The sequence below is a fragment of the Emydura macquarii genome, unplaced genomic scaffold (assembly GCF_026122565.2).
Source record: "Emydura macquarii macquarii isolate MOO-44397 ecotype Brisbane River unplaced genomic scaffold, CSIRO-AGI_Emac_v2 contig_1254, whole genome shotgun sequence".
Lineage (NCBI taxonomy): Eukaryota > Metazoa > Chordata > Testudines > Chelidae > Emydura > Emydura macquarii.
The window spans coordinates 9,021,065-9,089,515 of NW_027131391.1; the positions used below are offsets into that span (position 1 = coordinate 9,021,065).

General features: G+C 49.4%; 3 protein-coding genes across 14 annotated transcripts; 2 read left to right on the top strand and 1 right to left on the bottom strand.

Annotated features, from left to right (window-relative positions):
* The first annotated feature begins 10,213 nt into the window (after window positions 1–10,213).
* RNF215 (ring finger protein 215) lies at window positions 10,214–17,357 on the top strand. Of its 2 annotated transcripts, none has more exons than XM_067550218.1 (10): window positions 10,214–10,597; window positions 11,297–11,425; window positions 12,067–12,138; window positions 12,247–12,332; window positions 13,527–13,581; window positions 14,513–14,617; window positions 14,978–15,094; window positions 15,182–15,319; window positions 15,799–15,901; window positions 16,204–17,357. In XM_067550218.1, exons 1-10 carry the CDS (start codon window positions 10,352–10,354, stop codon window positions 16,224–16,226), a joined length of 1,074 nt encoding a protein of 357 aa, XP_067406319.1. In that variant the 5' UTR covers window positions 10,214–10,351; the 3' UTR covers window positions 16,227–17,357. The 2 variants fall into 2 exon arrangements, with proteins under 2 accessions (XP_067406319.1, XP_067406320.1); XM_067550219.1 differs by having other exon boundaries at window positions 10,214–10,438.
* CCDC157 (coiled-coil domain containing 157) lies at window positions 17,318–34,067 on the bottom strand. Of its 11 annotated transcripts, none has more exons than XM_067550209.1 (11): window positions 33,930–34,067; window positions 32,513–32,862; window positions 31,109–31,283; window positions 29,588–30,293; window positions 28,530–28,607; window positions 27,425–27,615; window positions 26,322–26,498; window positions 25,448–25,616; window positions 22,730–22,869; window positions 19,966–20,054; window positions 17,318–19,850 (listed from the first exon to the last, which is right to left on the bottom strand). In XM_067550209.1, exons 2-11 carry the CDS (start codon window positions 32,758–32,760, stop codon window positions 19,580–19,582), a joined length of 2,244 nt encoding a protein of 747 aa, XP_067406310.1. In that variant the 5' UTR covers window positions 32,761–32,862; window positions 33,930–34,067; the 3' UTR covers window positions 17,318–19,579. The 11 variants fall into 11 exon arrangements, with proteins under 11 accessions (XP_067406310.1, XP_067406309.1, XP_067406308.1 ...); XM_067550208.1 differs by having other exon boundaries at window positions 29,588–30,296; XM_067550207.1 differs by lacking the exon at window positions 33,930–34,067 and having other exon boundaries at window positions 29,588–30,296; window positions 31,109–31,280; window positions 32,513–32,848.
* A 402-nt stretch (window positions 34,068–34,469) lies between these two features.
* On the top strand, window positions 34,470–57,066 carry SF3A1 (splicing factor 3a subunit 1). The gene is made up of 16 exons (XM_067550220.1): window positions 34,470–34,730; window positions 43,582–43,694; window positions 45,983–46,187; window positions 47,098–47,355; window positions 47,789–47,863; window positions 48,657–48,807; window positions 49,379–49,572; window positions 50,802–50,919; window positions 51,041–51,226; window positions 51,634–51,755; window positions 51,918–52,160; window positions 52,942–53,152; window positions 54,059–54,210; window positions 55,152–55,253; window positions 55,472–55,543; window positions 56,280–57,066. Exons 1-16 carry the CDS (start codon window positions 34,668–34,670, stop codon window positions 56,379–56,381), a joined length of 2,367 nt encoding a protein of 788 aa, XP_067406321.1. The 5' UTR covers window positions 34,470–34,667; the 3' UTR covers window positions 56,382–57,066.
* Window positions 57,067–68,451: the final 11,385 nt, after the last annotated feature.

Below are 68,451 nucleotides of genomic sequence, written 5' to 3' on the forward strand. Positions count from 1 at the left end.
ATTTGGTTTGTAGATGGAAGCTCATATTATGAAGAAGATACACGGGTCACAGGCTTTGCCGGAGTTTGTTTGACAGGGAGCATGCAAGCTGTGGACTCCTTCCAATATAAATTGACAAAGGGAGGCACTCAAACAGCAGAAGTATCAGCCATTGTTGAGGTATTAAAAAGAATGGAAAACAAACAATCTGAAATAGTGATTGGTAATGATTCGGATCATGTGTATAAAGGCACCACCGTTTATTTGCTATGGTGGGCTACCGTGCATTTTGTGGGCACAGATGGATCTGAAATCAAACACAAAGTCCTCTGGCAACAAATGGAGGAGTTGGCAACAAAATTTGAAAAAATCAGAATGGTTAAAATAAAATCACATAAGGGAAAAGGAAATGAACAAGCCGATAAATTGGCTAAAGAGGCAGCAGTAACCGGCACCCTTTGGGAAATTCTGCCCGTGGCGATAACTACCCGGGCACAGATGAAACAAGAACACGTTAAAACTGAAAAATTACAAATGATACAAGAGATACAGGGAAAGGATGAGTTAATCCAGCCGTGGATTGTGGAATGCCCTTCCCCGTGGCAAGAAGTTCCTCTCAAAAAAGAAAAGGGCTTAATTGTAACCAAATCTGATAGTGAATGGGTGTTAGTAATACCGCAGCAGTTTACAAGTTTTCTGTTAAGGTGGATTCATGGTTCTACTGTGGGGGGCATGCAAAATTGGAAGAAGCACTGGAAAGGCTTAAAAAAACCCAGACAGGAGTGAAAGAGTGAATTGCTGGACGCACTGCCCTTAGGTATCAGAAGCTTTAAAAAAAAAAAAAAGGAGAAGCGAGTGTTGTGTTTTGTTTTTATAGATTATGAACCCAAATCTGATTTGGATGTGGAGATTGCTGTTTGTGGCGGTTCTGATCCAAGGAGTAATCGGGCTATCTGATACCAAACACTTAAACCAAACTCATATTGTGGTAAGAAGTTTGTAGACTGAAATTTCCAGTGATCCCCTTGAGACTCTGAATGCAAGAAGTCAAAGTCATCCCAATGGGACTGTTGTAAAACTGGTATGCCAAACAGAAGGAAGACAACAAACAGGACATACCGTCAGGGTTTCACCATTTCTCATAAAGATGGCATGGGGATGGACTGTTGCAGGAATAAGCCAGGCTGAACACGTCAGTGTGGAGAAGATGGGAACAAATCAACAAAAAATTGAAAAGACATTAACATTAACCAAAGACACAGAGGGGGAGTATGCTTGTTGTTGGAAAGTGGATGAGGTTATTAATTGTGACCAAGTTATTGTTTTTGCTGTTCCTTCTAGCATCAGTTCCAGTAGCAAGAATGTAATATCAGTGTAGGCTGCATGCGTGTGTCCCTGTGTAGATGCTGTCCCAGCTCTGGTCAGGAAACCGAGACGGCTCTCGTGATCGAATGAATCGACACGACCACGGATTAACTGAGCAACGAAAGCACCCAGGCCAGGTTTATTGCATGCGGCCTAATGAGAAATGACCTACAGAGTATCTCTGGGTCAGTTTCGTATAGGCGGCGTTACAATGGCCTCGGCCCAACAGCGGGAATTTCCGTTATCCCCTAGACCGGACACCGGTATTCCCTCTGACGCCCTTTTATACATCGTTACGGACACTTTCGTTCTGCCCCCTTTGACGTAGGTAGTTGCCACGCTCTTGACGTAGTCTAATACCACCTTTTTCCATGAATTGGCTGATTTGGGCAAAACAACTCCATGTATCACCTTTTGTCATTTCTATCCATCAACGTGTCATTTTTTGGGAGTTAGTGTCTTGGTACCTCCTATACCTGCTACAGATTTTAGTAACATTTTGGCAATCTTGCAGTATCAGCACTTTCCTGGGCCACTTTCAGTTACCTTGAGTGACCCATTATACTCCTGTTCACTCAGCTTTTTCCATTTAGGCCTTAGCTTGTTTTACAGGCCTTAAGCTCTCACTTCTTACTACAACCGGTTCCCCCCTTCCTCTCCCAACTGCCCTGGCTGATTTTGCTGGGAGGGGCCTCGGGTGGGTCAAAGGGCAGAGCTCCATTTGCAGTTTATGTTGCAGTCGCACCTACTGGTGCCAATCAAAGATACGGGTGCTCTGACTTTCCCTTAAAAGTTACGTCCGTTTTCCACAGTTTGCAGCGAAAGGAAGCACCAAGTGTAAAGGACATTGACATACTCTTACTTCCTTCCAGTGAAGTTTCCATGGTGTTTTACTAAAATTAGAGCTGGTTGAAGAAACATCAGTGGAACAGTTTTCTAAAAAAAAAAGCAGTATTTTCACAATCTAAATGTTTTGCAGCAACATGTTGATTTTAATAAATTTTAGATGGGAAAAAATTGAAACATTGCATTTTGGCAGTCAAAACATTTGAGACTTCTATAAGATTATACATAATCTATGTTAGGAATGCATGATATATATCGTATTTAATATTTGAGTATAATATAAAAGATTAAATGAATCAAACCAACACTATCAAAGCAAAACATTTTGGAATTTTTTGTTTCACAGGCAACTTTGAAATTTTGTCTTTTAGTTTGGAATTGGAATGGAATTTTTTCCTCAAACGTTGGCATTTGCTATGGAATGAAAAATTCTCGTTTGTGACCAGCTCTCATTAACATCAGAGAGCGCTAATGTAGCTGGGCTGCGACACCACTCACCCTCATTGTTAGGTAACACTTCCTCATATCTAACCTACATGTTTTCTGGTTCAGTTTCCAGTCGTCCTTTCCCGCCTTTATGTTCCTAACCCTGATAGTTGCAGACAGTTTCTCTGTCTCTGTCACTCCTGAACTCTGCATATTAAAGTTCCAGAGGGGTAGCCGTGTTAGTCTGTATACAGCAAAAACAAGGTGAGTCCTGTAGCACTTTAAAGACTAACAAATTTAAATTCTGTAGATGAAGCCTATTCACAACCATTGATTAGAAGGTGAGAATGTGTGAACAGGGACAATTACTTCTTGTAATGAGAGAACCATTCCAAGTTGCCATACTTCTATAAAAAAAACTTCAAAAACAGATTTCAGAGAGAAATTGCAGAGCTGGAACTGATCTGCAAACTTGACACAATCAAACTGGTTCTGAATAGGGACTTGGAATGGTTCTCTCATTACAAGAAGTAATTGTCACTGTTCACACATTCTCACCTTCTAATCAATGGTTGTGAATAGGCCTCATCTACCCTAACTGAATGGACTTTGCTAACACCTACAGGACTCTGCATATTAAGTTTCTTCTGCTCCTTTAATCACTTTCCCACAGTTCTTGGGATTCTCTCTGTGGCAAAATGCCCCAGCCCCTGCTCACTGATCACAGTAGGAGAAGCTGAGAATCCAGGGGATTATTAAAATATGATTGCAAGGTGCACATTTGTCTTAGAGACCTCAGAGAGGGGGGCATGCCCACTTCTCAAACCACAGCTTGGGGATTAGAGCCACGGGGTGGGGATACAATTAATCATTTATCTCTAACCCAGCAGTTCTGTATGACACAGATATTAAAATGCTGGCTGATCTGAACATGAGCTCTCAGTGCAGTGCTGGGGCTAATGCAAGCCTTAGATACATAAGCAGGAGAATCTCAAGTAGCAGTAGGGAGATGGTTTTTACCTCTCTATGCAGCGCTGGCGAGGCGATGACTGGAATACTGTGCCCAGATCAGGTGTCTATGGATTAAAAAGGATGTTAAAAAAATTGGAGAGGGTTCAGACAACAAAGAGAGACTGAGGACGCAACTTGATATTCTGTGAGAAACCTGTGCTGGGAGGAGATATCTGATACTAGGGGTTTTTTAGCAGATGAAGAACAAAAGGTTGAAGCTAGAAAAATTCAAACTGAAAATAAGGCTCAACTTTTTAATAGTGAGGGTAGTTAACCACTGGAACAGATTACCAAGGGGCTGGCATCGCCAGGCCCGGCCATAGCCATAGGCAAAGTAGGCCATTGCCTAGGGTGGCAAAAAGTAAAGGGTGGCATAGTCTCCCCTGCTGGGCTGCAGCCACCCACCTCCCACCCAGTCCCAAGAAGCCCAGCAACAGCCGCCAGCATCCCGGGAAATGGGTGGCAGCCGCCTGTGTTCCCACTGGCAGTGGGCAGCAGCTGCCTTGTCTGAGAGCCAGGCTCCAGCTGCCCCTGGCTTTCTTGTCAATTTCACCACTGGAGGGGTAGCAGTGAAATTGACAAGAATGGTAGCTCCTGCACTGCTTCAAATACTCAAATTTTTCTGCTGGGGAGGGCACGTTTTTAGTTTGTCTAGGGCAGCAGAATATGTAAAGCTGGCGTCGGGTGTCACCATCACTCCAAGTCCTTAAATCAAGATTGGATGTCTCTTTCTAAAAGATGCATTCTACTTCAACCAGAAATGGCTCACTGCAGGAAGTTCTCTGACCTGTGCTGTAGAGGAGCTTGGACTAGATGAGCAGAGTGGTCCCTTCTAGCCTTATAATGTATGAATCTACCTCTGTTGAAGCTGCCCCACTGCTAGTGCATTGGTGGCAATTTAAAAAAAAAAGCCAACGTAGACAAAGCCAGTGTGCTCTGCCCTGAAGGAAGTGCCTCTAGCATATAAACAGCTAGAAAAAAAGAGACATGGACCTCACCACCCAGGATAGAACCCAGGACCTCTGGTTTCAGAAACAAAAGTCCCTACCTAAGAATGATTCTCCGCTGAAGTGGCATTTATGTCAACGCTAACCACTAGATGGTGACACAGATACGCCTGAGCAGATGGTATGGCTGGCCAAAATCATTTCCACCCATTTTTTTTAAACAGAAAAGTGCGTTTTTGATTAAATGAATTTTTTGTGGAAAGTGGCTGCTTTCCAGGGAAAATGTTGAATTTTTTTTGTCTAAAAAGAAAATGCCTGAAAATATCAATTTTTAGGGGATGGGCAAAACTTTTCAGTATTTGAAGTTTTGACAAGAATTGGAAATGTTCCATGGAAAATTTAGATGAAAACTTCTGTTGTTGTTTTCATCAAAATTTCTTACAGGTTGTGGGATATTTTTTGACCAGCTTTAACACAGACTACACAAAGTGCCCTCAGATGCACTGAACAAACTGAATAACTAGAGTGAATTAATTATTTTTTTCCAGGTACAGTGGCTATAAGGAAGATTTATGACCGGAGTTGGTAAAAAACCGTCTTCAGACAGGAGAATAACTGTAAAGCTGATGGTGTACCTTTAACTATACTTATCTACACTTGCAAGTTAATTTGCATTAAGATAGGGTGTGAATTTGATGTACAGCAGCTATTCTGGAATAACTCCACATGTGGGCAAGTCCCCGCATTAGTAACAATAAATGACTTGGCTACTCGAATGGGAAGTATGCTTACAAAATCTGCTTATTACACCAATAAGGTGTAATACGAGTTACAAGCACTTGGGAGGACAAGACTAGAATTCAAAACAACCTTGACAAATTGGAGAATTGGTCTGAATTCAACAAGATGAAATTCCATAAAGACAAGTGCAAAGCGCTTCACTTAGGAAGGAAAAATCAAGTGCAGGGATGGTCTAGGTTTACTGCTTCCGACCTTGGGAAGGAGGCTGGACCCGATGATGTCTCAAGGTCCTTTCCAGCCGGACGTTGCTATGAAATGCAGAGCAGACTGCTAAGCCATAATGAATCCCAGACCACAAGCAGACACTGCAAGTGCCAGCTAAACTGAACCACCCCTGCGGCATCAGGCGCCCATTCGGTCTGTGGTCTCTCTGCTGTGATTGCCAATTAGTGCCAGCTATCATGGTGGCTTTTGTGGTTTGCAAACACATTTCCCCTGGGAACTGGACTGTGAGCTAGCAAACTCATCTCACATAACAGCTTGTCATGTCTGCACAACAGGGTGTCCAAGAAACCTGCGACTGGCTGCATTGCCTATGAGCCTGTCTCTCCTTCATACAAAGGGAGTGGCTTCCCTCACCCCCTGGAGCCCTGTTTAGATGAGGGCTTTCTGCCCCTCCACTATCCCAGCACAGTAGCTAGCTAGCAGCTGATGAAGAGGAGAAGGGGCTCCTAGATGTAAGGAACCAAGTGGGGGGTGCAGGACAATTTTGGTAGCTGGGGGGTGGGTGTCAGGTTGAGGGTACTTGTCACAAGGGAGGGTGTTGAGTTGGGGGTAGTGATGTTGGAGATGATACAGTTGCCTTGTATCCTCAGATCCTTTAGCTCTGAAGGGTTACCCACGGGTAATTCTGTGGCACTGTTGTGGAGGAAGACCACAGCATCTTCATGCTGTCCCCTTCAGCCTTCTCTTCCCCTCTGCAGGAAAGAAACCCGTTCCCTCAGAGAGCTCGGGGCAGAACAATGGTCAAGTTAGATCAAGTAAGAGGATCGTTGAGTCGCCGTTTGCAGGACAGAGGGAACAGACTGGAAGGACTGTTAGTTAATTTGTGCCTGAGATGGTACCACACAGGCCACTTCACAAGCCCTACCCTTTACATTACTCCAGCTAACAACGCAGAGCCTGGGACTCGAAGCATGGAACGCACATTCACTGAGTGAGCCGTGCCATGTGCCACGTCCCTGGGAGGCAGGGGAGTGCTATTATCACCATTTTACAGCTGGGGAAACTGAACCACAGCGGGGGGGATTGTGAGTCAGTGACAGCTCTGGAGATCCTGGCCCCTAAACTGGTGTCATTCCAGTCAGACTGCCCGTCTGAGGGAGAAAGCTGACTAATATTATCTCACTGCACTCCCACCTCTGTCTGCATCGCTCGTCTCCTGTCCTAGGCTCAGACTGGAAACTCCCTGAGGCAGGGACCATCTTTGTGTTCCGCGTGTACAGCGCCAAGCGTAATGGCTTCAGGACTGGAGCTCCCAGGCGCAATGGTAATACAATACTCATGATGAAGGTGACCGGCAAGGGGTGGACATGGGCTTGTGCCCTTTGTTTGCTGCTTTATGATGCATGAAGGGACCAGAAAAGGCCTTTTTTTATTTTTTTTTATTTCCTTTCTGCTTGTTTTTTTAACCTCGGAAATAGCAGGAAGGTTGAGTCTGGCCTGGCCTTTGTTGGCTTGACTGGAGGAATTGTTGGACGTCTCTTTTGTGGACTGGGAGTCTCTCCGTTCCTGATGGGCAGGGTGGAGGTGTTTGATCTTTCAACTGCTTATTCCGGTATTTGAGTTAGAGGCGTTAATGAAAGCAAGGGCCCACCTTTCGAAAAGTGGCCACTGATTTTGGATACCTAGAGATGCCAGATTCTCATCCCAGCACAGCTGGTGGATTCAGCCCCTTTGTGTAAGAGTCCCTGGGTGGCAGAGAATGGCTCCCTTCAGCCCCCGATACCGGGGGTGTCTCTGGGGAGGAGGAGGCATGGCCAGGATGTCTTTATACCCCGAGAGTCTCAGCTGCCAGAGGCCCCTCGGGCTATGCATGGCTGGTGTCAATTAGAGGGGCCTAAGGCTGTTTTCATAGAATCATAGAATCATATGGACCGTCCCTGCCCCCATCCAGCGCAGGATCAGGGAGGGTAAAAATGCTTCAAGTCATCTTTGCCCCTCACCTCTCTGGCCCTGTGCTGAGTCCAGCTCGGCCGGACCAAATAATTTGCCATGGCACCTATTGTCTCACCCTGGGTATCCAAAATCAATGTCCACTTTATTCAATATTTAAACAGTCTGAATACAAATTACTTCCTCTTCCTATTCATCAGGGGGCTCTTGTATGGTAAGTCTGATGCCATAGCCTACTAGATCTCCAGCTGGCCCTAGAGTCTGCCAGGGACAAGACGACCTGACATTTTACTGTAAATTTGTGTCAACCCCACAAGTTTGTCTGAACTGACATTTCTCAGGAAACCTCCTGTTGCTGCATTACCACCACTGCAGCTTCACCGGGGGAGCTAGACTAGACAGAGCAAGGTGTCTTTATCGCCTTGTTGTCTAACTCTGCTCAGAGTAGGTCCAGCTCTGTGTTTCTCAATCTTTTCCACGCTCCACCCCCCTTTTCCATAGCAAGACACCCCACGTAGATCTCCCCTTCCACTCTTCCCAAGATCTACCTGAATCCTTCTCTCATTGAGCAATATGGAAAGGGCAGAGTGGTCATGACCTACCAACACCTGTTTGCAATCCCCCAGGTTGAGAATACCTGGTGTCGATGACACAGCGGTTAAAAGCCCTGTCTACACTAGCTCTAATGGCATTGCAACGGGTGAATTACAGGTCCTGCATTTGCCATTGTATTTCACGTCTCCTACTGAGCCTGGTCTAGACTGGGCACGTATTTCTTGCCTACTGTGCTTAGTGCGAATGGCTGATTGGAAGCAATCCCTTTCCCAAAGCTCCATTAAGGTGTCCATCACCCAGGCGTGTCTGTGAGTCAGGGGGGCAAAGCAAACCAGGATCTAATGATGTGAGGAAAGAACCACCTGGCCTGCAATTACAAGCTAGCCAATTACAGCACAACTTTGCAATGACCCAGTTACAACCCAGTACCAGACTTCAGTGTCCATGGACCTAAGCTGCATTTGTAACCCGAATTCCAGGCTCACAGCCAAGGTCTTAGCCTGGTTACAGAAGACATCTGAGTGCCAGCTGCACCACAGAGCGGGCCTGTGCTGGAACCTGGTCCCCTGACTTGGCTGGAACTGTAAGTGGGGCTGAAGATGAAATAAACCAAATGGAAATGATCCTCTTCAGTTTGAAAGGTGACCAGCTGTCTGGAGAGAAGCCGTGGATTGCTTCAGGCAGGGGAGGACTTTGATAACTGAGGGGTGGGCTGAGCTGGGGTTTCTTTGGCACATCAGAAAAACTCTCCTGCCAGAGTCTAGCCCCAGAGCTGAATTTGTAATGGAAGAGGTGCCAGGGCTCACGCAGTTTTTTTACTTTCACACGTGAGGTGGCAAGCCCGGAGGTGCTGCGACTGTGAACTGCCCAGCGTAGAGGGGCCGGTCTTAGCCCTGGCACAAATTAAGCACTGCCTATCCCCCGAGCTGGAGGGGGGGTGTTGCCAGTGGACTGGGGGGATGGGAAGATCACTCTGCTCAGCCCTAAATAGCCATCGTGGGCGCTGGCTGTGTCCTCTCTAGCCTGTCTCTCCCTGCGCAGCACTTCTCCCAGTCTTCCCTCCTGCTTCCTACTCCTTGCCAGGCTGGTTCCCCTGAGCCTGGCTCCTGCCCTGCCCCTCAAGGCCAACCGTGGGGCTAATCCCTCTCAATCTGCTGCAAATCCCTGCTGTGTGTGTGAATGGCTGGCAGGCCTGAATGGGTCACAGGTGGGGGGCATATATGGCATGGCCAGGGCAGAGTAGGAGGGAGAGGAAGGAATGGCCTCGGAGAATCAGCCGGGCGGGGTCATGCCACTCCTGCCCGTGCTCCATCAAAGATCGGGGGGGGGGGGCAGACATGTCCCCTCTGACCCCGGCCCATAGCCTCCCCGCCTGGCTTCCTGTGGGGCGCTTGGCCCGGTGGCAGTCAAAGGTTTCTCACATCTCAACCGCCCAAGGTCTGGGGGCCCATCGGGCAGTCCCTGGAGCCAGAGACTCCTTTGTTAGACACGGTGTCTGTACAGGCTGAAATGGGGGTGTCCCCCCTCAGCCCATCTCCACATTGCGGGGTGTCCCTCTTGGCTGTCTCACCGCGGCGGGTGTCTCTACCCCCCCCGCCCCGCCGTGTGATGGTGCAGTGTGCCGCCTCACTCCTACCCCCCCCCCCGAGATCCCACCCCTCACTCCCTTCCCTGTAACCATGGGGCCCCCTCTCAACTGTGGCAGTGGGTCGCCGGTCATGACTGTGCAGTGACCCCCCCCCCAAGGGAACTGCAGGGAGCAGGGTGCCCCCCCCCCCCGGCACTGTGCAGGGGGCTGTATCTCCCTGTGTGAGGGGCTGTGACCAGCTGTCTCAGGGGCTGGGTTACCCCGTGAATGTGGGGGGGTCCCTGTGTGTGTGTGTGTGTGTGTGTGTGTGTGGTGGGGGGGGTCACTCTCCGGCTCCGACGGACATGGGCTAACAGGGCTCTGGGGGTGGGTAAGGGGGTGTCTCTCCCCTGGGACTGGGTGTGTGGGGCGATGACCCCCGGCTGCGGGTTCTGGTCTGGGGGGGCCTGTCTCTGCCCCCCTTGTTATGGGGGCTCGGCCCCCCCCCCCATGACTGCAGGTCTCTCCCCTTTGGCTCTGGGGTCTGCGCCCGGGCTCTGCCCCCCGTGTGAGGGCCGGGGGGGGTCTCCCATCCCACCCCCGCGGCGGTGCGCGGCGAGTCCTCCAGGCCCAGCAGAGGGAGCGGGCGGGCGCGGCGGCGGCTGCTCGGCGGGGCGGGGCGGCTCCGGCTCCGGCCTGGCCAGTCGCGTCTCGCCCCGTCGGCCCGCGGAGCGCGGCCATGGCCCGCCTGCTGCTGCCGGTGCTGCTGGGGCAGGTGGCGGCGCTGGGCTCGGGGCTGGCGGCGCAGGCGGCCGCCCGGGTGGAGGTGCGGGAGCTGCGGGAGCCGGGGGAGGCCGAGCCGCGCTCCCCGCCCGCCGCCGGCGGCTACACGCTGCAGGGGGCGCTGCTGGGCGGCGGCCCGGGCCCGGGTCCGGAGCGGGGCCGGCCGCCGCGGGAGGAGGCGATAGAAGGGAGCCTGATCCTGGTACGGGCCGGGCCCGAGCCCGGGGGGCACCGGTGGCTGGAGCGAGCCTGGGCCGCTGCTCCGGTCCCCAGGGAAGGGGCTGGGTGGGGGACCGGCTACGGGGCCTTTTCAGCCCGAGGGACCGGCTCCAGCTTGGGCCAGGACGGCTGGGGCCGGCTCCGGAAGGGTTTGGGACACGAAGCCCTTTGCCTCTGTTCTTCTTTGGGGTTGCGGGAGTGCCTGGGCCCCCCCGTCGTGCCCCGCTGTGCTAGGCGCTGTACAAAGCCGGCCCAGCGCAGAGCCGGGCCTTGCCCCCGGGCGCTCGCAATCCAAGCACAGCACAAGAGAGGACAGGCCGAGACAGCCGGACACGGGGGCACAGCCGAGGCAGAGCTGCTCAGCGAGGCGGGCCGCGGTCTGAGCCCCGCGCGGCTAACTCGTGTCAAGTGTCGCTAGGCATCCTGGCCGGGGGAGGACGGACGCGGCTTGGCTTGGTGGATGTTTACAGGGAGCCCCTCCCCAGTGTCGGAGGAGAAAGCACGCTGGCGCGCCTGTGAACATTTCCAGTTGGGCCTTAGGTTGGCCAGGACTGGCTGGCCCGGTGGGATCAGGGAATGGCCCGTGGCGCTGCGTTTGGGGAGCTGCAGTCAAGTGGCTGGGTCCAGGACTCTGCGATGGCCTAGGGCCGCCCACTTACAGCTTCTCCTCCTCCTCCTTCAGATGGGAGATGCCGAGCCGGAGCTGCAGGATGAGGACAGCTGGATCGGGGTGGTCCCCGTGGGGGAGGAGCAGGCAGAGATCCTGAGGGGCAGCAAGGAGGAGTCCTTCACTGCAGCCGTGGTCAACAAGGTGAATCCCAGCTGCCTCAGTGGGTCTTCCCTGGGCCACAGCTCTGGCCACTGGGGACAGCGGCGGCAGGAGCTTCCCCACCATGGCAGTGCCCCTGGGCACCCACTGGAGTCTGGCAGGGGGGATTTCCTCCCAGTGGTGCCCCTTTGTGCATGCCAGGCTCTCCAGCACCGGGTGCTTCCCTACGACCTGGCCCTCGTGGTACCAGCTGGGATGTGTGTGCCCCAGCGGTGCTGGCAATGGCAGCCCTTTTGTCCAGTGCTCGGCCAGTCCCGTGCTCCTTAGTGTTCTGCTTGGGTTATTGATGGGCACCGGGCAGCCCGGGGTCCTTGCAGCAGCTCAGCGAGAGCAAACTGGAGTCAGGCTGCTGCCTTGGAGTGATTTCCTGGACCCCCGGCGGGGCCTGGAGACCAGGGTCCCTCTTATCAACACCAGGAACATCATTGATCCTGAGTCAGAGGGTGATTCCCAGGGAAACCTCCTGTCCATGGGTGGGGAGAGGAGTGGTTGGGTCGCCCACCTGCCATGGGGCTGCTGGGCCCCGCCTCTTGTCTCCTTCCCTTGGCCTCCGTGTTTGCGTGTGGTCCATGACAAATGTAACTCTGTCTTTCTCCCTGGCCCTGTGCCCTCTCCCTCCGCAGATGAAGCGAGCCCTGGTGCTGGGAGCATCGGCCCTGCTCATTCTCGCGCTGAATCAGAACACAATCCGAGAGGTAGGAGTGTCGGCCGGCTCCCCGGGACCCTGCCGCGGGGGCTGTGAGCCGGGCAGTCCGGCGGCTCCGCAGCCTCGCTGACGTGTGTCACTTTCCTCCCCACTGCAGCTGGACGTGTCCCAGGTGCTCTCCAAGCCCGTGATTGTGATCCAGACCTCGGACAACGTCACCAAGCTTCTTGGAGCTCTGCTACGGTAGGAGACCTGACAGAGGCAGCTGGAAAATGCCATGGCCTTGCAGGGCTCTGTGTGTGTGTGATCTGTGTCGTGTGTGCGTGCACACGCATTGCCTTGAGCTCCAGCACAGGTGTGCGTGTGATCCTGAGCCCCCGGTACAGTCACCGATGTGCACACGCTACCCTGGGTCCCAGCAAGGTTCTGTGTGTTCTCTGCCCTCCGGAGGGTCGAGCCAAACTGGGTGAGGTGTTGTCTGGGCCGCATTGCCGGCCCTTTAAGGTGTGTGGCATTCTCCAAGCTGGATTGGCAGTTCAAGCCATTCAGACCCGGTACAGCGCCCCCAAGGGCCACCTTTGAGCACTGGGGTTTAGACAACAAACGCTGAAAGGCGCCGGATTGGCCTGCTCTGCAATCTGTAGTGGCAAGAAGACAAGGCCCCAGGGTGCTAGTGCTGGGAGGATCCAGCCCTGGGCCGTGACGCTCAGCTGATAAACATTGTCCTCTGTGTTCTTCAGAGAGCCTGGCTTTGCTTAAGGATTGCCTAGAGCCCTCCAGGTGTCAGCGGGTCTGGGAGAGCCACTTCCCTGGCGATGGGGTCTCCTGCCTGCCTTCGGGGAGGGGGGGTGGGCTACATGGGGGTACAGTGGGGGTCTCCTGCCTGCCTTCGGGGAAGAGGGGAATGGGCTACATGGGGGTACAATGCTGAGCATTTATAGACATCAGTGTCACCGCTCAGCCTCCCACAAGGGGGGGGTCAGTGTCGTCATCCCAATTTTACAGGTGGGGAAACTGAGGCACAGTGACTTGCCCAAGGTCACTTAGCGAGTCAGGCCCAGCGCTGGGAGTAGATCCCAGGTCTCCTAACTCCCCATCCCATGCTTGAAGTGCTTCGTTTTCTTACCGCTTCCATGTCGCCCTCCATGGGCACTGGGACGACCACCCTCCATGTGTGTGTGTGTCTTGGGCTCCGTTACTTCTTCTGTGGGTTCCCTGATTCCTGGGGGGGCTCTTGTGCCATCCCCTGACCCGCGGCTCCCAGACCATTCACTGCATGAGAGGCAGACTGGGGTACCTCCCAGGTCACCTCAGCTGGAGTCCCCCTCTTGGACCATTGAGCTCCCCTCGTCTGTGCCCCTTTTCTGCATGACAGAGGTGCCTGCGGGCGCCCAGGGAGCGTGTGGGACTAATGCTGTTCTCGACTTTCGCTAACAGGGGACTCCGGGCGACGGCCAAGATCACGTACCAGGCGGTGCTGCTGGAGAACCTAGTACGTAGTCTCAGCAGGGAGGGGACGGCATGTGTGCGCGCTCGGGGCTGGGCTGTGTGTGACATCAGACCCACTCGCTGCTGCTGCTGCCTCCCCTTCCCTGGAGCCTGCATGGATCTCGTCTTGGCAGCAGGTGCTGCTGTTGGCAGCCTGCATCAGTGCTCTGTGAAGGGTGGACCGGGGAACGTGTGTGCGATCGTAACATCCTGGCCTCCTGCCTTCTCCAGTCCAGTGTGAAATGGCCTAACCTGCAGGGCTTCTCCCACCTCCCCGGGGATCTGATTCCTCAGCCAAATACACCTCGCTGCTGAAGACTATCTAGATACTTACTCAGCTTAGCTGGCCGTCATCACTGTATTATCTCAGCACCTCACGTTCATGAATGTATTTATCCTCACAGCCTCCTGAGGGAGGGGGGATGCTCTCTCCATTTTACAGATGGGAAAACTGAGGCACAGAGTAGTTTGAATGACTTACCCAAGGTCACAGAGCCTGGGGCTGAACTGGGAATGAACCTATGTCTCCTGAGTTCCAGGCCAGTGCCCTACCCACTAGGCCAGCCTTCCTCCGTCTCAACACTGCTTCCCTTAAATTCACCCCATTACCTGCTTTCTGTTCCCTAAGGGGCCCCTAACTATCTGCAGACTCGTGTCCTGTTGTCACTTAGCCGGGCTATGGACAGACAAAGTCTCTCTCCTAACTTGGCAGGCTCCCTTCACGTTGTCAGTATCCGTCTGGTAAAGCAGAGGTGACCAGATGGCCATTTAGAGCGGGGATCCTGCCCTCCCTCTGTGACATGGTGCTGTCCGTGCATGGCCCTGTCCCAGTGCCGTCTCGCTCCGCTGTCTCCTGTTGCCCCTACGTGTCTCTCACTGTTGGCGTTGCCCGACCCTGTTGCTGGCTGATGCGTGGTGCTGTGTTTTCTCTGAAGGGAGTGACCCTCACCCTGTGGTCGACCTGCGGCCTGTCCCGGGGTGGGCTGTATGGAGAATGGCAAGGAGTGATCTGCACGGGAGAGAACAGCTCGCGGGTCCAGGTGTGTGTTGCTGCTGGCTGGAGGGGGCTGATGGTGTCCCTGGGGCTCCAGGCACGCAGCGCGTGCGCGGGGTTCCACGTGTGGTGTGGGCGCTCCCAGGGCTCTAGCGGGATTCAAGCAGCCCGTAGGTTAGTGGGCTGCTCCTTTGCCCGGGGACCAGCTCTGACTCCCAGCCTCCTGTAGGGAAGGGGGAGAGCGAGATGTTGCTCAGCAGCAACCCTTGGGACGACCGTAGGAGCAGTACAGCCAAGTACCAAAGGGGATCGCTCCTGTCCTTGGCTGAGATGCAGGCAGGTTCACTGAGCTGGGGGAGGATGGCGTCCCCGGTGTGTCCTAATGGCCTGTGTGCCGCCCCCGCAGAAGTGCCTCCAGCAGCTGTGGAACACCATCCTGTTCATCGCCCTGATCCTGTGCACGGGAATTATCGTGCAGGCCCAGCGGCAGTCCCGGCAGGGCCAGCCGGACCAGGACACTGAGGTGGGCTCTCCCCTCCTCTCCCCTCCCCATCTCTCCTCTCCCACTGGGGAGGTACAGCTGGGAATTGACTATGTTCTGCCTTTCCAGCTGGACCTCAAGCAGCACATCCTGCGGAGGCTGTCGGCACTGAAGACCCGGCGCTACCACCCCATCAGACATGCCTGGAGCCAGGCCCGTGACATCGATAGCTGCGCTGTCTGCTTGGACCAGTTCCACAAGAACCAGGTAGAGGGCCTGGCTGGGGCAAGATGCGCTGGGATCTTGGGACCAGGGCCGGCTGCGCCAGCCTTGCCGGGCTGGTGCTCGGGACAAGCACAGGAGGGCCGCGAGATGCCTGCTAGCCAGTGGCAGAACTGGGTACGGATTCTCCTCTGGGCACCAGAGTTCCCGCCGACGTTCAGCTCCATCCCTGTACTCCCTGCCTGAAGCAATCCCCAGCCTCCCTGTCCTCCGCTAGCAGGCTTCTGGCCGCTCCCGTGCCTGCCCCTTTCGAATACTTGTATGGTGCTTAGATGTCCTCCCACGGCCGTCAGGACACAGGGCGACTCCACGCTGCCCAGCTGGCCTCTCAGTCCATCCCCCGGCAGCAGGGAGGCAGATACTGGGCTAGCTGGTCACTGCTCAGTCCTGGTGCATCTCCGAGGCTGGCGGCTGTGGTGCATGTGTTTGTTCCTGATGTTCATTGCTTCACCTCCTGCCCACAGTGTCTGCGGGTGCTGCCGTGTTCACACGAGTTTCACCGGGACTGCGTGGATCCGTGGCTGCTCCTGCAGCAGACCTGCCCCTTGTGCAAGCACAACATCCTGGGTGAGAGCCGTGGGGGGGCCGCGGAGGGTATCCCCCGGGCAGCTGAGCGCTGCTGGCCCGAGCGTTAAGGCCTCTCGCTGCGATGTCTGCAAAGCCCTGGAAGCTCCTGGAGGAGGCTCTTGAGGGCAGTGACTGTTGGGCTTGTTCCCAGCAAGCCCCGTTGGGCCGGGCCTGCCCTGGCGTTGGGTACGCGATGACAGCGTGCTGGGCAGCTTCTCGCCCCGTTTGCCCTAGTGAGCTCCTTGGCAGTGAAGGGGTTACTGACCCTCCAGTGACCACCCCTCTCTTGATCTCCCCTCCAGGTAACTGCTGCGGGGAGAGCTAGCTGGCCTGTGGACCTGCGGCGGGGACAGAGCCACCTACACTCCAGGGGCTGGGGGGGGTGCCAGGTTAATTTGGGAACCTGTCCGAGGGAACTGGGGGCACCCAGGAAGCGGCGCCATTCCTGGGCCTGGGGCAGAAGCAGCACCATGCGTGTGTCCGCAGGGCTGGGCAGACCCACGGGGCTGTGTGCTCAGTTCAGCTGTCGCCCCCAGGGAGACAGAGGGGATGAGAACGGGCTCTGTGCACGGGGGCAGCCCTGTTTGGCGGGGGGTGGAAGGCGGGATCAGCGTGGGGCTGGGGGTGGCCAAATTCTGCCCTGTCTTAAATCCATGCAACCCCCCTGAGATCAGGGAGGGCAGAACTTGGCCTCTGAGCGTGTGTAATTTGGGAGGTGGGGGCGGATCTGGGCGGGCTGATCGGTCAGTATTAGCGTAGCGTCTTCGGAGGGGTGGGGGCAGGTAAATAAGCTAAGGAGGCATCTGAGACCCCTTGGGAATAAGGTGGGAGGTCAGGGCTGCTTAGGCAAAGTCTACGGGGTTAATGGGGAGCTCCAGCTACAGGGGGAGAGGCTGGTCTGCGTGGGGCTGAGACCTCGCTGTAGGCTGATTGCCCTGTGCTCTCTGCGGCAGACCCGCCCTGTGCTCCTAAGGGACTGCTACTCCTTTTATAAATCTCTTTTCTATACTCCCACGGCTGCTGCCAGGAGCACCTGGGCCGGCTGGGCTCTCCCTTACTCCTTTGCTCTCTCAGCGAAGGCAGCGCTGAGCCCCTTGTCCCTCGCGAGGCGGTGAATGGGAATCCTCGGCCCGCCACGGAGCAGGGAGAAGGGGGCTGGAAGCTGTGGCTGCGTTGATCTGCTTCCCTTCTCACTGTCCCATGGGAGATCACATGGCTGGAGGGCTGGGGCAGGGTTTGAATGCTTGCTTTATTTATACTAACTTATTAGAGAGAACAGCATGAGGTAGCTTCAAGGGCTGCACAGTACCCGTGGATGTGTTGCAGTGGCCAGGCCTTTGCTGGGAGCCTTGGATGGGTCCGGGCCCTGCTTTGCAGCCAGGGGTTGTGAATTTGATGCACTGTACGTGTCCGTAAAGCCGCCTGCGTGATTAAATCTAGAGCAAGGAGAAACCTGCCGCTGCTCTTGTTGCCGTTTCTTTTACAGAACAATCCAGCACTGATTCCCCGTCCTCCTCCCCGCATGGGTTCAGTTTCCCTCTGCCTGGCTCGAAGCGCCTTTCTCTCCTCGTTTCCCGACGCCATTTAGAAAAGGTCCAGTCCAAGAGAAGCTGAAAAGGGCAGGGGGAGGGGTGCAGAAAAGAGCCTGGCTTGAGTCTCGCTGGGAGTTCAAGGCGGTGCCCTGATTAGTGCTTGGCTGCAGGCTCAGGGGCCATAAAACTCTACTGCTCAGGGCATGGTCCCTGCCAGACAGTCATCTGTTCCCAGCACAGGGACGTGAGAGCTCCTTTGGACACAGCAGTCCCGGGACTTCCCAGAGGGGGCGTGTGGCAAGCTGGTATGTGCGCGCCAGGGGCCCTGGCTCCCAGTCCTGTGCTTAGGCTGCTAGCCCATGCCTCTCCTAGAGCAAACCTTCGGGCACCTAGCCAGCTCCCTTTGCCTCCCCCAGCTTCAGGGAGTAGCGCACTTTTCAGCTGGGTGCCCAGATCTACCTACGCAGGTTGCTGAAGGCTCCAGGGAGCTGCGTGCAATGTAGCCCGGCTAGTCCAATGGAGGGTGATGGATTTTAGGATCACCTAGTCTGCCTTCGCCTAGTCCAGGGGGATAAAGACTTCTGCCAGAAGCTCACTGCATGCTGGGCCTGTAGTTTGCACTCAAACTGGGGCGTGGGCTTAATCATTTAGACTGAGGCTAATGAACATCTGCCCAGCCGCATTTTGGCTGTTTAGGTATCGCTGCTGCCAAGGAATTTTACTGCGCTTCCAACGAAGCGTCTCCTTCAGTCCCTTAAACTGGGGCTGTGATGTGAGATGGGCACGCGCCCCCTGCCGATGCACAGAGCTCTCCCAGCTGCTGATCTGTGCTGGTACCCAAATCGGGGAGAGATCTTGGCTTGTGCTTTCTTAAAAGCCATCGGTCAATGAGTGGGATAAAGGTGAGAGGAGAAATTGCACATGTGGGTTAAGGGGGTGTTGACCAGCATAAAATAGGTGGTGGGAAGCCTCAAGAATTATAATGGGGTGGGGACAAAACTTACTGACCCCCTGGAGACCTTCCTCCAGGCTGGGCAGGATCCTCTGGCCCCACCACCCTGCCACAGGGCAGAAGCTCTGAGCTCCCCACCCCAGTCTGGTAGGTGGAGAATGAGGGGGAGACATAGGGGGCTCCGCGAGCTGCATGTGGGTCACAAGCCCCGGTTTGGCCACCCCTGAATTATAATAAAGTAATTGGCAGAGGCTCTTAAGGAATGGCTAAACTTAAATATAAAATACTAGTTTACCCGCTCTCTGGGAACCATGCGCTGCCCTCTCTCTGGGAACCATGCGCTGCCCTCTCTCTGGGAACCATGCCTGTTCCCTGCAGGGGCATGCACTGTATGATCTAAGCCAGTTTTTTATCTCTAACTTCCAGGAGCCTAACTCGGCACCAGTTGAAAAGGATTAGAGCAGTGGATGGTGTCTACACCTGCTGCAATTGTTAGATAGCAGTCAGTCAACACCCTTCTCGCCACCCCTTTTCTCTCAGTCATTGGCCAGCTGCCATCAGATGGGTTAAAAGGGCTTAATCCTTGAATCTTGAATTGAAACCCAACACTCTGATTCCTCCCTCCCTTGCCGCACACCCGACCAGGATTGTGGGGGGGAGTGCAGCAAGCACTGGAGGGGGGTGTGATCCTGGTCGTTCAGAGCTCTTCATTCCCAGCCCCCGAAATAGGAAGAGAAGTCCCTCTTGTGTGAGTAGAAAACGGGGCAGTTTCTAGGTGGGAATGGAGCAATCTCACACTGGAAGGTGGGAATGCATGTCACCTTGTCAGTCTGCTGGCTGGGGTGTCTGTCTTCATGAGATCCTCTGGATCCCTCAATTCTCCCATCCTTCCCCCCTCCTGGGCAGCCTCACAGCAGCCCTCTGCTGCTGCCTGAGGTCTGGCTGGTTCTCCTTGTGGAGCTGCCAGAGAAGATGCTGTCTGCAAGGTGCTGTGGTCCCCCCACAAGCTAACCGCCCCCACTCCAGCAGGTGGCCCATCCCACTTAGAGAGCGGGTGAGTGGCAGAGGAGCCCTGGCTCCAGCACGGCGCAGCCCTTGTGCAGCTCTTTCATGGTCTCACACAGTAGCCCTGCACTCGGAGGGAGCTGGGGATGACCAGTCAAGGGCTTTATTTGGGGCTGCTCTCCTGGGGTTCTATTTCCGGTGGTTCCTGGGGCTGGGAGCTGAGAGGGGCTGGACTCTGGTGGCGCTGCCTTTCCCTTTCACTCTGGCGTGAATGCTGCTGGCGGAGTTCTCGGCTGGAAGGGAGACGCAGGACATTGCCTTCCACATGGCCTCTGCAGAGGATGGCTTTGGCTGGCTGCCTGGCGGTCTCTGAAGTGCCGGGCTCTGGCGGCTGGGTTGGCCACTGGGAAGCCTGTGGGGCACGGTGCTGCTCTGAGGTCTGTGTGCCACGGCAGGATTGCTGTAGAAGCAGGACAAGGCGTTAGAGATGCAGGCCCGGGGTAGGGAAAGTCGCCATGCAAACCAAGGCCCCCAGCTCCTTGCTGGGGTGAGGATTCTAGAGCAGGCCCGCTCACCCCATGGAAGCCTTGTGGGGGTCCATCCCGCCGTCCTCGTAGCCAGTCTGGGAGGAGGAGCAAGTCCAGAGCTGGGTCTGCGGGATGAGCTGGGGAGAGAAGAAATGGGGGTTAGCACCTCCCTGCTCACTGCCTGATGCTGGGAGCACCCCCTGCAGCCACAGGAAGACACAGCTGAGATGCAGCAGAAAAAACGTGTGTCCCCCGGCCTGTCATGGCTGGAGTCTGTCGGGACTGACTCAGAACTGGATGGGTGGTGTCTAGGCCCCAAAGGCCACCCCTGCTTGTGGGGTTTCTTTGCTCTGGCCGCAAGGAGCTCCAGGGTGTGGGGAAAGCCTCTCCTACCATCTCCCTGGGGAGAAACGGCTCCATTCCACTGACCTAGCTGCACCTACCGTGGAGATTAGATGGGCCTAATGCAGAGTATTTCACAGCCCCGAGGGATGTAGCTAGTGTGAGCTAATTTTTAGGTGTAGACCAGGCCCGAGTTCACAGCAAATCAGCGTGTGACTCTCCCTCGCCCTAGCCTGCTGCACACAAACTCCTTAGCACACTTTGATCTCCCTTGCATGGAAACAGGAGCACCTCAGAGCTCTCCGTAGCACTGTTAGTCCACAGCAACAGCACCCACGTGGGCGCTTAGTGCGTGGTGAGCTAATGCAGGCTAGATTCACACCTGGGCTTGCTGTAGACACTGTTTGTATAAACAAGAATAACAGTAAAGGGCTGTTCTTGAGACCAGTTTCCATCTTGTGTCCACTGGGCCCAGCCTCCTGGAGCGACCCACAGTAGCAGCACCACGCTTAGTCATCTCGTCTTCAGTGCAAGGCCCTTCCAGTCATCAAACAGGAGCTCCCACAAGCCAAGGCCTCCAGCTGGGAAGCAGAGTAACACCAGAAAAATCTGTCCCTCGGCCTGGCTGCCCCCTCTGGGAGAGATGGATTAAAAGCTCCTTCCGTTGATGTAGAAGAGCATTAGCTTCCTCTACAGTGCTGGTAACAGCTCCTGTCTTACTGCTCCTTGCCCTGAGGGATGATATTAATTCCTCACTTTCATGCATTCCAAATGAAAGCTCAATTGAGGATCAGACAGATGGACACACCCCTCAGAAATGGCCTGGACAGACTCCCCCTGCCTCCTGTGGGCTTTGGATCAGGTGCTGCATGCTTCTTCAGTGCACTCAAGACAGGTGTTTTCCTTTCTGTTTGTCACTGAAAATAGCTGCCGTGCCCACAGCTACCAGACATCCAGTGCCCCGCGCAGCTGGCCAGAAGTTTCTCTGGAAGGCTCTTCCCTTTCCCAAATAAGATCGGAACAACTGATGAGCTGGACTAAGCCTAGTAAAGAACAGACTGCATTGCCAGAGCCAGTGTGAGCTAGTGCAGTGCACTACAGCCCACGCATGTGTCTCGTTCCCAGGCAGAGCCAGGCATGGAGTTCAGCAGCACTCACTGTCTGCTCTCTCTGAGCCTGCTCTGGGAAAAGAATGGCTGAGTCACCCCAGCGTACAAACAGCTCTCTGTTCATGGGAACTCAAGGGCTGCCCTTCATCTTTTGCTTCCACTGAGTGAATGACTCTATTGTAACTCTGCAGTCTGGCACTCAGCCAGGGCAGAGAAGGCAGCTCAGTGGAGTGAGCACGCCTAGAACCTGGTCTGGCGGGATATGCTTCTGATCAGAGCGCAAGGACTTATGTGCTACATGCTGAGATGTGGGGCTCTCCTGCTCTGCCAGGGCCTGAAAGAGGGGCAGTCACTAACACTGCTCGTTTGCCATTAACAGCACAGGGTTTTGTTTGGGAAACACAAAACTGCCTCGGCCCCAGGGAAGGTTCCCAGAGCCCCTCTGTGATCGCAGAGCCCAGGATTTGCCCCAGAGAAGGACCCCGGAGCCCAGGATCAGCTCCAGGCCCACGTGAAGAACACTAACAGTAATCCCTCTGGAAGAGGTGCCATGCTCAGGTGAGAGCCCTGCTCACACCCCCTGCCTAGGCCCATGCTGGCGAAGTGACCGTAGATGTTTCCATATGTGGTTGATGCAGGAGACTCAGTCCAACCGCCGTGGCTCTTTAGATCCAATTTTCCAGCTGAGCCAGCTATGGAGCAAGGAAGTCATGTGACTTTCACCTAAGGCCTCATAGCAGATCTGGCACCTTCCAGTGGTCTGCAGTCATTTATATTGCAAAACAGAGCCCAGTCGCACATCGGTTCTGACCTACACTAGTGCTCTTGTTACTAGGCGGCACTGCCACAAGAGGAATGGAACACGGCAAATGTGAGCCTCTCCGAGAAGTACAGGGAGGCAGAATTAAACCTTCAGCTCCAGAGAACAGAGATCGTGGGACTAGTCCTGATATACAGTGTGTGTGAAAACGGTCCTGAGCTTCCAGCCCCTTAAAGCAGTGGGCGTGTAGTCCCTCAGCCCTCTATAGAGACCAGGGGACGCGTCTCCTATTCCCCAGCCCTAAAGTCTACTGAGACAGTGGGATGTGTCCTAAATCCCCCAGTTGCACAGTGTCTAGGGACCACAGGATAAGCCTCACACCCCTATCCCCAACGTCTAGAGAGACCATGGGATTGGGCTCCAATTCCTCTGCTCCAAAGTCCAAGGGATGGGTCACAAACTCTTCATGTCCAGCAGGGATCCCCCTGTTGCACTGACCCCCTATTCTGCCTGCATTGCCAACCTCCTATTGACATTTAATAGATGCCCCCCCCTTGCACTGAGAGGTGCCCTCTCCACCTCTGGCTGGGGTCAGACTCACCCTTAGTGCTCCTTGCTGGGCCGCCTCTTTCATTTTGGCTAATGCAGCCCGGAGTCGCGAGTTCTCTTCCTCTAGGACGCTGATCCGGATGTTGTTTGCCTGCAGCTGCTTTTCCATGTCATCAGTGATGTTCCCAGTGCCTGCAATAAAACAGGATTCCCCTTCACAACAGTGCAAGGGGGGTGTGTGTGCACAAATCCTCTGGACACAGCAGGGTTGGCTCATGCAGGAGTGCATGTCAGCCCCAACTCCTGGAGAAGTAAATGCCCCTTCACCTCCTGGCATGAACAGCCCTGAAGCATGTGCAGGTAACTGCTAGTAACAGTGCAAAACAAGCACAGACGGGCTGCTCACGTCCCTCTCTCATTTAGTCTAGGGACGATAATTATGCCACGAAAGCCACAGGCCATTTAAAAATGAAAGGCATAGGCAGTGCAGGATGCAGCAATGGTAGCAAGAAACTGTATTCTCGTTAGCCAGCGTGTGATTCCTCTGGTAACTAACGCCATTGTTCGCAGGCGCAGGGCTACCCGCAGCACCAGTCTGTGCTGTGTGTGAGGCAGCGGGGAAATAGTGGAGGCGTGGGAGACCAGCCTCCAGCCAGTGCCTTTCCCATGGGTACAATGCTAGTAAGAGAAATCGTACCCTAGGGGCAGGCAGTCTGCAAGCCACGTGACACCCCCTCCCCCCCCATGATGGGGTGTTCACCCCATGCCAGCACTGAAGGGGTTAAGGTGGCAAGGGAGGCTGCACCTGGTAGGGAGTTAACGAGCAATTATACTAATTGAGAATGAAGCTCACCTGTGCAGGAACAGGTGGGGGCTTCTACAAAGCCTAGGAGCTGAGGCTAACAGACCTACAGTCTCACCCCCTGATACAAGGGGGAGGCGCAGGAGTCCGAAAAGGCAGCCATCCAGGGGAGCATAGACCTGAACTGCTGCTTTGAGGGGCCTTGGAGTGGAAGGAACCCAGAGCAGAAGGTAGGCCTGGTTCCCCTACCAGCTGCTGTGGGCGTGGTGCAGCGCAGCGGAGATGGAGAGTGCCTGAGACTTTGTGGAAAGAGACACGGAGGAGACCCTGGAAGGGGAGGATAGTTGTGATTTGGCCAGAGGGCTAAGCCATGCAGGGGAGAGGGGCTGTAGAGCAAGTGACTGAGGCAACAGAGTGGGAACGGTGGTGTGCTAATTCCTCAGATGGGCCAGGAGGAGGCGCTGCTGGGCAGCGAGTAGCCCATCCCATTACACCCCGATCCCCGCACTGCTACTCTCAAGGGCACTGCAAGGTTCTGCTCTTAGCTGAGGTTTGTCTCCTCCCCTTTATCTCCCAGGCTTGTGTTGTCCTCACCAGCGACCCTCCAACTCGCAGCCCTCACCCACTCCCAAAACTCATTCAACTGTCTTCCAGGGGCCTCTACACTCTGCCTCTCCTGCTGCTCCTTCGTGCCACCCCTGGAGCAGGCTGAGCTCTGGAGAGCAGTGAGGGTGTAGTCCCTCAGTTCCCTACTGTAGCCACGGGATGCCTCTCCTATTCCACGGCCTGTTCAGGAGTCATGGGACCAGTCTCTGCTCCAAAGGGCCAGCCATCTTACCCCTCTTGGTACTGGGTGCCCAGCAAAAGTCTCCCCTGGAACCACACTGCTGGTTTCCCCTTTTAGTGAAGTGATGCCCCCCTCACGGTGGGGCATGCTGAACAAGTGAACCAAGATAGACACCCCCATTAATTCAAGCAGATTCCATGTGTCCTCAGAACAACCGCTGCCTGTACTTGGAGGCTTTAGGACAGATTATCTGGCTTATGTGGCCACTTAGTGCCTGCACTAGTTACATAGCCCCTTCCGGCACGAGGGGCACAGGGGGGATGGAGGCGGGCTGGGGGATGAAGGGGGCATGGCCGAATGGAGCTCTGCTAAACCTGTCCTCCACTGGCATAAAGTCACTGACTGCTTACTGCTCAGCTGCTCTAACTCCCCGGGGGGCTGGGCACTAGGGAGCTGTTACTATCTTCCCTGCACCAGACCAAGTTTGGATGCAACAGAGAACTGAGCCCTTCGTTAGGAAAGGACATGGGGTAGCAACAGTCGCCGCCATATGCTGTGCCCCGTTAAACTCAACGAAGCACCATTCAACCCATCAACTGAGTAACACCCGGGGTGGCTGGCTGCTAGCAGGACCTTGCCAGGTGGCATTCTCTTGTCCTGCTGTACTAACCCCAGGCTGGCCTAATGGGCAGGGATGTTGTGTGGCTAGAGGTACCTCCGTTCCAGATGCCACCTGGCATCTCTCCTATGGACACATGCCCCATACATGGCCACGATCCGATGTACCTGGTTACTAGCCAGAGGAGGGTTTTGGGGGGATGTAGACACACCGCTGCAGTCTGTAAAGGGTTAAGATGACCCCTAACAGTCACTTGGTCATTTTGTGATGGTCACTTGTCTCATGGGCAGATCCCTGTGGACTGCAACTGATTTTTCAATAGGCTAGTTCTCCATGTTTAATTTCAGGTCTATGTCTATGATTTTTACACCCATGCAATTCTAAAACAGCCCCTGGACTCACACTCTCCCATGGCTGTGAGCTGGGGGATACACACCCGCTTCTAGGGCATTCTGTGCCGGAGCACCATGGTACCAGGGGTGTGTGTAAAAGTCTGTTACCGTCCATTCTGGTGTGAGCTCTTACTGTCTGCTGCCCTCTGCCCCTTCCCACCCCCTCTTACTCTCAAACTGCGCCTCAGCAGGGATGTGGAGGTCTGGAAAGGACACTAGCAGCCTTTCCCTCTCCTTCAGCTCCTGGAGCAGCTCCTCCAGCGCGGAGATGTTCCTGAGTAGCTCAGATGTGGACTGCTCCAGGCGCCGCTTCTCCTGCTGCAGGTTCTCCATTAGCTGCTGCACTGGACAGGAAAAGCAGGATTAGGTTTCACGAAGGTCCTTCCCTGCTGTGGTCCCAGCTCAGAGTGATTCTGCCCGGGGAGGATTCGGGGGTGCTGTAAAGTGGCTAGGAGAGGGGCTCAGGCGGCTATAACACAGCCCTTGGGGCAGAAGCTGATCTTATCCCGTGAGAGGCACACCAATGTGATGAACCACCAGGCCTCAGCTGTGCCTCTGGCTCAGTGTGATGGGGGCACCCCAGCGCCAGACAGACGTGGCATTTGTCCTGGAATGCCCACAACCTTCAGTGCTTAACGGGGCTCTGCTAAAAGGGCCAGTTCCTGAGGCCCCTGCTCACCTTTTACTTGGTCCTTGCTTGGAACCAATTCCCACCAGTCAGAGGGAGATTGCCTGAGTAACAATGGAGCAGCGTTGTCAGAAATGGGCCACAGATGTTACCTGGGGAGAGACTGCCTGATTGGAGCCAGGGCAATAGGAAGCCCTCTCAACCCTCCATCATGGCACAGTAGAGCCTGCTTCCCCCCACCTAGCACACGCACTCCACTGGGTATCCAAGGCCCATTAACAAGTGGGGGGCCACTCATTCTGAGCCTTTACTCACTCCCTCCCCCACTGGAGCGCCACAGTGCAGATCTAGCCGCCATTTCACTGCCTCTCAGCGCTGAAGGGACTTCTTGCTGCTCTGGGGGCATTAACACTGACCTGCTGGGCCTCCAGATGGCACTGAACCTGCTGCTTCTCCGCCTGCATCTCCTTCAGCTGTTGCTCCAGCATAGCCTTGTCATCCTCGGCTTCGCCCAGGCTGATCCTCAGCCCCTCACACTCCTGATCCAGGCAGTCCAGTTGTTGCAACAGGGCCCTCTGCTTGGCCTGGAGCGACTTCACAGAAAGAGAAAGGTCGATGACCTGGATGGATATTGGCCCAAGCAGCTTTAAAGCAGGAAGGGCAATAATAAAAAGGGCGGCAGGCCCAGGATCCAGCTGGGGCGGGCAGGCCAGAGTATGTGTTTGGGGGAACCTAAGTGGGTATACAGCTCAGTCCGGTGTGTGAGCACTAGTAAGCTGCAGCCTGGGATGTGCAGGCGGCAGCAGAGGGCGCCAGAGAGCTCCCTCTGCCTGCAGCACGGGTCCGTGGGCACCCAGTGGGCCTGGTTCTAGGGGAGATCAGGCTACTCCAGCTTTCACCCAAATCAGCGGGCCCTGCCCACCCGTGTCAAGAGCGTTCCCTGAAATGCCGGAACTGATCAGTGGCCATTTTGAAAAGTGCTCTGTTACAGACAGGCGAACCAGCCGCGAAATGCCAGTGCACTGAGGGTACGAATAGGCATGGTGGGGTTGCTGGGGAAGGCAAGCTGTTTGCAACAATCCATCAGACAGGCTGCTTTCAGAAAGGGAAGGGCGAGGGTGTGCAGGTAAGATGGCACCGTTGCTCCGGCGCACAGCTCCTATCTACCCATCAGATACTCACCTCTTGAACAAAGGGACAGCACAATTTATCACCAGGGAAGTGCAAGCAAAGCAACACGAGGGGGCGGGGGAGAGGAACACCGAGCAGAGACCCTGGTTACAATCCTGGCATATTTCTTAAATGGAAACAGGCTTGGTGGTCTTCAGACTAGCCCAGAAATGTGCTTGCTATTCATACAGTGGCAGGAGCAGAACCAAAGAAGGGAGGGGGTGACGGGAGAGCAATGGACTGATGGGCATGTGCCATGTCCAGGCAGAGATGGCCTAAGGGAGAGTAGAAGGGAGTTAGACTCGGGTAGGATGGGAGCAGCAGGTCTTGGTTCCTGCCATGGCCGAACCTCCTCATGCCTGAGCATGCTTTCCACTTTGGCCTTCTCCTTGTCCAGCTGGGTGGTGGCCTCGCTGAGCTCATGGCTTGCGTTCTCCAACTGGCTGGTTAGCAGCTGCACCTGGTCTTCCAGCTTTGTCATCTGGCTCTTGTGGACCATCTCAGTCCTCATCTCCTCCAGTAGGGTGCTTTTGGTCAGCTCTGTGAATACACAACCCCTTGCAGCCAATGCCATGGGGTAGGGGGGAAAGCGCATAACAAGGGAGATGAGCTCTTCCTCCCACAGGTTCTGTAAGCCCCTGGGAAGTGGGATGAGAGCGGAGAAAGGAAGCTTTCTGGCATGACTTCCAAATGCTCTCTTATGGGCCCCTCCCAGGAGGGGAGCCACCGTTCCCACCTTTGCCTGCAGTTCTGAGAGTCCCAACACATAGTGCTAGCACTCCAGGGCAAACACATACTTGTACCAGCTTGGCAGACAGGCTCCACTCTTAGTCTTTAAGGGTCAGCCACAATGTGGATAAGATGGGGGAAAGTGGAATATGGAGCCTTCCCCTTGCGTGAGCAGGGAGACTGTCATGCTAACATTAGCCTTCTCAAAGCCATTGGTCCACCCCCACCCCTGTACCAACAGCTGGCTGGGTGCAGGGGAAGCTCTGTTACACCCATCTGAAGGGTGGCAGAGAACAGTCAACCAAGAGCCTCGGACTCCTGGCTGACCTGCAGGATTCCTCCCAGGGGCGGCTCCCACTGCAGCAAAGCTTCTCCACAACCCTGTAAGGAATAATCTAGCCCAAGACTCCTCATTCCAAGGGTTTCCAGTTTGTTGGTCCATGCTCTGAAATGGCTGAGATTCTGAGAGGCTCATGGGATCTTGCCCCAGCCCCCAGGATTCTCCCTAGAGTGTTACCTGGGCACTGGTGGTTAGAAGGCACTTGCATACTAAAAAGATGGAGGCCATTTAACCACATAGGTTCTGATTCTCCTCTCACACCAGTGCTAATCAGGAGTGACTGCACTAGAGTCAATGGAACTACACTGGTGTAAAAACAGTGAGAGAGGAGAATAAAGTCCTCAGATGAGATCAGATGGATGGATGAGCCCATGACGCTTCTTACCCAGCTCTCGCATGGTAGCTTGCTGTGATAGCAGCTCCTCTTTCATGGTGGAAATTCTCTCCTCCAGCACAACAGCTCCTAAAGCAACCAGAACAAACTACTTAGCAAGGACCTCTCCAGCATTTCTCTACACATAACAACCACCCCATGGCGTGTCTCATCAACTATGCATTGTCCTATGCTTCAGTAAAGGGAGGAGCTAGGAAAAATGACATAGCTGATCATCTTTATTATTTACTGAACTTCTGGTCTTAAGACACCTGGCCTTCCAGCTGGAGGGATCTGGAAAATAGCACCTGTCCATTTTTAAAAATCTAACTCTTGAAATAAATTGTGAAATAGTTTTTTTCTAGAAACATGTAGCACATTCAGACCACAGGATGGGATGGGGCAAAGGTTTTCTTGACACACGTTAGGGACAAGCTACATAACATTCTCTCTCTCTCTGTGTGTGCGTGTGTGTGTGCGTGTGTGTGAGAGAGGTCACCTTCTGGCACAGCTGCATCAACAGACTTGGGACATCTGTCTTCTCACTCTTTAGGTTGGTGAGGATCAGATGGCATCTTCACAACATGTTTGATCTATCTTGACTCCGAAGGAGGATGTCTCCCTCCCTTTGAACGGCCACTTTCTAGGCTAGTAGGTTAGATGCACACCACAACAAGCCAGTCCTACTGTTCTGAAATCCTCACCACCCCATCCGCTCATACAAGCATTCAGGGCTTGCAAGGTGCAGTGAGCAAGCACTGGTGGCCAGAGAATGGAGAGCAGCAGGGAATAAAAAGAGCCCTGAACATGAGTAAGTAGGAAATAGTCACCCCTTCAGACGCAGTGAAGTGGGCGAGTCTGCAATACCTGGCCTCTCAGTCACCAGAAATACAAAGAAAAGAGATTTATGAACAGAAGAGTTAATTTAAAGGGGACAGTCAACTGTCTACAGACAAGGAGTGAAATTTTAATCCCATTGACTTCAGTGGGACCAGGATTTCATCAAGGACTCTGGTTGTGTCTGCTGAAAACACCTGTCGACTAGGGACAAACTGGGAATGGCACCGCACCTATCTGTAGATCCTCCTTCTCCTTCTCCATTTTGGCAGTGATCTGCAAATTCTCTTTGATTTTTTCCTCCAGGTGCTGCTCAGCTTCCTTCCTCTGCTGTTCCTGGGTCTCCTTCTCCTTCTGAAGAAGTTTGTCAAAGTCCTCAACCTGCTTCCTCAGCTTATCCTTCTGTTTCTCAGATTCTTCCAGTTCTGCCTTCAAAGGGTTTATCTGCTCCATCAGCACCCCAAGATGTTTGTTGATCCGGGAGAGGTCTTTGCTCTGTTCTGATGCCCAGAAACTCATGTCCATAGCGGTGAGTGTCTTGTTGCCCAAGGTCTCCTCAACCATCTCTTGGAATTTGCACAGGGACGAGGGGATGTTCTGGCTGTGGCAAATGCTGATGATGGCTTTACCAACCTCCCGGAGACTGGCCTGGCCACTAGCACATGCATCACAGGGTACCAGAGATGACTCAATTGTCTGAGAATGGACACTACAGATGTTCTTGGTGACCCCATATGCAGACCGTGGCCGTGAGGTGTCTGAGAGATCACCGTCTGGCACACTGATGGTTTGTGACAGACATGAGACAGTTGACTGAGCACTGGCTAATGATGCACCCGATTCTGAAATCACAGGTGAGCAACTTTTCAAACGCTCGTTCTCAGCTTTCACATCTTGCAGGGTAGATTTCAATGCAGAGATGTCCCTCCTGTTTGATTTCTTCTATTAGGCAGAGAACATAGGAGAATGAAGACATTTGCTGTCATATTTAAACAAGTTAATCTTAACTATCTTCCCAGCTCTCACATTGGCCTAGCAAGCCAGTAAAATGGTGCCCGTCTTAAAATAGAACCAAGGAAACTGGAAATGAATAATTCCTGTAACACAGAGACCCCTTTGCTTCACTGCTGGTGAAAGGGCTGGAAGTACAACACCAATACAGCCGGAGTGAAAACCGACACACCCTCACTGGGAGGGAATGTCAGTGGGAGTCTGCAGTCAGTTTTGGTAGCTTCACCTTAGAAAAATGTCTCAGATTGAATAGGTACAAAGAGGGGCTACAAAGACAGTGAGAGACCAGGGCAGGATTCCCCTAGGAGGTGGTCTGGCAAATACTGGGGCTATTTATCCTGGGAAAGAGAAGTATTCCAGGGAATGTGACTGAGGTACAGTGTTAAGGTTACAAAGGGGACAGTGATCATCACCCCTTTTTTGCCCCATAATAGGAGAACAAAAGGTCATTTGGAGAAAGTAATGGCAGATAAATTTCAAACAGGCAGTACTTGATCACATAGCACACAGGCAGCCTGTGGAACTCCCTGCTGCAGGAGGCCAGATACAGCACCTGGATTTTAAAAGGTTCTGGCTAACTTTACAGCCACTAATACCATTTTAGCTAGTTCTGATGATTAGATGAGGTTAATCAAAACTCATGCTTCCAAGTGTAATCTGATTACTGAAGGTTCAATCATGATCTGGTTTAGTATAGCAAATCCTGTATAACATAGGTCCCAGCAGCGCTAGGCACATCCTACCTCAGTCACTAGCTGCTGATGGAGAGCTCCCAGTTTCAGCATGCTGTTCCAGTACTTCTTCACAGCCAGCCCAATGGACATGCAGGGTCCCACTGCCCGAGAGGGGGGCACGGCTTGTTCGCTGATGAGATTCTCCGTATAGCCTGTGAAACTCTGAAGCAGCAACAGCAGCCTTCTTTGACAGAAACAAACCCTGGCTTAGAGCTGCATGAAACATATCCCCAGGAGACGGCTCTTCACTGTAGGTCACTACTGCCCTGCAAGTCTAGGGGGATGATGTAAGGAGCCATGGGAGGTGGCCCAGGGATCGCATTGAGCATACAAAATACCCCAGAGGGAACCCCAGCTTTCTAGGCTGGTTACGGGGAGAAACAACCCAGGAGGTGGGGGACCCTCTAACCACTTGTGCAACTTCCCAGTTCTGAGTCACTCTACAGAGCAACATTCCTCCGAGTTCAGGGCCTGACTGTCTGCTCCCAACGGCACAGATTCAAAGCCATGCTCTCTGATTGTAGATGGGATACGTGGAGGTGGGTCCTGCTTTGGCCCAGTGATCAGGTGGGTGAATTCAAGGGGATCATAAATGGGCCTTCGGAAAGGTAAAGCTCCCACACAGGCCAACCTGTTAGAGCCCAGCCTTGAGAAGCTGCACCCAGAGTTACTTTTTTTAAATTATGCAGCATTTTACTTCAAGTCAATCAAAAAAGCAAACGCTCCCAAACGCCTAGTGACTGAGCCATGATTTAAAATATAAAAGTGACATCTGTACTGATAACTAGCCATGCCAAGAGGCAACATGGGCTTGTGGATGAGATACGCAAGAGATGCAGTTCTAGTCCCTGCTCTGCCATTCATGAGCTGGGTAGCCTTGAACAACTCAGTTAACTTGTGCCTCAGTTCCCCAGTTGGCAAAGTGGGAACAACAACTCATCTACTTATTGCAGATGAGAGGCTGTAAGGACAGTTTGGCAAATTGATAACTAACTGAAAACAAGGCCTTACAATGGGAAATGTCAGTCAGCCTTAATAATATGGTGCTACCAGCCCCGCCTATAAGAAGAGGAAATGCTGCTAGATAGCTAAAAGCATTATGGCTACACTCCAACACTGATTGCTGTTCTTTGAATATGCTGCCTGTGCAGAACCATGCGCATGGTGCCAGGGGCAAGTATCCTATCGATAGGGATCTAAAGAGACATTTCTCAAAGAAGAAATGCAGCTGCTCAGCCACAGATGCATACGAAATGTCTCCCCTGCTTTCCAGGGGCATGTTACTCTAAAGAGCTGAACTCAGATACATGGTCAGTATGAATGTAGTGTTTTCCCAACAGGCATTCCTGAAAGGAGTTGTGGATGTTCACTGGCCACCCTTTTAACAGTTCTGAGATATTTTCATCCTCTTACCTGTCAATCACCAGTTCAAGGAGCACTATATAGGAATGCTGGGTAAATTCAGGGTCATTCTCCACATAGTCATAATGCTCCAGCAAAGCCACCAGATCCAGATCACAGGACACTTTATTGGGGAACTTCCAGGAGGGATAATGCACTGCCCCAGCCCGGGAAAAGACATCAATGATGGCTCCTTGTAGATCGGTGATGTCCTTCCTCAAGCTCTCCATGCAGTTTGGATTGCCCAGCAGGTAGGTCATTCTGACAGCTGACTTCAGGCCACCAACAGGAAAAGGCCCCTCATTGGCAGGATGGATAGATCTGCAGCAGACATCTGAACATCAAATTCACTAGCAGATCCCCTGGGGAAAGAGAACCAAGGCAGGTCAGACTCATTACTGTACATCTCAGCTCTTCATGACAGTGGGATAAAGTGCTAGCACTTCTGTTCGGGCATAAAAGTTACAATGCTATACTCTGGTCCATAACAAGTCCTAAGAACTGGAACTTCACAGCAACAGAGGGATAAAATTCATCTCCTCTTGTTCCAAAATCACAGAATCCCCTTTAGTTGTTAGCTGTACATAGGGCCCATGATACTAGTTCCATAGAGTTTAAAGCCAGAAGGGACCATTAGACCTAATCTGACCTCTTGAATACCACAGACTATTATATCTCACCGTTACCCCTCTATTGAGCCCAAAGACTCTAGATGGACAAAAGTATTTATTTCAGTTCTCAGGGCAGCAGGAGAGAGCCAGGTGCCAGGCACCACAGCCAGGTGAGCTGCTCTGATTCCAGTCAGTCTGATAGACAGCAGTGGCAGGTGTCAGACAGGTATTGCACTGTCAGACGTGTATACACGTCAGGGGTGTGTGTCGGTATTGTACCTGCAACAACCAGCATTGGCACAGTGCCTCTTCCACCCCCCGGGCCCCCCGACACCCGATCTGTGACGAACTGCCGCGGGGAGCACACCACCCCCGAGCTCTGTCTCGGGGTGTCTCCGGCTCCCCCTCAGTGGATCTCGGGTGAAAGGTCGGCAGCGGGGTCCTGGGACGCGGCGGTCGGGGCGGTGAGCACTCCCCTGCCCTGGCGGTGAGCAGCCCCGCATCTCCGGGTGCTCACAACGCGCAGCTCCCAGAGGGCCGCGTTCGTACAGCCGCGTGCACAGGGCAGGGCGGGGCGGAGAGACTCAGCCACGCAGCTCGAGCGAGCACCACGGCACCCAGGGGTCCCGGCGCGGCGCTGCCCCCCGCTGAGGTAGCGCCCCCACTCCACGCCGAGCCCCGTGGCTAGCGGGTGCTGCCCCAGGCTGGCCAACGGCTCGGATGGGACCCACGGATACAGTGCGCCAGGCTGGCCCGGGGGACCCCTGGATACGGCCCCCTCCGGATACGGGGCCCCAGGCCGGCCCGGGAGGACCCACCTGCCGAACGGCCGCCGCCCCCCGGGTCGGAGCGAACCCGCTGCCTCCACCGGCGCCTCAGCTACCTCCCTACGCTGCGCTACCTGTTACCATGGCAACCCCGCAGGCCCCGCCCCTTCCCTCTGAGGAGTGAACCATCTGCCCAGCCCAAAGAGAATGTTGGAACGTTAGGAGAGTACACCCCCTGGATCCATCAGTGGAACATTCCGAGTTTGCCATTATCCTTCTCCTTCCCTCTGAAATATACTGAGTTCCTGTGGCATCCCCTAGTCCGCTCCCTCAGTGACACGAGCCCGCTGATTTGCGCGCGCAGCCGCGACGACTCTCCCACCCCCGCTGATGTCGCCTCATTGGAACATTCCCGCTGGACTGCGCGCCCCCCTCGCTCTGTCCCCTCACTGAACCAATCCCACTGGGCTGCGCGCGCATCCTCTACGCCCTCCCCCCAGGACTGTGTGCATCCCCCTCTATATCCCCAGAGTAGAACAGTCCCACTCGGCTGCGCGCGCAGCCTCCACGACCCGCTTCCATTTTTCCCCCGGCCCGTATTTTCGTCGTGGCGTGGGCTTAGCCCTAGCCGACCGCTGCTGCGCGCGCAGCCCGCTGAGGGTCGCCGCCATTTTGTGCGCGGCGGTGTCGGTTGGTGGGTCGCCGCGCCGCGGTGTGGGCTGCTCCGTTGCCGCCACCCCCTCCCCCCCAGGACAAGCAGAGGCTCCGGCGGGCAGCTGAGGAGGCATCATGCCGGCCGGGCCGGTGCAGGCGCTGCCGCCCGCGCAGCCGGCGCCCCCAGAAGGCAAACAGGTACCGGGCAGTCCGGGCCGGGGGCGGGGCGGGCCTGGCGGCTCGGGGCCTGGTGAGGAGAGAGGCCCGGCCTGCCCCTCCCCCCAGCCGGCCCCGGGTCACCAGCGCGGATTCGGGCTGCCCCACGGGTAAAGTTCCCAGTGGGCAGGTCCCAGCATGCAACGCGGCGCAGTGCATGCTGGGAGAGGTAGTTTCCGTGGGCAGCAGGCCTGTGACCCGCGCAGGGCTGGCAAGCTAAGCAGGGCCTGCCGTGGTCAGGGCTGGGCTGGGAGACCTGGCTCCTCTCCCCCGCCACGCAAGGTTGCCGCTCCCTGCGGTCGGTGCTGACTCATGGACGTTAAGGTCAGACAGGACCATCATCATCGTCGCAAGCCACAGCACCTCCCCCACCCGCTCCTGTAATAGGCCCGTCAGCTCTGGCTGGGTTTCCTGGCTCAGCGATGTCAAGTTACAGAGAATCCCCTGGTGACACTAGTTTAAACCTGCAAGTGACCCCTGCCCCATGCTGCAGAGCAAGGCTAAAAAACCCAGGGTCTCTGCCAATCTGAAAAGTCTTTCCCAACCCCGAACAGTTAGACCCTGAGCATGGGGGCAGCCAGACAGCTGGGAGAGAACTGTCTGTAGTAACTCCCTGATGTCCCCGTCTAGTGACCCATGAACATAACTGAGGAGTGATTTTTGAGATGCCCATGCCATGGCAGCAGTATCTTCTTCAGTATTTACTGCCAGCAGTCACAGATCCGCTGCATGCCATTAGAGGCGGTCTCCTCATACCATCCCCTCCATCAATTTATCAAGCTCAGTCTTGAAGCCAATAAGGTTTTTTTTTGCCCCAGTGTTGTGCTGGGGGGCGCTTTGTGGCAGTTTGCTCAGAAGGGGCGCTGTCCCCGGGTGCTGGGGCGCTGCGAGACATGGTGTGTTTGTAGGGTTGCTGATCGCTCTGTCAGTGCTCCCCAGCTAGGGGATACATAAAACTCAGGCCCTGCCTTGCTTGTGGGAATTAAAAGTTCCCCAATATTCCGCTGAAGCCCTGTGTCTGGATCACTGCCATCTCTGGTCTAGAAGTCCCAGGTCCCTGAGTCCTTTGTGGATTTTTAGTGCATAATGCCTTCCTTGTTTCTTGTCTTAAACTTTTATCTAGCTTTGCTGTGCTCTGTTAAACAGCTGCTGTCTTCTTCTGGAGAGGCAGCATGGCCTAGTGTCTATAGCACTGGGACACAGGAGACCTGAATTTTATTCCCAACTTTGCGCTAGCCTGCTGGGTGACCTTGAGCAAGTCACTTCCACATCCTATGCCCCAACTTCTTCATTTATAAAAGGGGAATAATGATACTGATCTCTTTTGTAAAGTGCTTTGAGATCCATTCCTGAAAACAGCTATATGAAGTAGCTATTATTGCTACCCTCAAACTGGGTGGATTTCGGGACTGTGTGAAGTGAGTTGTTATCTCAAGGTAGCCCACAGTGCTTGGCAAATTAAACAGAGATTGCATCACTCACCGTTAAAATAGGGATGTAAAATATCAGTTAACTAAAACGTTTAAACGATAAAAATTATTGTTTAAACAATATAATATTTCACATCCCTACCAGTATGCTGTGTGCTTCCCTGATGAATGGTGCCAGCCTGGGGTGCAGCGTGGGGAGAGGACACTGGGATCCCCCCTGCTGAGTGCACACTGGTGACTACCACCCGGGTGAGGGCACAGGGGTACCCAGGGGGCATGGCGGGGGGGGGTGCTCTGGCAGCTGGCACAGGCTTTGTCTGGTAAGGTAGATGCCAGAGGCCGCGGACACACCTAGCCTGCAGAAAGACACAATAAAGCACCTCTGTGCCCTGCTCCCCGCCCATCTGCCCCCCCCCCCCCCCGCCACGCTCATGGCCTTGCCCTGGACCGGGGATACCCCTCATGCCTGCCCAACCCTCCAGACCCTTCACCTGTGTGCGCCTCAGCTGCTGCCAGAGTCCCAGGTCACTCACTGTTGCCTACTCAGCTGGTGCCACCGGCAGTGCCAAACTCCTGAGCTGCCAGGGCTCACCCCTGTGCATGCGTGAGTCCCAGTGCCCCCTCCCCTCCATTGTCCCTCCCTGGAACACCCCAGCCCAGTCCCACTCAACCCCACATGACAGCCCCCCCATGCCACTGACTTTCTTCCAGCCTCCACTTGGCTACACAGGGTTGCTGTCAGCCACAGCTGGGTAGCTCTCCCCCCAGCCCTCTGCACCAGTCCAAATGCAGGCAGGAGCAATGCTGTGCAGGGAGCAGGGTGAATAAAAATCAATTTTTTTTTTATAATCCAAATTTTTTTATTTAAATCAGATTTTTTTAATCATCAATAAAATACTAAATTTCTCTCGTTTTAAAAAATAAGTTACAATTAAATCTCATCACAAACATCCTACATTTACAGTCTCATAAAAATGAATTAATGGCTCTAGTCTGTCCAACCCAACTACCAGCTCTTGCTTCCTGAAAGTTCTGGGCTTTCAGTTTCTGTTTCAGTTTCTCAGCAGATTAAAGTCACATGTGCAAAGAAAGACACAGGCTGGATAGGATTGTTGTTGTTCTGTGCTTATGTGGTGGTGGAGCTCCTTTTTGCATTGTTAACAATAAACACTTCATTGACATGGTTGAGTCCTTACAACAAGGCTACACTCCACCTGGTAGAGCAGACATTGGTGGAACGTTCCTAGATACAGTGTATGAGAAGGAACTTGAACAGTGTGCAAGAAATACTGAGGGGAAGTTTGCCAGTTTAAGCCTTGATGGGTGGAGCAATGTACACAATGATCCAGTAATATGTGCTTGTGTGACAACAGAAGATGGGGCTGCATATCTTTCAGAAACAATAGATACATCGGGAAATGCCCACACAACAGAATATTTAAAAGAAGTGGCAGTGAAAACTGTAATAAACTGTGAACAAAAATTCAACTGTCGCATGTGCAGTTTTGTCATAGACAATGCTACAAACATGGCAAAGATGAGAAGATACTTAGAAGAAGAAAGGGAAGGATGCTCTTTAATAACATATGGCTGCAGTGCCCATTTAATGCATCCTTTAGCCAAAGACTTTAAGTTTGTCTTCTCCAGGAATAAAAGAAAATGTTTGTTTGAAGTTGCAAAATACTTCCGTAACAACCATTTTGCTTCAGCTTCACTGAAGAGAGGAGGAGGATCCAAACTAATTCTCCCTCAAGATGTTGGATGGAATTCTGTAGTTGATTCTTTTAACAATTTATTAAGAACTAGCCTATTCTCATAAAACTTTGTGAAGAAAACTGTGATAAAATAGATGGAGGTATCTCATCCAAAGTATCTAACACTGGATTAAAGAGGAATGTAGAGGATATGCTCAGTTTATTGAAGCCTATATCCATAGCCTTAAACAAACTTCAGAGAAATTGTTGCTGGATTGCTGATGCTGTTGAAATTTGGAAGGCATTTCAAGAGACATCAAAGAAAAAAATACCACACCAGAAAGTTTAAACTGCAGGCAATAAAGAAGCGAATGGATCAAGCATTAACTCCACCTCATTTTCTCATGAACATTCTCGACCCCAGATATAAAGGTAGATGCCTAACTTCTGAAGAAGATGCTGCTGCCATGGCATGGACATCTCAAAATCACTCCTCAGTTATGCCAATCATAATACATTTCAGGGCTGGAGCAAAACCATTTAAACAGTACGTTTGTTGATGTTTTGAACAAAGTCACACCGCTGAATTGGTGGAAATCATTAGCCAGGCACCTTGAAACAGAGTTCCTTCAATTGCTAAGCCAACTTTTCACAGCAGTAGCTTCCTCTGCAGGCATCATTTGGTATTATTCATTCAAAGCTAAGAAATTGACTGGGAGTTGAAAAAGCAGGAAAACTTGTATTTCTGTTTCTGTCTATGAATAAAAATGACAGTGGGAGTGGAGAAGATGAGAGCTAGTTGTAGAAGTTTTAAGGACAGTGTACTTTTAGTGTTGTAATGACTTGTCTGTTAGTTAATCAAATTTTAAAATAAAAAAAAAGAGAGTTTAAGGACAGCCGGTCAGCCAGGAACTCAGGAGACTGCTGAAATTGCAAATGTGAAACATTTATGTAACATTTAAGATTTAGTTTAAAATATAAGTGCTGCTGTTTGTGTGTGTGATTTAGTTCTTACCATTCCTAATGTACTGCTGCTGCATCTGCAGCTTGACATAGGTAATGAGTATCATGTACTATTTCCTAAATTAACTTGATTTTTATTATCTAAAAAATTACACAAAGTATACCCTCCTAGATGTTGTAAAATGCTGTATTGAGTTGTAAATTAACATGTTTTAGTGATCAGATTTGCATCATTGTTTAAGAAATATGTGAAGAAGTGTCAGTGGGAAACTTGATTTAAATCACTGATTTTTCTCTTGGTGAGTTAAATCGGCTTGATTTAAATCAATCCACCCTGGCAGGGAATGGGCACTGCTGAATTCTTTTAGCCCAGACTCCCCACGGCTCCCCCCAGGGCAACATTTAAGCAAATTACTAAACAGTAAGACCGCTACTTACTGTTTATATATTTAGCTGCCTACATCCCTACACTAATTAGCAACTTAAGATGGAAGCTGTTGAACAGCTCACTACACCCCTGCTTGACACTAGTTCAGGACAGAATGTGAAGAATTGTTTATTCACTGGAAACTGAAGGAGAAACTGGAGGACAGAATTTGCCATGAAAACAGGATTTGTAAAGCTTATAATATTTATTGGTTCTGTACTGGAGGAAGAGAGAGAATATCACCTACGGAATCCCCTATCCAAGTACCCATCTGTCCCAGCTTTGCTTAGCTCGTGGCAGTTAAATATGGCTGCACACAGTGTAGAGTGACTTGGTATTCATTCAGAAGAGAGGGTCTGCAAACATTTCAGAGACTTGGGGTTATGACTGGGAGGGGAGAGAGATTAATTCTGGTGCTTACATTTCTGAAAAAAGTCTCTGGCTGAAATTATTTAAGGTTAATTCTCATTTTAAAGGTTTTATTTTTCTAGATTAATAAAATTCTATTTGGTGCTTTCTGCTCCTTCTCAGTTGACAGTGTGGACTAATGAGTTTCACTTTGGTCACATTTTGAAGACTGCAGTTGGTTCCCGTAAGAATTTTTTTCCCTGCCTGCCTATTTGCAGTCCCTCTACAGGCACCTGGCTCCTAGTTCTTAAATTCATTTTGTGCCTCAGTTCCCACAGACACCTGCAACTCCTCATGAAGCAGTCAATCAGCTAGACAGGAAAAAAATGCTGCACTTTTGGATCATCCAGTATTCCTTTAGTGAAAGGCTCATGGTGGTGCAGTTGTGATGGCCTCTCTTGCTTTTCTTTGAGTCCAAATGAAGCAGTCCAGGGCTTGGAATCTCTCTCCTTTCTTCAGGTAGGCAGAAGGGGCTATTACATCCTTTTACTGTGAGGCTCAATACCCTAGCACTGAGATTACTCACAAAGACCCTGAAAGCAGAAGCAGCAAAATCATAACAGCCATACCAGGTCAGATTAATTGTTCATCTAGTCCAGTATCCTATGTGGCTAATGCCAGGTGCTTCAGAGGGAATGAACAGAACAGGTAATCATCTAGTGATTCATCCCGTTGGCATTCCCAGCCTCTGGCAAACAGAAATCCCTGCCTATCCTACTAGTAGCCATTGATGGACCTATCCTCCATGAACTTACCTAGTTCTTTTTTTAACTCTGTTATAATCTTGCCCTTCACAACATCCTCTGGGAAGGAGTTCCACAGGTTGACTGAGATGTGTGAAGAAATACTTCCTTTTGTCAGTTTTAAACCTGCTGCCTATTAATTTCATTTGGTGACCTTCTCCCCTAGTTTTTGTGTTATGCGAATGAATAAATAACACTTCCTTATTTACTTTCTGCACACCAGTCATGATTTTATAGACCTCTATCATATCCCCCCTTAGCTTTCTGGTTTTTCATGCAGAAAAGTCCCAGTCTTATTAATCTGTCCTCATATGGAAGCTTTTCCATACCCCAGTCATTTTAGTTGCCCTTTTCTATACCTTTTCCAATTCCAGTATATCTTTTTTGAGATGAGGCGACCAGATCTGCACGCAGTATTCAAGATGTGGGCATCCCATGGATTTATAAAAAAGCAATATGATATTTTCTGTCTTATTACCTATCCCTTTCCTAATGATTCCCTATATTCTGTTAGCTTTTTTGACTGCCGGTGCACATTCAGTGGATGTTTCCAGAGAACTATCCACAATGACGCCAAGATCTTTCTTGAGTAGTAACAGCTAATTTAGACCCCATCATTTTATATGTATAGTTGAGATTGTTTTCCAATATGTATTACTTTCCATTATCTGCATCGAATTTCATTTGTCTTTTTGTTGCTCTGTCACCTAGTTTTGTGAGATCCCTTTGTAACTCTTTGCAATCTGCTTTGGACTTAACTATCCTGAATAGTTTTATATCATCTGCAAATTTTGCCACCTCACTCTTTACCCCTTTTTCCAGATCATTTATGAACAGTACTAGTCCCAGCACAGATCCCTGAGGGACACCACTATTTACCTCTCTCCATTCTGAAAGCTGACCATTTATTTCTACCTTTTGCTATCCCAGTGTTCAAGAAATAGCAGCTACTGGGGGACTCCAGAAGTAGTCTTTTGCCACTCAAGCAAATTAGAAAGTTACCAAATTCTTTAACAGGTTCAAGAAGCCACGGGTATGTGCATTGGGTGCTGCTTGTATAAGATGGGCAGGAAGTTTCAAATATGGATTTCTGCCCTTTCCCTCATCTCAAGGATCTTTAAGAAGATTACAAATATTCCATCTTTCCTTTTTTAATTCTCACCACTCCAATGTGACTTTGGATGTCTTGATATTCCAAGTTCCTGCTCCTAACTGGGAGCTTAAAATCATCTGTCTAGTTGCCCCATTCCTTCTGCTCCAGAATTCTTTCCCTCCCCACACCATTCACCAAAAACTTGCCTTAGCATTTTGGAGACTGAGGCTGTGTCTAGACTGATTTATAGGTCGATTTATCCGGATTGATTGAGCCGGAGTGGAGACCCGCTCAACTGACCTAAAAATCGATGCTATTAATCCACCTCTGCCAGGTGGAGTAACGCTGCGTCAATGGGAGTGCATTTCCCCTTGGCGCAGCGAACTGAAGTAGGAGTTAGGAAGTCGACGGGAGATGCACAAGCAACTCTATGTAGCTTGCGTATCTCTTGTCGACTGCTGCCAAATTTGGCAATAAGTGTAGACATAGTCGTAGTGGCACATCCTTTGTGACACAGGGTTATCAGATTTTGTCAGTAGGATGGCTAGTGTTTAGTAGATGTCCATTTTTCTTCACAATCTATAAAGGGAGTAGGGAGCTCTCACAGAGCTGTTTGGACAAATACATTTATTTGACCAAGGGCCTGTGTGCTTGAAAGACCTCTAAGGTTGAGGTAGAGTTGGGTTTTGCATTGTTGGCTTGAGCCTTCGAAGGTCAAATTCTTTTTCTCAGCGCAACAGGAAGGAAAGTAGAAGGGTTTATAGCAGAGTCTTATTCCTGTATCAGATGTTTTATTTAGGCTGTATCCAGCTGAAACTATTTTCACCCTGCAGTCCCTCTGGAGTCTAGAGTACTAATATTTTTAAGTCGTCTTGTTCTTCCCTTTTGAATCTGACCACTCTCCCCGTACACTTCCTTTTCCTATGAAAATGTTTTCCTTTGCTGAGGCATGTTGGAGAGAGATCTGCCTACTCCAGTAAATAGCAACTTCTGATCTTCCATAAGGATAAAGCAGTTCTCAGGAAGAGTTCCAGGGATTATGCTCTAGTTAACATCTTCTTTTCATACCAGCTTTGATCTGTTTATTACAGAGAGATTTTTGGCACAGTTTGGAGAGAGTCAAAACCCTTCTGTCTCATTTAGGTGGAATTAATCCATTCAGATTCTAACTCATTTGCAGTCTGAAGGGTCTCCAAGAAAGTTTCAAAGCTTGCAGATCCGCCCTAGCTAGATGAACAACGTCTTATATATGATGTCGGGACTTCTCCAGCAGAACTTACAACCCACTCTATTGGGTGGAAAGGGCTTCAGTGCGAATTATTTAAGTCTGCAACCTGGTGGCCTTTCATGTATTTCTTGAGGCACTGTTCCCTTGCTGTGTTATCCTCTGCAGCAGATGCCGTTGGCAGGTAGGTGCTCAGTACTGTTGCTTTGTAAAGAGCAGGGGAACCAGTGGCTGTTAGAGCCTGTTAATTCAGATTGTTGAATGAGTAAGAGCAGAAAGGAAAAATCACTCTATCGGTAACTTTAATTCATTCAACAAAGCATTTGATCCTCTCAGGCTTTCAATAATACCTCGCTGTTCTATAGAGCTCTCCATCAGTAGATTTCAATGTGCTTTTAAAGGAGGTAATTATCATTCTATTTTATATTTGAGGAAACTGAGGAACAAGGAGATGAAGTGATTTGCCCAAAGTCACCCAGCAGGCCAATATCAGAGCTGGGAGTAGAACCCAATCTCCTGAGTCACAATCCAGTGTCTTGGACTACTGGTTGGACACTGGTGATGGTCCAAGCTCAAAAAGAAAGGGAAACCAATTGATCCAGATTGCCATGCTTTGTCTCAGAACCTGGTTAATAGATGATGATGATCTCCCTCTGTTATTACCAGCTTTGATTTTGTTTGCTGTCCTGACGTGCTGATTGCAGATTCTACAGTGAAGAGAGATGCTCGCCTCTCTCATCATCTTATCTCCATGTAACCACTATGTTCTGGGTGGCAGTACTATTGTTTTGGTTAAATGAGGTGGGAATATGGTAAAACTTAAAAAAATCTCTAATTTGTTTTACTTCAGCCAGAAGAGGAGCCAAAAGAGGAAGCAACACCAGCCAAACCTGTTGTGGGAATTATTTACCCTCCTCCAGAAGTCAGGAATATTGTTGACAAGACTGCCAGCTTCGTAGCCAGGTAAATAACACTACATTGGACTCTCATATTTCCTGGTTTTAAGCCCTCTTCTTGGGAATGCCACTCTGCATAGATACGGAAACTGGATCAGGTCTCCATGTTAATTGGCATCAAACTGCCGTTCATTTGGTGGGGCTGGGGAATGTTTTTGTGTAGCCTTGCAAAATCATAATGAAAATTTACCAGGTAAGGAGCAAAAGCTACTTGTTTGTCTTTGCCGCAAGGAGGATGGTAGGAAAAAACAAGATTCTACTTGTCTGTCAAAAATTACTCTCTCAAGGTAAGCCAGTGACTAGAATTTGCTAAGGATGCTTTAGCAGTTTGCATAATTGGTTTTGTGGTGGGTTACTCCCTGATCTGAAAGGGTAACATGGTACATTCCAGGATTCTAACAAAAATGGGAGACTAGTGCTCTCTTGAGAGACCAAATTTACTAGAGGTTCAGTGACAATATTACATGTAATTTTTACAGTATACAAACCAAATTATAGGCTTCTACAGTGTCCAGAATAGAAGTACCTACCTCTCTTCTTTGTTGGGGTGTGAGGGTAATTCCCTATACATATCAGTATATGGCTCTGTAAACTGACTCCAAGTTGTTATGAAATGAGTCCACTAGAGGGACATGCAAAGTCTGTGAGATCTTAGTTTAACAAGTTTTTAAAAAGTGAAATGAGATCTAGGGCTACTTGAACCATTGTTCTAAATATTGAATCGCCTTGGTGCAGTACTACTGGTGTAAAACGTAACTAATTCTGAGCCTGGTCCTGTGTGCTTAGAACTAATGAATAAATCACTCGTGTGAATTGTTTAGGTTATGATGGTAACAGGGAAGTAACTTTCTTCTGCCCCCTCTTTCCATTCCACATGCTGCCTAAGAAGTTTGCACGTGGAGGGTCCATTATGCTAGCCTGTGCTCCAGATAAGCACCCTACTACACTTTCCATTTGCAGTGGAAAGCAAATAGTGCACGGCTCCAACACAGAAGTGCTTTACATGGATATAGATGCAGAGGGGATGAGTGTATGGATGGAGATAGTACTGGAGTCCTACAAATATCTCAGTAGAAACTCCCCATTCCCAAAGCTTAGAGGTGAGCTGCCAGCTTTGATTTGTTAGCTCACTGGCATAGCAAACTATGTATTAGCTAGGCAGTCTTTCTAGTTTTTTCAGCTGTGTAAATAAATGTTCATGTGCAGATGGATGATATGTTGGTGCTGACTGAAGCCTAGGAAGACTAGGTCTTGCTCTTCCAGGAGGAGGTAACTGAATGGATGAAAACTTCAGTAGTAGTGCAAATTCCTGAGCCTTGTGGCATCCACACATGACAACACATAACGTTCCATTGTAATGGCAAAAGGCTGAAGTGTTATCCTTGTTGGCCAAAATCAATTACTGAATGATGGTGTCTTAGAAATTAAATATTTAGTGAATCTGATGGAACAGACTGACAGAATATATGTGCCTAGTTAGGCTAGGGAAAAGGATTGTGGGACAGTTGTTGCTATGGCATTTTTGTTGGAGCAAGGTTTAATGCCCCTGTAGGATTTAAATGAGACTTCATAATATGAATGGAAATTGAAATTATAAGCTATAAACTCCCTCATTTGTTAAAACAAGTCTAAGCATAGTGGCTGTTTTGGGAAATAGAAGTCCAGATAGTTGGTAACTTTTGGTTATAGCGCTCTAAAAGCAACATCACGATATGATCATTTCTGGGGTGAGCTGCTTGCTCATTAATCTTTCACTTTTAGAAACCTTGTTGAAAAGAAATGAAATGTTGTGTACAGAGTACTTTAAGGAGGGAAGTTTTTTTCCCCCCCTGTACTATTGATGATTCTTAAATAATGTAGCAATCTCTTTATTGGTCTAATCAGCAGTCCATAAACGTTCTTTCCTCTACTGCAATAAACAATAGATGTCTGCCTGATATAGAGCCAAACTGAGTTATATAGGCAACTAAAGATGCCAGTGATTTTAGCTGTCTTAATTGTAATTAAGATGTCTTAATTTTAGCATGACTTATTGATCATGAAGTGCTGAAACTAAAAACTGAAAGTTTTCTTTATATAAAAATGAATTGTCTAGCTCAGTAATTGACTGATGGATTGGGCATGATTTATTTAGATTTCTAGAGAAGAAATATTTGGTAGAATGGGGGAGAAGACCACAGTCCTCCTCGGGGGGAAGAGGGAAGTTGATACACCGTTACTTTTCGTAGTTGTGAAGAAAGAGTTTTTTACTTCAGTGTTGATGGTGACTGTTCTCAACTCACTTTCCTCCCCCAGAAATGGTCCAGAGTTTGAAGCTCGAATCCGTCAGAATGAAATAAATAACCCCAAGTTCAATTTCTTGAATCCCAACGATCCCTACCATGCATACTACCGGCACAAAGTCAGTGAGTTCAAAGAGGGCAAGGCACAGGAGCCCTCGGCTGCCATCCCCAAGGTCATGCAACAGCAGCAAAGTGCTCAGCAGCAGCTTCCCCAGAAGGTAAATGGTTCACTTCCCATTTTAGCCAGGAGCTGGCTCGGAAAGGGTCAGTTCTCCCATCCTGATCTTGGTCTTTCAACCTCCTTGCCCAAACGAGCTATGGGTTTGTTCTTTGTGTTCGTATTTTCACAATGGAAATCAACAGTGAGAGACTCTGAATTCTGTAAGTGTCCAGGCCTCTTCCTTTTGGTACACATATGTGCCCCCCTCGGTGCCCATGGCTCATTTGCGTTGAAACTTGACAAAGCTGAGAAGCCTGCTTGTATCTCAAAGAAAGGTAATTTGCTGCAGGTATTGATCCTAGTTTAATCACAACTGAATGCTGGTTTGACCAGGAATATTCCTGATCAGATATTCTTGTGTTTGCTAGTCTTCTACGTATCGTATCCTGCCATAAGTAAACTGCTTGACAGCAGCCTGTAATCAGTGCAAGGAGTTCTGCTGGGTTTGTTGTATCCGCTGTTAATACCAAGGAGATTATTTCAAGACTGTCTTCTCCAGTTAGCGTCTCAGCAACGTTTTGTACTCCATACTTTGAGATAATTAATCTCACGTTGTAGGATCTTAATCTGTCATGGACCTAGGTCAGGTATGCATTAGATGTCAAGTGGCCACCAGCTGAGCCTACCTGCTTCATGTGCTCTGTATGGTCAGTGATCATATGTTTTGTGGTTATGTCTGTTAGTAGATTATAGCTAAATCTACTTCCAGCTAAGTTTGGTGTCTGAGTAAACTATATGTTACTTCCTTTTCCCATCCATGCAGTTGTGGTACTAGAGAAGTTTGTCATTTTTTCCCTCCAGTTAAAGAAAGCCACAGGAGCACTGGCCTTCCCAAACAATTACTTGGGAAGACTGAGTAATAGCTTTCCTCGGTGCAGTTAGTAAGCTGTCTGGGTTCCCCTCTGCAGGTACAGGCTCAGGTGATCCAGGAGACCGTTGTTCCGAAGGAGCCACCTCCCGAGTTTGAGTTCATCGCAGATCCTCCCTCAATCTCCGCCTTTGACTTGGATGTGGTGAAGCTGACGGCGCAGTTCGTAGCTCGGAATGGCCGGCAGTTCCTCACTCAGCTGATGCAGAAAGAGCAGAGGAATTACCAGTTTGACTTCCTGCGCCCACAGCATAGCCTTTTTAACTACTTCACCAAGCTGGTTGAGCAATACACCAAGGTACTCTCTGGGCTTCTGACTTTTCTGAGAGCATTATTTCAGCATTAAGAAACAGCCAATCTAGAAAGAAAGAAAAGTGTCTAGTGGTCCTCTTTTAAATGCCTGTCTTTGTGTACAGGGAGAGAATGTTTTGCTCATTGTCAGAAAATGTTGAGGCCCCAAATTTGATTTGGGTGTTCTGAGCGCTACAGTAATGTAGATAAAAGTTGTTCCTTTATAGCAAGAGAAGCAGGTGAAATGGCAGAGAGAGAATACTATACCTGAGTATTGGCAGTAGCTAAAAACAGGGTAGCAACAAGAGAAATGGAACTTAGCTTTAGGGGATCCAGATTCATTTTTGTCTAGTGTAGAAACAAGATATTTAGGACAGCTTCCTTAACTATGAACCAATTTGTATGATAGTCATCAGTGACGTCCTGACAATGTGTTTCAGATCTTGATCCCGCCTAAAGGCTTACTTATCAAACTCAAGAAGGAGGCTGAAAACCCTAGAGAAGTCCTGGATCAGGTAATTTGTGAATAATTTCCACAAAACTACTGAAGTATTTCAGTCTTGTTCTGAATTATTTCTGGTTTGAGCTCAGCATCTTTGATTGTTCACATTGAACGTAAGCACAAGAACAAAGTGTGGGAGCTCGGCATTTCATTTTCCAAGCATGGGGGAAAAAAGCTGGTCTGATCAACCACTTGTGTAGCATGCTTTATATTGTCATGCAGCTTTACTGCATAAAGCATTTTCCTATCCCGAAGAGCTTACAATCTAAGATCTCAGTTGCTACTCGTAGGCAAATCTACTTGTAGGTTTCTTAATATACAGTACCTCCGATCTTTAAGAACTCAGGTTTTCCTCCAGCAGACTGTATTTGCAGTTTGGAAAGTGACTTTGCAAGTGTGAAAACATTTGCAGGTTGTGAATCTCTGTCAGGATTTGGGATCTGTCTTTTGGAATTATCACTATTATTACTCTAAAAGGTTTGACTTGCCCACAGGGCCGAACCTGCAGCCTGTATGCAAGCAAATCACTCCTTGAAGGCAGTGTGAGTTTTGCCTGATTGCTTAAGAATCAGACTCAATTTCTAAATTTTTAATTAACTGACTTCTTTACAGTATCAGGTCTTCCAAGCAGGGCCCATATGGCTGCCCTGGAGGCACTGACAGTGTCTTCTCTTACATATCTTGGAAATAGAGGTGAACACTTGTGCGGGTTGTGACTTGATTTATGGTTCCTGATGGCTTCTCCTTTGTATACTGTGGCATGCTCCCCACTTCTGTGACTCAGTGTCTTATGTCTCCTGGTGCAGGTATGCTACAGGGTGGAGTGGGCCAAGTTCCAGGAACGAGAGAGGAAGAAGGAAGAGGAGGAGAAGGAGAAGGAACGTGTTGCTTATGCCCAGATTGATTGGCATGACTTCGTAGTTGTGGAAACAGTGGACTTCCAGCCCAATGAGCAAGGTGGGAAAACTAAGGGACACAACCACTCTGTGATTCAGGTTCTTTGTTCAGTGAGAATGATACGTGCCTCTTGACAGCTGCTGGAAAATGCTGTAAGTAAAAAAATGTTTTATGGGTGCAATGCCATCCCTTTTTAAATATGAACTGAAAAACTTCATATTTGCTGAGTTCAGGGTCTTGTTGTTTCTTCATTAGTGATGTCACTGATGCTTAAACCAATACAGCTTTCTTTGTGACTAGGAGCTCCTAGTATTGTCAGCTGTTCCACTGAAAACCAAGACCACCCTGAACTCCATTGCTGCATTAGTACCCTATTGTGGTAGCTGCTTCCCTTTCCTTGTCTGCTGCCTTCAACCGGTCTCATCACATATCTTCATGTTGCTGTTCAGACCAATCTTATCCCCAGCCTTTCCCTTCTACATGCCTTTGCTCCCATGAGCCCATCAATTCCAGTTTGATCCCCTCCCTCCCCATTTCCAAATTAATTTCATTAGTGGGGACTGGTGCCTGTCTGCATATTGAGCCATGAATAGTGATAAAGAAGTCCTCATATGTTTGTTCTTTGTTGCAGGGAACTTCCCTCCTCCCACCACTCCCGAGGAGCTGGGTGCTCGCATACTGATCCAGGAGCGCTACGAGAAGTTTGGTGAAAGTGAGGAAGTGGAGATGGAGGTGGAGTCCGATGAAGAAGATGAAAAGCAAGAGAAGACAGACGAGACCCCATCTCAACTAGACCAAGATACGCAAGTGCAGGATATGGATGAGGTAAGTAGCTGGGTGATCAAGGGTACTTTCATTGCATAGAACTTTAATGTGGCTTATGGGGCTCTGCAATCTCTCTGTGCTTCTTGGTATTCAGTGATTTTTATCCCTAAAAAGAAGTTCAAAGTTTTGGCCTATCAATCTGTTGTCATCCATTGAATCAATGAATCATAGAGTTGGAAGGGACCTCAGGAGGTCATCTAGTCCAACCCCCTGTTCAAAGCAGGACTAACCCCAGCTAAATCATCCCAGCCAGGACTTTGTCAAGCCGCGGCTTAAAATCTCTAAAAATGGAGATTCCACCATCTCCCTAGGTAACCCATTCCAGTGCTTCACCACCCGCCTAGTGAAAAACTTTTTCCTAATATCCAACCAAGACCTCCCCCACTACAACTTGAGTTCATTACCCCTAGTTCTGTCATCTATTACAATGAGAAGTGCTGTGTTCTCCTGTTCTCTATCAAAGTACAATCTCCATGAGATAATTCCAGGAATGTTGCTGTCAGTACTGAGGGACTTTCAAAGTCCTCTCATTAGAGAAAACCGAAACAACTTTGTCATATTAAATAGATCACTTTTCATTATATGGCTGACACATTCAGAAGCCCCTGAGAAGTTAGCTGTTGCCAAACTGCTAACTTACCTGCCTTAATGAAGAAGAGATGGGCAGGGGCTGTGGTTAACCATAGCCCCCTGGTGCGAGAGCTAGAGATGAGAGCTGCAGTAATTTAGACAGAAATGGGGTACCTGGTTCCCTTTTTGGGGAATAATCAAACTCTCCACTCTCCTTAAATTACAGCAGCAATTGTGCTTGCACCTTTGGGCTATTTTAAAGAATCTCTGTAGATACAAGCTGCTTGGTTGCAGTGTGTTGACCTCTGACACTTCAGTTTTTCTGAATGAGGGGAGGTCCCATGGCACAACCTGCTAATACAGATATTTCAAGTGGCTTGAGGTTTCCCATGGAGAAACTGTCAACAAATGAAAAAGGAGAAGCTGAGGTATGTACAGAAGTGAAACAGGTTTTCCTCTTTAATGTGGACATCCAGAGACGGCTCCAGACAACATTGCTGTGGCGCCAAGATTGTCTCTAGACGTGGAGTAGCTGCATAATTCCCATTCACTTGATGCATAGATTTTTTGCTCTACGGGACTTCCAGTGCTGTTGCTGCACATTCTGTGTTCTAGCATATTTGCAGTTCATAATTTGTAAGCGTTTGTTTTAATTTAAGGGCTCAGATGACGAAGATGAGGGTCAGAAAGTTCCACCTCCTCCAGAGACCCCGATGCCACCCCCTCTTCCTCCAACTCCAGATCAGGTCATTGTGCGGAAAGACTACGATCCCAAAGGTAAACTAGGGTTTGGTGATGATGAGCAGTTTAATTTCTTACTGAATAGTCACAGAAGACCTTGCTTCTAAGATGTGCAGTCAAGTTAGGCATTTTTAACAATGCGGTTTTGTTCCTTCAGCCTCCAAGCCATTACCACCTGCACCAGCCCCAGACGAATATCTTGTCTCTCCCATCACTGGAGAGAAGATTCCTGCCAGTAAAATGCAAGAACACATGCGAATTGGGCTTCTGGATCCCCGCTGGCTGGAGCAGCGGGATCGGTCTATCCGTGAGAAACAGACTGATGACGAGGTCTATGCCCCAGGTCAGTTTGGGGCCTCTGACAATGCTCCAAGAGTTACCCATTTAAAAACCCTTGTTTAAATCAGTTTGACATGATTAAATTAGATCTGTATCCATGTGGACTTTGATATATCTTTAAATGCTGATTTGTGAACTGTGCTTGTTTAGTATACATATTTTGGTTAATTGAATATGTAGCCATCAAGAACACTGAAGCTTTCCTGTAATCATTGAAAGGAGCTGTTCTACACGCGTCATTAACTGAAGTTCATTCTTTGATAACAGTGGTATTGGACTAGTTGGTACAGAAAATATTCTTAAATACAAAAGGGATTAGAGAATTAAGCAGGGTCTGAGTCATTTGGTTCTGTTTTGTCATCTGCGAGAAAATGCCTAACATCTTTTTTCCCTGTCTCTGCCTGTCTGCAGGTTTGGATATTGAGAGCAGCCTGAAACAGCTGGCCGAGCGCCGTACCGATATCTTTGGTGTGGAAGAGACTGCTATTGGTAAAAAGATTGGAGAAGAGGAGATCCAGAAACCAGAGGAAAAGGTGCAGTGCAAATCTTGCTTTACCCTTGTCCCCCGTTGTCCTGAACATGTAGAAATTGGAGTCTTCAGGGACTTGTTTTTGTAAAACAGCAGCCGTCACTTATCTGCAAGTCTGATCCGAGCTTTGACGGTCTGATAGATTCTCCTGATTGTCTTTTTCCAGGTGACCTGGGATGGCCACTCTGGCAGCATGGCCCGCACACAGCAGGCTGCTCAAGCCAATATCACCCTGCAAGAGCAGATTGAGGCTATCCATAAGGCTAAAGGGCTGGTGCCAGAAGATGACAGCAAAGAGAAGATTGGTCCTAGCAAGCCCAATGAGATGCCCCAGCCTCCGCCTCCCTCAGCAGCATCAAATCTTTCATCTAATGCTCCCCAAATCACATCTGTACCGCGGCCTCCATCGGTAAGCATTCTTACAGCCAAGAACAGCTGCTTTGATGCTGAATTGGAAGTAGGTTTTACTGTTGCTGAAATGGGTCATGTTAGGGGGCTGCATGGAAACAGGTGATTAGCAAGTTAAGAGATCACTTTGCCAAATTAGTTCTAAACCATAAAACTAACCCTAGAAGCAAGTTTTAAAATATATTAGAAATAGAAAATTTTCCAACAGCTGAGGTATCGTACAGGAATGATGTTGAGCTGGAGAGGAGAGCAACTCGGGCAGTGACAAATTGAAGAGGAAGGAAATGTGGGCAGGGGAGGCGCTCTGAGGGACAGGAAGGTGAACTAGATTAAAGGGTGAAAGCCAAGATGGGAAGTGAAAGTAACAATTTTAGGCAAAGGCGTAGGCACAAGAAATGGTAATAACAGTGTGCAGCTCGCTTGGACAGCCCCGCTGAAGTTCTCATAATGTTTGAGGTTGGCAATGTTCTCATGTGGCTGTTTAAAGAGCTGTCTCTGAGACGACTCTCTTTATGGCTGTGCAATATGGCTCCTGATTATGGGGGTGGGAGAAAAGTAACTACTGACTTTTGCATTTACTGAGGTTTCTACATCAAATTCCCAGGAAATTTGGGATTGGGGGAGGATGGCAGTAGCAACTAAAAGTACACATACCCTCGACCACCTGTGCTTGTAATCTGTCCAGCCAAAAGATTCAGAATGCAACTCTCTGCAGGTGTTGATCAGCCCTTGTGAACAGTATAAGAGACTGAATCTCTGAGTAATAAATGTCTTCTTTTTAGATGCCGCCCCCTGTTCGCACCACTGTCGTTTCTGCAGTTCCTGTCATGCCTCGTCCGCCAATGACTTCTGTGGTCCGTATACCCCCAGGCTCTGTCATTGCTGCCCCCATGCCACCAATAATACATGCCCCACGCATCAATGTTGTCCCGATGCCACCGTCTGGTCCCCCCATGATGGCCCCTCGCCCGCCTCCCATGATAGTACCGACAGGTCAGTGAGTTGAATAATTTTGAAGCATAATTATGAGACTCATTTCTGTCTGAACATGGTTTTGTGGCTTGACTGCTTGCCATAAATCAGAACTGACTTGGTAGATAAAGGTGCAAATACCGTTGAGAACTACATTTGAAGACACTCTGAATTCTTATGGAGGTCACTATGGCCCTTGCCTCTTGGCTACAGGCTCATGTCCAGCACTGACTGACCACTCTATTAAGTACTTACGGGATTGTTAGAGGTGCCAATTTATATCTCCGCTCTCCCTCTCTTGTGGGCCCAGTGAAGATTAAAGATCCAAGGCCCTTTCTGAAAGAGTCGGAGAAACCCAAGTGGCTTAGCTAGCGTTTCCTGTCATTAAAACCAGTTCTGACATCCAACCCTGTGGGTGAGCTATTGCTGAGTGAATAATGTCTGTTGTGTCTGCCTCTAATTACTGCAGGCCTGAGGAAGAGTTGTGTATAAGCTCGAAAGTTCTCTCTCTCACCAACAATACAAGATATACCTCACCCACCTTGTGTCTCTAATATCCTGGGACTGACACACTGCAGTAATTAAAGTATTGCCACTAACTTACTAGCTTTTTAACTATAGTGCCTTTCAAACCAGCTATACACTGACAGCTGTCCTATTGACGTGTGCCTGACTAGGAGCTCTTACCTTTCCACAAGAGCCACAAAAACCTTTTGTGCTGTTTATTGACTCCTGGGTCTTTTCCCTACATGCAAAAGCCTTTAGTAGCATCATATGTTTGTGTGTTACCACTTGGTATATTATTAATTTCCTCCTTGTCTAGTGATAGTTCCTTTAGGGTCTGTGCCAGCCTACTGCAGAAACGTGTGTTAAAGGAACTGTTGCTGAATGTCATGTAGATGTAACAGTTTTCCTCTCTTATTTCAGCCTTTGTCCCAGCCCCTCCTGTGGCTCCAGTCCCTGCACCAGCGCCAATGCCTCCTCACCCCCCACCACCCATGGACGATGAACCTGTGTCTAAGAAACCGAAAAATGAAGACAGCCTGATGCCGGAGGAGGAGTTTCTGCGCAGGAATAAGGTATGTATTTGAATAGACCACAGTCCTGCAGCTTATTGTGCAGTTCTGGGAACTCTGACAACACTGGAGTATTCAGTCTCTCCCCAGAAGAGGCCGTTGCCTCTAAAATGTACCTGAATCAATGGATTGGCATTCAGGAGGGAAGCTGACCGGCACAAGTGCCTCATGAGAAAGTGACACTGTGCATCTCTGTGAAATAGCTCCTTCCTGTCACTGTGCCTAGAGCAACTGAGTTACTTTCCATTTAGCTGGAAAGTTATATATAAAAAACTTACAAAAACTTAAGACTTCCTCCCCTATAGAGAACAGCAGCATGGAGAAGTCAGATCTTAAGGAAAGGTTAAGTATGCAAAGTAGCTTTTAGTAGTTCTCCAGTTAACACAAAGATGGTAAAGACCTGTTAAACTGTCTATTCCCTACGAAGGAAGGAAGTGTCCCCAGCTCATGGGTGAATTGGGTATTAAATGGAGTTGTAATTCCTTCCCCATGTCTGTCACTCATTGCATCGTCTCTGAAACTGAACTGTAAATGCTTTTGGGTAGTGAACATTCCTTGCACCGTACAATGGGTCCTTTTGGAGTAGATGCTGTATATGTGCACATGATACGTTGAATACTGATTATAGAAGGCCCCTGGTAGTGTTCCCCATGTCACTGGAATCAAACCAGACAATGAGCAGCCAGAAGTCAATAAGGGATAATTGGAAGAGGGTGGGGTCAGCTGGAACTATTGAACTTACTTGTGACAAAATGACTTGCCAAGTAAGAGTAATGAAGCAAACTAAACACATGAATGTTCACTCCCGAGTAGGAGGGAATTGAAAGGTGCAAGTCAGTGGCCCCCAAAGGAACGGTGAAGTGGTTGCTTCTTGTCACCACATCTGTTTCTTTATGCACTAAGGAGCATCTGTATGTGTGACTATATGTTTAATTTTTTCCTAGGGTCCAGTCACAGTTAAAGTTCAGGTTCCCAACATGCAGGACAAGACTGAATGGAAACTGAATGGCCAGGTGCTGGTGTTCACCCTTCCACTCTCTGATCAGGTACATGACTTGTTAACCTGGCCTCAACCCCTGCTATCCTGTTGCTGAGTGTGATTGCTGGGAGGACAGCATCTCAACTGCTTGAGTCTGTAAACTCTGGACTCTCCCCACGTTGCAACTGTGTGTGTGTGTTTGTGGGGTAAGGGAATGGGGGGGGCTGTCCACTTGTGCCCTGCCTTGTGTGCTGGAGGGACTGAGTTCTCTGTGCTTGTTTTTAGGTCTCTGTTATAAAGGTTAAGATTCACGAGGCCACAGGGATGCCAGCAGGCAAACAGAAGTTGCAGTATGAGGTGAGTACCTGGCTGTGTTAACCCTTCAAATGATCACCCACACTTTCTGCAAAGGCCCTACCTCTTCCAGTGCACAGGCTGGATGGCAGACCGTGAATGAAATTTGTTCTTCATCTAGTCCCCACAGCAGTGTAAATTTGTTGAAGCCAATGGGCTTTCTGGGAAATGACACTGGTGTAACTAAGCTAATTTCAGCCTCACTCTGTGTGGTGTTAGAACACTACAAGACAGTGTGTACTCATTGAAGTAGCTTACTCAGAGCTCTCTCTAAAGAGAGTTTTGCTAGAACAACAAAAGGAACATATCTCTAGCCTCGGCAGGAAAAGCCAAAATTTGGTTTAGAGCTGTTTAAAAGATGGGGTTAAAAACCCAAAACTCCTTTCTTTTATAATGGCCGATGTGTATTCACACACACAATCTAGATTCTTAGAACACAGATCACTGGTTTTTATCTTTCAAAGAATTCACTTTTGGGCAAAAACCAAGTCTGTTAAACTTCATCCTGAAAAAGAGTAAAACTTTGTATCCGTGCAGTCTGGCTGCGATGTGGAAATACAGCAACAGCACTAAAGCCCAACTCTTGTTAGCAAGCTCTTCCCTATCATCTCTCTGGGATCCTTCAGACCACCTGGGATCCCTCCTAGTTTAGTCGTGAACTTCCGAATTGCCCATGTTTGAGAAGCCCAGAGTGTTGAATCTTTCCGGAGAGAGTACTGAGACCTGTTGTGTCTTGCAGGGCATTTTCATCAAGGACTCCAATTCTCTGGCTTACTACAACATGACAAGTGGCTCTGTGATTCACTTGGCACTCAAAGAAAGAGGAGGCAGAAAGAAGTAGGAGCCATGAAGCCCATAGCTGCTGGATGCTCTGCCATTTGTGTGAACCTAACAACAAGAATCCTGCAGTTTCTGGGGACACTGACTGGCTGTAACATCAACCTGTGGTACTTAGTAATCCCCAGTTTGGAGCTATTGACTGTATTTTGGTCTTTGGTCCTGTATCCAAAAATCAGACAGGTCACAGGGCTGGAGAGAATTCATATTGCCCAGACAAAGCCATGTAAACATTGTGACGTAGCAAGTAATCTCAGCAGCTCTTGCGGTATTTGTGACGCTTTGCTAGAATGCTGTTCTCAATGATCACTATCTCCATTTAATTCCTTAAAACAGCAGCATTTCAGTTTGAGGTCTTGCCTGGGTTGGAATTTAAAATCCATCTTTATTTTGCAGAGGGGTTTGTAATGACATAGGGAGTATCACCTGCCTGACTAAAATGTTAGCCTTTTCACTTAACTTTTTTAATAATTGAAAGCTCCTTTACTTAATATAATAAACCCTTTGCTCCTTCTGTGTGTGAAAGATATGTATAAAAGTTTCCTGCAGTGATTGTCTTTGGATTTCATCCTTCTTTGGGATGACTGTACTTTGCTGCTGGTTTTGATAGAGGCTCCGAAATTGCGTGTTTCTGATCATCCTGTACAGTATGTGACTTGTTTTAATAAAATTCCAATCTCAGTGGGGAATCTCAGTAGTAACTCTTCATTCCCTAGCTGGGGATGTCCTATATATTGAGACCTACCCAACTGTGTAGCACTCCTGCATATATCCCAAAAGGCGTTTGAGCCACTTATGTGGAAGCATTTAAAATCTGTGTTGAAAAGACATTATTTTAGCCCCCAGGAGGGTATGTCTGTTCGTCATTGGATCCTTCAGGCAGCTGTTGTCTGGTGCTTCAGGAGGTCTTCACTGTTTGATAGTAAATTCTGAGCTTTTAAAATCATCCCAATCTGTTGCTTACACAACTTAAAAAAACCCAAAACTTGCAATGTCCTGTAAGTCTTCATTTTATATGAAAGAAAATGGCTCTTCATTTCTTAGAGCTGATAGCAAGAGGGAAGAGACCTGTCTTTTCATGTCCATTATGTTAGGGGTCAAGGGACAACCTAGGATATCCTCCACACTCCCTGCCCACAAAGGGTGGGTGGACAAGAGCAGGTGATACTGCTGTCGGAAAAGTGCATGCTCAGAGCCCACCAGAGGTGGCTGGCGGTGCTCCAGGCGCACAGAAGCCAGCAGTTATTGATGGCCAACTGCTCTTCAGCTGGCCATGCGTGGCTGAGAAAGTAGATCAGCATGGTAGGGAGCTGGGTGCCCTAGAACAACGTGACCTATGCTGTGAGAGATGGAGCTGTGCCTCTCAGAGCTGCTGAGAGCCAGTGGGGAAGGTGGTGTTGGGCCCACTGTGGATGGAGGTAGTTCCAGCTTCGATGCTGGAGGAAGATGGTGCTGGCTGCCTTTTTAGAAAGGACTGTAGCTAGGTGCGTGCTCAGTAAGCCATTCTTGTTTCAGAAGGTTGGTGTTCGGGGGAAGCAGAGAGCAGTAGCCTAGGTCAGTCAGAACTGCAGGGGTGGCATGCTCAGGTGAGGCCTGAAGGACCTAGGTTTGGGTGCTAAAACAACTTGCATAGCCGGAGGGGAGGGGGGGTTTACCCCAGAATCAACAACAGACACTGCTGTAATGGCCGTAAGAGTTGGACTCACCATCTGGGGTTTTTAATCTCTTCCATCCCTGTACCACTTTACTCATTACACAGTTGGAGAGTTGTAACTATAAAACCCCTGTTGTCAACTGTGGGGAGAAGGGGGAATTAATGTGGTGGGAATTATGTCATTGTAAGACTGACTTAACCATAACTAAATCAGCAAGCTGTGGGTATCTGGGCAAATGAATGAAGACGCTCCCATCTTTCCTTAATGAAACTTGCCATCTGCGGGCCTGACCGCCTCGAAACCCCACTGAAGTTCTGGGGGCTGGTCATGGCTAGGGCGCATGCAAGGTCCTTGGCACTGTCTCTGTTAAGGCTGTCTCTACTACCTAGCCTATGGCAACACAAGGAGATTTTCTGTCAGCCTAGGAATGCCACATCCCAAAGAGTGGTAGCTGTTCCAGCAAAGCCTTCTTCCATCAGCATCGCTGTGTCTATGCAAGTATTGCTGTGTCGGTCAGGAGTGCGTTTTTTTCGCACCCCTGACTGCCATGGCTATGCCGCTGTAATCTTTCAGGGTAGATCAGCCTTAGATGTGGTCCACTGTTTGAGAGCCCCTTGGATTAGCCCAGACAAACCCAGTAAGTCTCTTCTAGCCGTCACTTCAGTGGTTCTATAGGGTTAGGTTGGATGGTGTTCGTAGAAATAATTTCATGCCGCTAGGTCGTAGCTGCAGGTTCTCACCGGGTACTGGCATGTTAACCTTTTTGACTGGTGCGCTAGTTTCCTCCACTCCAACTCAATGGGTGACCTGTGGGGATGGGCCCCAGTGAGCTACTGTGATGCTGCCTCTCCCCACCCAAATGCATGGGCTCCAGCCCCACAACGCACGTAGGGCTATTCCAGATCTTAATCTCAGAGTCTCAAGAGCAACCTTGTGGCGTACTGAAAACTGTTTAAAATTATGATCTTCTAATTATTGGGGTTTCCCAGTCCTTGCAGGCTAGGGATGTGTAGCCTGCAATCAGTCAGTCTGCAGCCAGCCAGCGTAGAATAGCGGCGGGGTGGGGAGTTGTGCTTCTGTTTTAGGGAGCAGCCTGCTTTGTCTCTCTCTGGTTTGAGGTTCTGGGGTGTCATGGTTCTGAATTCTAAGAAATAAAGTCATGTTACATTGCAACCTTCCAGCGAGAGGATTTATAATTTTCTCTAACTGCTCTGTTCACGTGCCATAAAACGTAACAACCTAGAGCGTTACTGCAGGTCAAATTGCATGCAGTTGGATAGGATCAACAGGCATCAACAGGGACAGAGGAGGAAATTGTCTGGGAACCAGTTCAGTGGCCCAAAAGGCTTAAGAGCCACTGAACTAGCCCAGCCTCCTCCCTGGTTTCTATTGAGCTCTCCCATAGCCCTCCCATAGCTGCTTCTCACAGTAGAAGGGCTACAAAGACTTGGATTCCACCGCATCTTCTTGCTAGTTCCACCCCTGCTGGTTAAGACACTTTCGGGTTATGCCCCATGTAAGGGGGGCAGCAGAGAGGCTTTTACAAAACCTAATGGGGAGAGGGAGGGAGGATGGACAATTTAATGGCCTGGAATTGTACCTAGGAAACCTGGGTTCAATTCATGGCTGATCCCCTGGCCTGCTGGGCACCTCACTTTGGTCCAGATCTTCAGAGGTATTTAGGTGCCTGACTTTCATTGATTTCCATGGGGGCGAGGTACCCTGTGCCCCGTTGGCAAAGGGGGAGCCCTGCCCTGCCTCACAGTGTTGTGAGGGTAAATCCAGTCATGGCTGTGCAGTGTTCAGACACCGCAGGCGTGAGCCCCATGAAAGTACTTAGCTAGATGGGATGCAACCATTTCCATACCTGAAAGGTGGAAATGCTTAGCGGTGGCCTAGCTGCTCCAACCTGGCCCTCCCTTGCCGCTTGCTGGGAATTTTGTCTGGCTATTGGGAGTATGGAGCTGGACCCAGACATCCAGATCTTGCTCCTCACCTTGAAACTCCTCATCCAGAATCCCCGCATCTCCCCTCTCTTCCCGCCCCCCACTCCCCCCCAACGAAACAGGGATGAAAGATAACTTGAAAAAGGTTTTGAGAATTAGACTCGTGGGATTAGGCTGGTAACTCTAAAACCCTTTGTTGATGTATGTATGATTGATTCAGTCGTCACTGAAAGCAAGGTCTCCTGAGGGGAAAGAAGTGCATTAATCCCCTGGGCTGGTGTTAACCCTTCCCCTGCCATGCCATTAGAGCCCTGCAAGCACGATACTGATCTGTAATCCTGTTACACATTCTTTTTTTGTGAGTGGTTAATTTTTTAATTTTCATAAAGAAACAACAAATACAAAAGGGTAAACGACTTATGGCGTGTGTGTCTGTTACCGAATATCGCCGGTTTCACAGGACTTCTGATAAAAATGATGCAATCATGCAACTTTACAACTTGTCAAAGATGCAACTCAGACAATATTGGACATATGCGGACATACCATGTTAGGATGGAGGTGGTAACAATAAAAAAAATTGACAGGTGCAAATGGGCAAAAGTGGGAAGAGGAAGGGACAATGCAGTCCAATGGAATGGAAGTTCGGCATTATTTGAGCCATCTCAGTATACCTTGTCCACATGTCAAGAAACGAAGTCCAAATTTCTTCAAATTCATATAATTGTTCTCTACACTGATTAGCTGCTGCTAACTCTGGCAGGTGTGAATCCCAGTGCTCTATTCTGGACACAAGCCTACACTCCCATTTTTGTAAAATCATGCGCTAGGTGATCATTGTGACCCTTGAGAACCAAGTTGTGGGGGGCATCAAACCCAGTCCTAGTGTGCATTCTTACTCTCGGGCTAGCATGAGCATTGGTGCAGCATTTACAGCTTTTGAACCTGGAGGGCTCACCCATTTAAAGTGTCAGGTTAAAAATCTTTCACAAGTATTTTCTGTCAAGGACTGTCTTTTTTGTCATTTGCATGTACAGAACCTGGCACGTGGGGGCCCTGATCCCCGACTGGTGCCTTTAGGCACTACTGCAATACAAGTAGTAAATAAGAATTTAAAAAACCCAAAAAGCAACCAGCTCTTCTTAGCTATGTTACAAAGCTGTAGGTTAAAACAAAGAATTTTTAAAACTCTAATTACATTTTCATCAGTAATTCCCCTTGTTTCCATTTTACATTCTCTCTGCTTGGACACTGGAATAGTTTGCTCAGCTTCCCAGCACTGCTAAACCCAAAGCGGTCAAAAATCACAAGTCCGCTCCCCCAAAATCATGAGAATGACTTGGAAACCATGGGATTTTAAAAATAACTTTGGGGTCTTTTAGTTTGTCTTCTGGTGTCATAGCCTTTAGGTTCATGTCTCCATGTTTTTTTCTGCAACCACCAGGGCTAGAAAATCACCCTTTTATTAAATGACAGCTGAAATTCTCACGTAATCACATGAATCCAACAGCTGAGGCTCTAAGAAAGCTTTCAGATATCACAAGACTTGCAATAAGATCACATGAGTTGGCAATACTGGTTTCCTTATTGTTTATAGTCAGTTTTGCTGCCAGGTTCTGATGCACGAACACAAAACCGCAATGTTTGACTTGCCTCCACTTTGTGGGGAATCTGCCTGTTAATAGATGAAAAACCAATTTCCATTGGAATATGGAGTGGGGTAAAAAAGATGGAAACATTTCCAATTGGCTTCCAATAAAATCTTATTTTTAGGCAAAATCTGGGGCTAATTTGAGCTGCCCTTGTGCTTTTAAAGCAACACAACTTTAAGAAACACACTTGCTAATTTCAACCCTGCAAAGATTTTAGAGGATGAGGTTGCAGCTTGCTTCACACAGATGCTTTGAACTCCACCTACTGCAGTGGGTTAGGGAAAAGAACTTCAAAGAAGACTAATGAGAGGTGCAGTTTTGAGGACAGTTGTCTGTGTTAATTCTAGACAATGATTACAGACTGTCATTGCACAAGGCCCGGGGCAGGGATGGTAAGGGATCCATGGTGGCATTTTACTTACAGAGAATCCGAAGCCAGAAGGGACCGTTGTGATCACTTACAGGACTTGTATCACACAGGCCAGACTTTCACCCAGTGGTTCCTGCACCTAGTCCCGGAAATGGAAAATTCCTTGAATTTGTAAGTTCCCTGTTCAGATCCAGACCCAGGCCCTGATTCTCCACTGCCTTGCACCTTGTGGAATCATTCACAGCAGCGTTTTGCAGCCGGCCCTAGTGGTGCTCCCTGGCCTGGCCATGTAACACCGTGGGCATTGGGGAGCCTCTGTTGCCTACTCCTGACAAGTTGCCAGCATTGCCTGTGCCTCTGCAGCCCCAAAGAGCTCCCAGCCAGCCACTGTGGCTGGCCCCACGGAGGAGGAGAGCGGCCAGACTCAAAGCCTGGGAGTAGCAATGGGCACTTCTGCCCCCAGCCATTGCATCCCCTGCCAGGTACCTGATTTATGGGAGAGGAGCGGGCACCAGCAGCTGGCTGCAGCTCTGATCTGTGCACCAGCCCCCAAGCAAGGAGGGTGTACGTGGGCGCTCCACCCCTCACTCTGGTATCAGGCAATCTGCCTCCCCAGGGCTGCCCTCCGCCCACCAGGGCCTGGTTTACACTGTGCCAGCGGTGCCCTGACCCCAGGCCCACACTCAGAAGGGGCCCTGTCTCCCGGACCATGGTGCCGTCTCACTCTACTCCGAGGTCCCACCCCCACTCGGCCTCTCCACCCCCATTTGTGTGGTGGCGGGAGGCAGAGGGGCTCTGTCCTCCCACTGTGCCTGCCCCTCACGCTTGGCCCCTGTCCCTGGCAGCTCGGCCCAGGCAGGGAGTGGAAGGGGCGGGACCAGGACCAGCCACTTCTCAGGCCACCAGCAGCGTTGGGTCGCTGCTCTGTGCAGCGCGGCAGCTGCCTGGGAGAGCCGGGCAGGGGAGATGGCAGTGGCAGACTGCCCCCCTGTCCAGGCTCGGTGGCCAAGGAGAGTGGCTGAGTGACCCAGAAATGTGTCGGGGGGAGGCACAGAGAGGGGTGGTGTCTAGTGGGGCAGGGAGAGTGTGGCAGCCCCGCGCTGGGCACAAGGACGGGGGGTCGCTGGGGAAATAGGTACCGGCTCTCGCCACCCAGGTGGGTTCTTGTCCACATCCCCCTGTCCGGTGTGCTTTCCCCCTAGCCCCTGCCTCGCTCGGAGACCAACCCCCGTATGCTCTTGCACCCGGGTCCCCTAAGAAAATTAATGTTTCCAAGGGTAGATGTTTGTTTGAGTCAGCAAAGCTAGTACTGAGTTCATGGCACCATGTGCACCCAAGGGAGCTGATGTTCACAGCTTGATAACGTTTTTTTTCCAGTCTTCGGCAGATTGTTGTGCTAGATAAAGGAGCCACTGAGTCTATCTGAAAACATTATGTTGTACTTGCATTGCAATTTCTGTAACTCAGATTACAAACATGAACACAACCCATTAAAAGCACAGGAATTACCCTCGTAAATTCAGAATGCTGCAGTTTCAGCTAGTATTAGCTGAACTTTTTTAACCTTTGCCAGCTTTCTTAAACAGCGAATTTCCTTTTGCTGAACTGGCCCTCAATTTGATCCAAATGCAAATTGAAATTGCCACAGTGAATTCATAAAGGATCTCTGTCTCAGTCGTTCCATTTTTGTATTTTAAAGATTCCTTTTATGAAGCTAGCACAATATGCAGCCTGGCACAATGCTGGGGTATTTTGACTTCTCTCAGTATTTTCAGCATTAACAGATCCCAAAGTAGAAATGAAGGAATAGTGATAGATGAAGGCTAAAAAAAAAAAAAAACCCAAACCCCTCCCCTTTCCCCCGACCTTTAATGGAATGAGAAGAGTATTCGACATGACTTCTCTATTGTTGTTACTGGAAGTTGTGCATTTTATCCTCTGTGCAGAAATAGAAATCTCAAGGATTTTAATTCTAATCCTGCTCTGGTATATATACAACATAGAGCTTAGTTTTATAATTTTCCTATTATGTAGAGTTTGTTACCATATGCTGTTACATCACATAATGGCAGACAGCTAAAAAGTGACAATTTTTAAGTGCTTATATACAAATGCTAGACGTCTAAATACTAAGTTGAAGCAGCCCACCATGATAGCATTTAATTTCAGAAAGGGGAACTACACAAAAATGAGGAAGTTAGTTAAACAGAAATTAAAAAGTACGGTGCCAAAAATGAAATCTCTGCAAGCTGCATGGAAACATTTTAAAGACACCATAATAGAGGCTCAAATTAAATGTATACCCCAAATTAAAAAACATAGTAAGAGGACTAAAAAAGTGCCATCATGGCTAAAAAATGAAGTAAAAGAAGCAGAGGCAAAAAGGCATCCTTTAAAAAGTAGAAGTTAAATCCTATTGAAGAAAATAGAAAGTAGCATAAACTCTGGCAAGTGAAATGTACAAATATAATTAGGAAGGCCAAAAAAGAATTTGAGGAACAGCTCGTCAAAGACTCCAAAAGTAACAGCAAAAAACATTTCAAGTACCTCAGAAGCAGGAAGCCTACTAAACAACCAGTGGGGCCACTGAACAATTGAGATGCTAAAGGAGCACTCAAGGAAGATAAGGCTATTGCAGAGAAGCTAAATTAATTCTTTGCATCGGTCTTCACAGCTGAAAATGTTTGGGAGAGTTCCAATGAGAGAGCCATTCTTTTTAGGTGACAAATCTGAGGAACTGTCCCAGATTGATATGTGGCATTAGACGAAGTTTCGGAACAAATTGATAGATTAAAATTGATTAAGTAATAAGTCACCAGGACCAGATGGTATTCACCCAAGAAGAGTTCTGAAGGAACTCAAATGCGAAATTGAAGAACTACTAACTGTAACCTATCATTTAAATCAGCTTCTGTACCAGATGACTGGAGGATAGCCAATGTGATGCCAACTTTTTAAAAAGGCAATCATGGCAATAATGGGCTGGTAAGCCTAATTTCAGGACCAGGCAAATTGGTTGAAATTAAAGAACAGAATTATCAGACACATAGATGAATATGATTTGTTGGGGAAGAGTCAACATAGTTTTTGTAAAGGGAAATCATGCCTCACCAATCTACTAGAATTCTTTGAGGGGGTCAACAAGCATGTGGACAAGGATGATCCAGTGGATATAATGTACTTAGATTTTCGGAAAGCCTTTAAAAAGTCCCTCACCAAAGGATCTTAAGAAAAGTAAGCGGCCACGGGATAAGAGGGAAGGTCCTCTCCTGGATCAGTAAATGGTAAACAGATAGGTAACAAAGGGTAGGAAATGATCAGTTTTCAGAACAGAGAGAGGTAAATAGTGGTGTCCCCCAGGGGTCTGTACTGGGACCAGTGCTGTTCAACATATTCATAAATGATCTGGAAAAAGAGGTAAACAGTGAGGTGGTAAAATTTGCAGATGATACAAAACTACTCACGATAGTTAAGTCCAAAGCAGGCTGTGAAAAGTTACAAAGGGATCTCACAAAACTGGATGACTGGGCAACAAAATAGCAAATTAAATTCAATGCTGATAAATGCAAAGTAATGAACATTGGAAAACATAATCCCAATTATACATATAAAATGATGGGGTATAAATTAGCTGTTACCACTCAAGAAAGATCTTGGAGTCATAGTGAATAATTCTCTGAAAACATCCACTCAGTGTGCAGCAGCAGTCAAAAAAGTTAACAAAATGTTGGGAATCATTAGGAAAGGGATAGATAATAAGACAGAAAATACCATAGTTCCTCTTTATAAATCCATAATATGCCCACATCTTGAATACTGCGTGCAGATCTGGTTGCCCCATCTCAAAAAAGATATACTGGAATTGGAAAAGGTACAGAAAAGGGCAACTAAATGATTGGGGTCTGGAAAAGCTTCCATATGAGGAGAGATTAATAAGACTGGGACTTATCAGCATGGAAAAGAGGTGACTAAGGGGGGATATGATAGATAAAATCAAGACCTATATAATCACGGAAGAGTTATTTACTCCTCATAACACAAGAATTAGGGGTCATCAAATGAAATTAATAGGCAGCAGGTTTAAAACTGACAAAAGGAAGTATTTCTTCACACAATGCACAGTCAACCTGTGGAACTCATTGCCAGAGGATGTTGTGAAGGACAAGACTATAACAGGGTTCAAAAATAACTCGATAAGTTCATGGAGAATAGGTCCATCAGCAGCTGTTAGTTAGGATAGGCAGGGATTGCTGTTTGCCAGAAGCTGGGAATGGGCGACAGAATGGATCACTTGATGATGACCTGTTCTGTTCATTCCCTCTGAAGCACCTGGCATTGTCCACTGTCAGAAGACAGGACACTGGGCTAGACGTACATTGGTCTGAACCAGTATAGCCGTTCTTATATTCTTAAGTCTTTGATTTTTGGATGCCAAAGAAATTAAACACTACCCTTATTTATCAGATTAAGACGTTACTTAGAAATAAATGTAATTACGCTCTGGCTTTAGAAAGTGCTACGCACTGAGTGGTCAGAAATTGTATGGGTTATGAAAGACCAAACTAGGCTCATTTATGGGGGAATGTTTCGTGCATGTTTATGCCGGCGTTTCTTGCCAGTGAATAGTTGGTCCCATGATTAAGTTTTCTTGTTGTCAGAAGGAAGCATATGGCCAAAGAAAGGCAAAGCATACAGTGACTTCATTTGCTTTGCTTAAACCTGGGGTGGGGGGGAGGGAGCTGGAGGGGATCGAGTGACAGGGGAGGAGGAGGAGGGAGAGCAGCAAGTGGCTGGTGGGGCCTCAGAGGAAAGAGGCGGGGTGGGATCGGGGACTCTGGTGAAGGAGGTAGGGTGGGGGAGGTTCCGGCACTGCCTCCTGCTGTAGTGTCCCAATGGGGGCTCACAAAAGATTAATCTGGCCCTGCCCCCCACGCCTGATTTAGGGCTGTGAGGGAGCTGTGTAACAGGCAGCCCCAAAGCAGGACTGGGCATGTGCCAATGGAAAGTGGGGGAGACAGATGGACGCCCCCAGTGGGTACTAATCAGCAGTCTCAGAGGATCCAATTGTCCTGGGAATTGAACTGACTTCTCCTGTGCCTGATTAGTCCCTGGAGACCAGGGTACGGCAGGGTGGAGGAGGGACTTACCCTGCTGCCCGTGCTACACGGCTCTGGGGGCTCCAGGGCTGGCACCAAAAAACTCAGCTCCATAGACTGACTTGAATTCATCTAAGCCAGGGGTTCTCAACCTCCGGCCAACAGGCTGCATGCGGCCCATGTGACATCCTCAGGCCCACATAACACCTTGTGGGCTGCATATAGGTTGAGAACCATGATCTAAGCCATTAGTTGGCCGCCTTTTCCCTGGAGTAGGCTGACCGGACGTCCCAGATTTCCGGGGACAGTCCCCGATTTAGGTATTCTGTCCTGGCAATAACCTGTCCCCGGAAATGTCCCTGGTTGGCTTTGTCACCAAACAGTGGTTTAAAAACATGGCAAAATTGTAATAAATAAATGTGACACAAATAATAAAATGTCACCTCTGCACTACATCTCAGATTTTACTCCTATCGAAACCATAGATCTATGAATATGGCATAAATACTGTAAGTAATTAGCTTGCTCGATTATACCTGGTCTATCTCTCTACACGTTGCTGTAACTGTGGCTCCAAGGTTGTCACATGTTAAGGTCAGTTTGACTGCGCATGTGATGTCAATGATGATTGCAGAAATGCTATGGTGCTGTCCAAGAAATGTAAGTGTTACTTCAACGATCACCTACAAAAAGAATTTTTTTTCTTGCAACAGACGGCAAAAGAAACATCTGTCTTATGTACAACATGCCGTTCCGTACTCACCATTTCCAGCGGAGGCAGGACCTCGATAAAAGAACATGAAGATACAAGTAAACACAAATCTGCCCTAACTGCCCGTGCCAGTGTAAGTTCTGTAACTTCATTTTTTCCTAAAGTTGAGCCAACAGAGTGAAAATGACCTTGCTACACAAGAGGGAATTTTTGCTTATCACACCTTTCATCACAACCAGTTTAAAATCAATGGACTGGACCTCGCGTTTAAATAGAAAATTTTCCAATCCCAAATTTAGTTGTGCGAGGACAAAGTTTAATGCAATTGTCCCAAACGTATTCACACCTTGGGCAACAGATGACCTGAAACACGATCTGGACAATGTTGAGTTTGTATTGCTTTCAGGTGATGCATCAAACCATGGACATGTAAAATTGTTGCCTATCTTGGTTCATTACTTCAAGGTATCTGCTGGAAGCACATCCGTGGAGACAAAGCGACTTGATTTTTGTTGAACTAAAAGGTGAAACAGCTGAACTAATTGCAGCAGAGATACTTGTGTTGTAGAAAAGTTTCAGCTGGAAAATAAGGTTGTGGCTTTCTCTGCCAATAATACAAACACAAATTTTGGCGCGCTACGCA

Bases quoted from the DNA above. Each gene is read 5' to 3' on its own strand.
- RNF215 (XM_067550218.1), top strand. From the start codon at position 10,352: ATGGCCCGCCTGCTGCTGCCGGTGCTGCTGGGGCAGGTGGCGGCGCTG. The intron at 12,333-13,526 runs GTAGGAGACCTG...TTTCGCTAACAG, and splicing joins CTTCTTGGAGCTCTGCTACG to GGGACTCCGGGCGACGGCCA. The intron at 15,320-15,798 runs GTAGAGGGCCTG...TCCTGCCCACAG, and splicing joins ACCAGTTCCACAAGAACCAG to TGTCTGCGGGTGCTGCCGTG.
- CCDC157 (XM_067550208.1), bottom strand. From the start codon at position 32,760: ATGACCTACCTGCTGGGCAATCCAAACTGCATGGAGAGCTTGAGGAAG. The intron at 22,870-25,447 runs GTAAGAGGGGGT...GTTTTATTGCAG, and splicing joins TGCTGAGGCGCAGTTTGAGA to GCACTGGGAACATCACTGAT. The intron at 19,851-19,965 runs GTGAGCGGGCCT...CTGCTTCTACAG, and splicing joins CCCCACAAGGCTTCCATGGG to CAATCCTGCCGTGGCACACA.
- SF3A1 (XM_067550220.1), top strand. From the start codon at position 34,668: ATGCCGGCCGGGCCGGTGCAGGCGCTGCCGCCCGCGCAGCCGGCGCCC. The intron at 47,864-48,656 runs GTAATTTGTGAA...CTCCTGGTGCAG, and splicing joins CTAGAGAAGTCCTGGATCAG to GTATGCTACAGGGTGGAGTG. The intron at 53,153-54,058 runs GTCAGTGAGTTG...CTCTTATTTCAG, and splicing joins TCCCATGATAGTACCGACAG to CCTTTGTCCCAGCCCCTCCT.